Source organism: Lolium perenne, chromosome 1, assembly GCF_019359855.2.
Source record: "Lolium perenne isolate Kyuss_39 chromosome 1, Kyuss_2.0, whole genome shotgun sequence".
NCBI lineage: Eukaryota > Viridiplantae > Streptophyta > Magnoliopsida > Poales > Poaceae > Lolium > Lolium perenne.
This window is the reverse complement of record NC_067244.2, coordinates 22866867-22938955: the sequence shown is the minus strand read 5'-3', so window position 1 is coordinate 22938955 and position 72089 is coordinate 22866867. Positions and strand designations below refer to the sequence as shown.

The following is a 72089-nucleotide window of genomic DNA, read 5'->3' as shown; positions in this document are numbered from 1 at the left end:
GGGGGCTACTGACATAGGCATCCCCAATGGGCCTGCCAAAGATAGTACCCGGGGTTTGATGAAGGCCCACTACCCGAAGAATAAGAAGACTCGGAAGCCCAAAGATATTATTAAGGAAAGTTAGAGTTGTAATAGGAAGTGTTATTTGTAATCTTACGAGATGGGTTAGAAACCTTCCCGGAATCTGTAACGTGTACAATATGAATCCCTCGGCTCCGCCTCATATATAAGGGGGAGTCGAGGGACGAGAGAGGCATCGAATCATTGTTGAGCAAACCCTAGTTTTATTTCGTCGAGTACTTTTCGGCTGAAACCTTCGAGATCTACTTGCCCTCTACATCAAACAAAACCCTAGTCTACTACTTGTAGGCATTGACAAGTTAATACCTTGTCACTAGTACTTATCGAACCTAATCCAAGTGGAAACCAAAGAAAATAAAAAAAGAAACTAAAAATGCCATATAGGCATATGAGAGTAAAATAGCAAATTTGGGAATTTAAGAATCTTGACCCTAAGACATGTTGTGAATGGTTGGATCACTCCTATATACCATTTGAACACTCAACAAGCTCATTTGGGTCAAGCCAAGGCAAATTAAAAATCAAATGCAACATATGCATAGAGGCATATGTGACACATAGCCATAATACCCAATACTTGCCCTATGCCTTTAAACCTTGACCAAATGGTGTGAATTCTTTTCTAAACCTAATCTAACCCTAAATTGACCCTAGCCCATGCCTAAGTAAAGCAAGGGAAACAATTTACAAGTATAATGAAATTTAACACATCACCTCTTATGTATTAAGGCCAATTTTGCAAATCTTTGAACAAGACCATTTGAAATGGTTTCAATGGTTGAGAAAGGTTTCTAAACTAATAATAATCACTTTAGAGTCAAGAAAAATCAAATCAAAAAGAGAGAAATCAAATAGGGAGAAAATCCCCAAAATTCCCTCACATACACTTAGCCAAATTTGCAAATCTTCAACCAAGGCCACCATTGCTTGATCTATTGCTTGTAGAATGCTTATATATGTTAAACAAACACAATTGCATCAAAGAAACAAGAAACAAATCAAAGAAAATCTCAAATTCAATTTACATATGATAATGGTCATATGTGCCATTTTTATTTTCTTCACCACTTTGCACCCAATTATCTTCTGATTCCTAAACAACACTTGGTAAAATATGACCACCTCATCCAAGACCAAGTGATGGTGAACAACTTTCATGTTGACCATTAGTGCTGAAGTTGACCAGGTTGACCAGTATGGATTTGACAAGTGGAGACTTTAACACTATGGGAAGATCAACCCAAATTTGAAAACTTGCAAAACTTTGTCAAATTGACCACCACCACCACCAATCCTTTTCTCTATTTATATGAATGAAGTCCACCAAAAAGAATTATAAAATTCCACAAAAATCTTCATGCGGCCATATCATCGAACACATGGCAGGCATAATTCTGAAACACACACACACCCTTTTATCCTCTGGATTTTTGCCTAAACCCCTTTCTCTCTTTGATCATTGATGCTCTGGTACCATCCCTGCATCATCCTATGCCCTGCATCCCTAAGGAAAGCGAAGCCATGATCATATTTTTTCCATGCCATGTACCATGCCGGCCACTCTTCCTCACTTCTCCCTGGTCCTCTCCAACCCACCTCACTATGTCAACTAGTTTCCCTACCCTCCCCTAAGCATGCTTGTACCAGCCCTAGTCGAAGGAGAGCATGGCATTGGCCACCAGACGCACGCCCAGACACGCCCAGAACGTGCCAGGCACGCGGTGAGCGTGCCCAGACAGCGTCCTGGACGCGCCAGAGCGCCATGCGACCCGTCGCCCTCATCCTCCCCTGCACCAGCTACCACCGCATTGAGCATCCACTCGCCACCCTCTACGAGCTAGACAACGTCGCTAGCCTGCGCCTGCCCTATCGCCGTCGCCATGATCGACGATCTGCCGCCAGTACCGTCCTCGTCGCAGAAGCAAGCCGAGCGCTCCGCTCATCCCCTGGACACGCCAGCTACACCCAGAGCACCGCCTAGACGTCGCCTACACGACGCGCATCCTAGCTTGCCCCTTCGAGCCTCGGAGACGCCACGCCGTCGTCGACCCTTCACAGCACCGCGGCACCACTCCTCCCCCTATAAAAGGAGAGCTCCCGCGCTCGAATCCTTCACACCAACAAGTTGCTCTCATCCCTCTGATCCTCCTCAACACCTTCCCCTCCTTAATTAGCCTGCATCTCGCCGGAATTTGACCGGAACCCGCCGCCATAGTAGCTCCTCGCCGTCGTCCAATTAGACCACCTCAAGCCCTGCCACCGGTACCAGTCGGTCCCTCGTCGTCGACAACATCGCCTCGCACCCAGCAGAGCCCCGCGGGAACCTCCGTCACGCCGCCGACCCCCTACCTCGCCGGCGCAGCAAGTTCCTCTCCCCCGACGGTGACGACGAACCACAGCCGTGCGATCATCTTCTAATCTAACGGACGACGTTGCCAGGTACCGTTTCGGTGATTTAAAGCCACTGACGTGTGAGACCCCATGTCAGCAGGCCCGAACCGTTACTGGGCTGCTTCTCTGTTTAAACCTGTTTCGGCCCATCTATTTTCCCGCGCAGCCCAACACTTTAAAGTTTGTATTAATCCATTTCAGCAGTTATTCAAATCTGATCTGTGCTATAAATTGAATAGTTCAAAATCTACAAATCCAAATTTAGTGAATCAAATTGTTCCAGAAAGCCTATGAAATTATCTACATTTTTCCACTGGATTCAACCTCAGATATTGTGTAGAATTTGAATAGCGAAAAGAACAAAACAGAGGCTTTTCAGTATTCAAATAAATCTTAAAAATCAACCAATTTGAGTTTCGAAGTGAATCCAATTTCAATAATTCACATTTAACCAACTCTAATTTAGTATGTGAAAATATAGCATATGTTATGTACATGATCATGGGCTAGAAGCAAAACATTGGCTATGTAGTCAATACTAGCCCATTTAAACTATTTCAAATCTTAGGAATTTAAATCTATGAGGTGTAACACCTCATTTAAATCATTTTCACAAGTGATATGAAGTAATGTGATGACCTATACTGCATAGGTTCATACTTTCTTGCTTGTGAAATTTAAATCAAAATAGTATCTAAATTTACAATGGTTATTTAAATCACATGAGATGATGAATCTCATTTAAACCATTTTTCTCAAATGATAAGTGTGAAGTGTTGACCTTGGTCAACATGTGATCATACATGGTTATTTGAGAAGATTAAATCTTAAGAAGATTCAATGAGAGGAAATTATTTCTCACAAATTAAAGAGAAACCCTAATCCATATTTCAATGAGAGGAAATTATTTTCCTAATACCAAATAAGGAAACCCTAGCATAATTTGTGAATTAATGTTAAGTAGTGATGCTATATCATTTGTGTGAGCCACTAAGGCTAATTAAGAGTACTTAAGTATTGTTTGGTGATTGTATCCTCGTATTCGTTTATAGACGCTAGTACCGGAGACTATCAAGCGGAGGAGGTATTCTACCAAGAGGAAGAAGAAGAACACTTTGATCACCTCACCAATCAAGGCAAGCTATTACCAATGCAAGCTAAACTAATGCAAGCTATTTTGTTTGCAAGCTATTTTGTTGCAAAGCTCTACAAGAGCAAGGCACCATTACATTTTACTTTATGATCCTATCCCCAGTTTCTACTTTACAAGTTTTCTTGTATTTTATTTATCAAAGTTACTTTGGATTTATAATTCTTTTGGTTTAGTTATGGAGTAGTCAAGAGTATCACACTTAGCCTAGAAGCAAGCACCCCTCATATTTAGTGGCTAGTGCTAAAGATTAAAAGTGACTACTCCAGTTGGAAACTCGTGAATTGAACTGAATTTGAAAACCTTGGAATGAAGATTCATTCTATTGAAAGCTTTTGAAGGTGAATGTGACTTGTGAATGATTTGGTGAAACTTACCAAAATATGATGGTTGGGTTCGGATGCGATACCATTCCAATTTTATAAGTACCCCCACAATACCTGAATCTGGTTAAGGCTTAGCTGGAAACTTATGTATTTTAGTATGGGTTCCCTCTGAACAAGCGTCATAGGGGTTATGCCGAGGCTGCCTCCATTGAAAGTGAAATGACGTGAAATGAGGTGAATGTCCTACCCAAGCCCTGTTCTTTTCACTGTTTTACGGTTTGTTTTCACCGGGAGGCCAAGATCATGGGGAGAGGTGCCTATACTAGAGTATGTAAATGAAAGGTTAGGATTGGTAGTTCGCGTACTGTGTACGATAAATCAGGGCCAGTTACCCCTGACGAACTATTGCAATTGTTGTGGCACAAGTGTACAACCTCTGTAGAGTTAAACCTATTCGAATAGCCGCGTCCGCGGTTATGGACAGTTGGAAAGGCCATACTGTTCCGTCATCAGAACTTTTCCAAAAATATGAATGGTGACTTGTGATTTGAATTGAAAGGTGACTTTGACTTTGAATCACAACGGAGTTGTGGGAATGACACTAATGTTCCCACTTGAGTTAAGTTAGCAAAATGAAGAGGTTTTGGTTATTAAAGTGTTTACGAAATAAAACTGGCTTTATGCAAATGAAACTAGAGCTTAGAACCCCCTTACTATAGTTGATAGTATTTACCTTAGTATTAGTTTGCGAGTACTTTAAAGTACTCATGGCTGTGTCCCTGGCTATTCAAATGGCCAGACTATGAAGACGAGTACCAGAAACCGGAGGAAGGACAGCAGGACGTCTACGACAACTAGGATCACTCCTAACGTCAACAGTTGCCTGTGAAATAAATGGACCAAGACCGCTACTATTTCGCTTCCGCTATGTGATTTGTATTTGGATCTCTAGATCCCCTATGTTGTAATGAGACTGAATCATGTGATCCTTTATTTGTAAGACAATATTAGTATGTAATGAATGATGTGTTGTGATATTAATCTATTGTGTCTCGCAAAAACAATATTCCTGGGATTGCGAGGAATGGCATAATAGGCATCTGGACTTAAATATCCGGGTGTTGACAGTGTAGTTCTTTAAGCGCTTTGGTATGTGTGTGGGTCTAGTTATTTAAGTGTTTTGTATCGTGTCTATGTCTTAAGTTCTTAAATGTATCGTGTCTATGTCTTAAGTTCTTAAATACATCCAGAATTTGCCCCTAGGGCGGGGACCCCGCAGATCTACCCCTATAGCTTTCTCCGTGCGAGGGTTTACCAATGGACTTTTTCACTTAGTTTGGTTTGTTTAGGACATATGTACATGTCAACCATAGGTTGGGCATACTTTACCATAAAATAGGCTCCGTTATAGCCGTGGCGGGGGTTTCCACATACAGATCCTGGATTTTACCAAGTGGTAGCCCATTATGCGGAAATCGTCAACGCCGGGTACATGTTGTGATGACCCAGCATACCACTGCATGGTGTAGTACACAAGTCGTTGACATAACACAAGTGAAACACCGTTCCACTCATATTACATCTCTCAGAGTGGTACAACAGAAACATATGCGAGTCCAAGGTATGTCTATAGAAGTACACACGAGCTGTTTACATACGATCAACACAGCCTCCTACTTTACAGTGAGGTAAAACTTCAAATAAAGCTCCAGAAGAACGACTCGTAGTCTATCTTATTGCTAACTCAAGTTTAAGATCTAATTGGCTTGCTATGGAAATCTAGCTACTTAGGTGCTATGATTAGGAAAAGGTTCCCTTCTATTACTAGTCTAGGTTTTCATTTTAGCTGATGCAGAAGTTGACTCCATTGACTTCTTTGATTGAATTCTTCATCTTGTTGCAGTTGACTCCTTTGTCTTCGAGTTCCACGGTAGTTTCTCCTTCGGTGCATTGATCTAAGAAGGGGGTTCAAACGAGATAGAATGAGTACGAGCGTACTCAGCAAGTTCATATTAGGAAATATGTGTATCATGCACTAGCTACAGCCATAGACCAGAAAGTCATAGGCCAATGCAAGTTTTCATAAACATTTCTTCAAAAGGTTTATTTTATTCTGAAAACTATGTCCGTCAGTCTTCACAGGTTGACTAGAACTTCGTGGAGTTCCTTTCCTGCCGCGTTCGCTGTTCCCTTCCCGGAACAGGGAGTGACAGCCACAATTTGATACACTCTGCAGAGGTGCGTTACTTTTCCCACAAGAGATCTCACCCTTTTTGCCATCCGCAGGGACTTGCCCCCGTTCACACTTCCTTTGGTGTGAGGCCAGGTATAAAGATCCAAGCCCACACCGCCTTCTCCGCGACTGCAAACCCACCCTTTTGTCCAACCGTACACCTCCAGTAGACTTCCCCCGATAATACGGCTTTACTCATGGTGTACTCCGGACAATCCTTCATAGATCGTAGAGCCATCATCACTAATGGATGGGGATTTAAAAGGCTATCCCAACCTACGGCAGTGCCTCCAACACCCCGCCGGCTCTACCAATCCGTTGGCGTGCAGAAGGGAAAAGATACGGCTGGCTTCCCCAGAGCCATTATAGATCTCATGGTCAACGCGGTTTGTACGGCGCTAGAATCACTGGACGGCATTGGTAATTAATCCTAGGGTGATATAACCCATGCAATGGAACCTCCACCATATCAACACATACCATGGTTCCATTGCCCACCACATAGTCATATTCATAATTGCAAAAATAATACTTTGCTTTTCAATGCATGAGAGATAAGTATAGTACTTTGCATATAGTTTGATAAACATAATCAAATGACATGAGCAAGTGATGAACTTGCCTTTCTTGACTGCAAGATTATGCAGGCAAAAGCTTCGATGCGTGATAACTCCAAATTCTGAAATACCATCATCGTCCGGTAAGGACAATGTTTAAAGAACTGGCAAAGATGCTATAATGCATAGTATGAGATGCAATCGTCCCGAGCGTAACCTAATCTTGATGATTTAAGATGTATAAGTTGTAAAGATTTCTTTAGGGTTGGTTGCACTTTTAGAATGGTTCTCAAACAAGGTTCTTATTAGGGTTTGGTTCTATTAGCATCATATCCAAGTGATATAAGACATCATAACAATCATACACCTAAATAATAGTGGTGAGATAATATGTAAAGAACAGTTGTCAATTTTAGGTTCTACAGAACATGGTTGATGATTACTTATACTATACTTCAAAAGAATAACTTTTGAAGAACATGTTGTTTAAGAATTAATGAGTATATCAAAGAAGGATTAGGGCTTCTAAGGTTTGTTTGACATTTGTACTTCATAAGAATAACTTTTGAAGAACAGGTTAAATAAGAGTATGAACTGCTATACATAGGAGCTATGGTTTTCTAGGGTTTCCTATTGGATTCATTTAGTTCTCTAATAGGGACTAGTTGGGTTCTTAAGTTGAATTGGTTCTATATACAACAAGTATTGGCAGGGTTATTAATGTGGTTGATTATGGTATCATATCAAAGAATGATGGTCAAAGTGTTGCTATGAGTCAGGGTTTACTATGACTTCACAACTACTTAACTAAGTAATCTCTAATGGTTGCCAAGCTAAGTGGTTTGTCATTTCCTAAGTAGGGTTTAGTTGAATAGGAGCATGTGTTGTGAATTGCTACACATGGTTGGTACTAGGGTTCATCATTATTGTTTTACTAGGGTTTGATGGTTGAGGTTGATTCTAATGGTGTGGTATATAAGAATGGTGATCAATGGCACTACTTTAATTAACAAGCTAGGGTTTGCATCTAGGTGGCACTAGTGAATCATATAGGTTTAAACTAAGTATATGGACATGAAATGATAGTCTCATGTGACTTGGTTTATGCTAGTGGATCATAAGCATGCATTCATTGGTTTCTTATTAGGGTTCTATAGATGAATCTCACATGATCACATGTGACACATAACTAGGGTTTTAGAGTTACAACTAAAGTGGAATGATCACATGGAATAATGAGATCAAGGTCCCCATTAATATTAGAACTAGGGTTTCTACATTGATACAATTCTTGAACTAGTAATTGACAATTGAGATGTGGTCACTAATTACTTTGAAACAACATTAGTAATGGTTTGATATTTTATTAATTTACACAAGATTTAATAAATAGGATAACTCTTATTCAAGTTTAATTTAGAAATCAGGGTTTAATAATTGTTATTAGGTTTAAAGTATTTAACTTGTGGACTTAAGATGTTTAAGTAAACAATTGTTAGACTACCAAAATAGTATTAGCTTTTACTATTTTCTTGAGTTATTACTATTTAAAGAAAATAGTAATATGTAATTTAGGGTTTATGAATTATCACTAATATTTAAGTGGATGCAATTATGATAAAGAAAATTAATCTTAACATTTTACTTAGTTACTGAATAGTTAAAATTTAATTTTGGAAACTTCACTAATTATTGAATTCAAATTGTATTTTACATAATTGAAATGGCATAATTAAAGAAGTTAAAAATAGATGAATTTTTATTTTGTCACACATTTTTGTTTTATATTTTATTTGGATAGAGTTTATTTTTGTGAACATTTTGATATATTATTCATATTTTTCTGAGTTGATATGAATTTTGTATGATTTTACAAAGTTTCAGCATTTTTCTAGAATTTAAAATTAACCTAAATACTAAACATACCGATTCGATTACACACACAGAGACAGACAGGTGGGTCCTATGCCAGGTCACCTGCCTCGTTGGCAGTTGACTGGGTCAAGTGGTCAACTGGTCCCACTGCCACGTCGACATCACCGGCGGCTTGACGCCGGCGAGTCAGTACGCGACGGCGACGCCGATTTCGGGCTCCCGGGGATGATCTACTACATGTTTCTGGACCCCCCGACCTACTGAGCACGATGGTGGTGGCGGTTTACCGAAATACTCACCGGAGCATCGCTGGAGAAGACATCTGCGGCGGCGCTGCTCCGGCCAAACGGCTAACTCAAGCTAGAGATGATACTAGGAAGCGAGAGTAGGTTCTACAGGCGCGCAAACTCACCCTGAGTAAGATGGTGTGGTCGGCGACGTCGATTGTTGATGGAGACGGTGAGAAATTCGCCATTACCGGCGAAGTACTGAGGAAGGGGACGATGAAATTCGCCTAGCTCCGGGCTCCCCTTGATGCTTGCTTTCTCCCAGATGACCTACGCGCCGAGGCGCTTCTCCTTGACCACGCGGTGGACTCCGGGGTGGCTTCTATCGACGGCTAACCGGAGAACTGGCCGGCCACGGCGGTGGTTCCAGTGAGAGTTAGAGAGGGCTAGAGAGAGAATGGAAGGGCGGCGAAGAACAAGGAGATCACGGCGGTTCTTTAGCTCCTATTTATAGCTCTGGGCGAGGGCCGTATCGGCATTTCACCGGCGGCAATGGCCGGGATGCATCGCCGACAATGAAGGTCTCTGGGGCGCGAATCTTAGCGCTAATGGATAGGCTCGGACGCGAGAATGCTTGTACGAGGTTCAGAGGTCGTCTGCGACGTCCGATCAAGCTTATCGCCGACGAGGTCGTGGCCTACTGTCGCCAACGCGCTGTCGACGCCGGGGAAGAAGAAGAAAGGGGTTTTCTTTCTTCGCACGATTTTTAAAGACACCGAATCGGTATCTGGCTTGGGCTGGGCTGGTGCTGGGCTTCGACGTGGGCTGCTGCGGTCCAGGTAAGCCTCTTTTCTTTTCTCTCTTTTTCTTCTTTTCTATTTATGTTTTTATTTCCTGGTTTCTATTTGTTATTTGGATTCAAATTTTAATTCTGGTTTTGCTTTGCAGGTCCTAAAACATTTGAATATCATTATAACTTGATAACAATGCTCACTGTATAATTTGTTGTTTAAACAAATATTTAGTTTAGGGTTTAATTGATATCTTGTGAGGCTTGAGTAAAATAGAAATGGTTTAGTTATTTATTTTAATTCCCTTTTTAATTTAGGAACCATATCTATTGAAATGATTTGAAATTTAGATCATGTGCATAATGAAAATATTATTAGGTTTAACTAGTGTGCTTAACAATATTGATTGTTCATATCTATTTTAATTATGGCTAGAGTTTAAAGTAAATGGTAATAAGGATGGATTGGATCATGATTTTATGTGGAGAATTATTCCTAAGGTTTTAAGAAGATGGCTAAGAAAATTCTATAATCACTAATCTGGTTGTAGTAAACTTTAGCTTGAACTAATTCAGATGGATCCTATGTTTATAATTAGCAATGCATTTTCCTATGATGGTTTAATTTATAGAACAATACTTCATTTGGTCTACTAGGATGGAAATGTAGGGTTTTGGTGATGCTTCACTAATTGAAGTATAAAATAGGCATGAGGCATGGCATGGTTCTACTTATAATCCAAAGTGATACTTGGATTGAAATGCAAAGGTGATCTAGGGTTTTAGTGGTGATCACCCAAGTGATATACAACTAGTATTAGGATATGGGCATAGGCTTTGATTATGTTTTATTGGGTAGCTAGGGTTACTCCTCCATACAAGGCATGAGGATTGGTTTGGGGTTAACTACTAGTGATATACTTATTATTTTATGTGGTAGATGAGATCTATCAATCATATGGGTTTAACTTATCATCTATATCTACAAGGTATAATCATGCATTAGACAAGATCCACTCATTCCTCACTAATTCCTCTTTAATATTCCTCTCATCACTCTAATCCTAGATTCTTAGGGTTTATAATTAATACCAAGTTGTGATGATTATGGAATTGGTTTCCTAAGGTATTGCTATTGGAATAGGGTTCTCACTTCCAAGATCAAATGTTGTCTTGAACAACTAGAATTAATACTACTCTAGAATTCCTGTATGGGCCTAGTTATGATTAGTATTATAACTTCTCTCACTTCTCAATGTATTGGAATATCCTAAGGTCCTACTTAAGAGATGATGATATGATCTTCTAAAGATATGGTTTGCCTAGGAATTCTACCTTGGTATCTTTTGTAGCTTGTTCTTCAGGAAATCTGATAAACCTGCATCTTGTGGCATGCCTCCACCTCCTAGCTTCTTCATCTTGATCCTAGCTAATTCATATGGAGTGGCTCTATGTGTTTGTTCACATGTATCATGCTACAAGATGAGCAAAGGGATGAAGGAGTGTGGCTCTATTTATAGGCTTGGGAAAGCTCTAGTATCATGACACATAGGTGGTGACTCTTGTGTTGGTTAGATGAGTAAGGTGCTTGGTTGTCATGCCCTCATCCATAGCAATCCTTTGAGCATGAGGTGGCAAAGCTTGGGATGCAAGTCATGTAGATATTTTCATCCCATGTGGCAAGATCATTATCCTCTCATATGATTTGTTTTTGGATAGCCAAGTGGCATTTGCTACTAAATATCTTGTGGATGGTTTTATTATTATGGATGAGTCATCATACCATCTTTGATTTATATTATAATATTGGTCAAAAGGTCAAGGTTGAAGTTATTCCTCAATTTTGAATAGTTGGGTTTGATTTCACCAAGGCATGATCATATGAGTTTCAAAATACTCATAGTTAGTTTTATTCAAATAGTTTGGACTATAATTCGTAATGTAAATGGATTTAGTTTTATGATATTCCATATACTTAATAAGTTATGATTTAAATAAGAATGTGTATCTTTTATGCACTTTAGACCCTGTGGTTTAACTTATTTATAGGTGAATTTAAATTACACACAAAGGTAGTTGCTACTTTCAAGTGTTAATAAGTTAGAGTTTGATTCTGAAAGAATGTGTTGTTGTAAATCTAATTCCATTTGATCTAATCCATAGATCAAATCATCTCTACCCAAAATAAGGTCTTAGAAAAGATCACAATGAATTTTATAGCGCTTGACTTGATGATCTACTTCAATTTCAGCAAGTCAAGTGAAACTTCAGTTACTGTGGTAAGTTTTATTTGAAAGCGCGAAAAATTCCCCGGATTTTCTATGCATGAATGCAATACACACTTTGGTGTTCTCTCATTTTATTGCCTCTAAACCTGGGATATTACAGCCTCTCCCCCTTAAACTGAACTTCGTCCCGAAGTTCGAACGCTCTCATGTTTCGGAACGTGGAACTGACTTGAACAGATCACAATCCTTTCAAACTCCCTAGTGATCTTATTGGATATAATTGAATATATCCCTTTTCCAGATCCTTCATGTAGTCTTCTGATGTCTGGCACTGATACTTTCTTTAATTTCTATGATTTCTTCCAACACTCTAAGCTTATAGGCTTACTCTCCAAAGATTCTTGGATTAGGACATCTTATTGTGTTAATGGACTTTACTAATGGTTGTGGTGACATCTTCCTATTTGGATACTCAAAGCTTGGTTCTACCAACTGCGATAATCCAGCTGCGATGTAATATGGCACTACGGTGTACCAGCTGCGGTACCCAAACCTTAATTCTAAAAGATTCATTTAAAGCAGGGTATTGTTTTCCCCTTACTACCATAACGAAAGTAATGGTACTTCGTAAGGTATTTACAATAGGCATGGTCCTGGTAGTTTAGTCCTACGAATGGATTAGAATCATTTAGTCCATCCAATCATGGCTTCTAGTTTATGCTAGTTATCCTCCTTTTGGTGTCTTTAGGTTCCATGAAAGGAATCTTTCTAATAGGCTTATGTTTTGGTATGGTCAAACTCCTTTGTATAGTATCTTCTTAGGCTTTGATTGCCCTCCAATAACTTCTTCATCCAACTTCATTATCTTAGACTTACTTGAGGTCTTTTACTTCTGAGTAATTATAAATTACCCACTCAAGTTATAATCTAACTCTTACTTCCTCGAGATATGAACCTCGGCTTCTGGTCTGACAACCTCCTGAGAGTACTTTTATATGGGTTCTTCCCATCAACCTCATAAAAATAAGATTGGACTTCCTTTCAGTTCAGACCTTCTTCTTGGTACATCATTCTCCAGATATTATATCTTAATACTTCTCATTCAGCCTTCCTCTCCCCCTTGGAGTTTACTAATGATCTTCCAACTTCCTTTCTTCTAATCATTAAACTCCAAGGTTAGGTAGTTGGTTTAAGTCTGGTTTATATTTTGTACCTTTCTAAAGTCTCACGAAGAATTCTTTGCGGTGTATCCACACTGTTGTGGGTATCCATTATGAATCCTCCGACTAAATATTTACCAACTACGAGATACCAGCTGTGAAATACTAGCTGCGGAATCCCCCTTTCTTTTAGGGTAAAGAAATGTTCAGGTTGTGGGCTATCTGGTACCAGCTGCAGACTACCTAGTACCAGATGTGGCTTATTGGATACCAGCTATGGCTATGTTATGGTTCTAGTCAATATCTACCTACCAGCTGTGGCTACTTTTATAGTTTTAGTTAAGATATACCTCACTTCACATACTTTCTCTTCATGATTATCCTATATCAGCTGCGGTCTTATTATACCAGCTACGACTTCACTTGTCTATTTTCCTTCTTCTAGGGTTTGTTTTGCGAGCTAACCACTTGTTGATACTATGAAAATAGTATTGTAAGTGACTTCACTTGCAATCCCTTCTTCCATAATGAATACAGCTCTACTTCTTCTGCTCCATATTCACTATTTTGCTCACTTTCATGATACTTCCATGTTGAAATACTCCTTTATTAAGGATAAAAGTGAGTTTTGATTAGTCCTTCCTTTAGAGTATTGTGGTTGCTTCCCACCATTTTACTTCCTTCTTCCAGTGAACCTTCATTTTGTCTTCAAAATCTTCAGAATTCGTCACTTCCTTACACGAATACCTTTCCCTCTAGACATATAACATCAAGTAAGATCTTGATATTGCAACATGCATTTGCATATCAAAGTCAAACTTCATGTATGGATCTAGTCAATCAATAAAGATTCAAGAAAATCCAATAAGATCCAGCTTTGTGCTTATAATACACATCCTTATATGCCTGAATATAATAATTGGGTAAGACATCCCTAAACATCAGGATCAGATGTGTAGTATATAACACCACATAAGATAGGTTTAGGTTGTGATACTTAGCACAATACGTGAATTTATACTATTTGTCTCAACATTTATCTTAATTGCACATTTGCAATGAGACAAACTTGAAACAATATGGCTTGGGATAATTGAAGTTATCCTAGTTTTCTTTGGAAGTACTAACAAAATAGTATACCATATATATGTGCTATTGAGGACTACTTCCTATAATACAATTAGTTCTAACATGTCTACTCTAAACACATGATTGTTTAGAATATACCACCTATAACTCTAGGATTTCTCTATGTGATATGCTATAAATAAGCCTTCTTTAAATTAAGGACTATGGTTCTAACATTCTTGACACAGTTTCCAGGATTTTAAGGCCTAATCTTTCGAACTATTCCCTAAATCCTACTCCTTATCATCCTTTTGTTATCGTACTTATGATGTTCTACTCCATCATACCATGATTCTCAAGTGAATCATATATGAGTACCTAGTTTATTATTGAAAGTAGACTCATGTAACTCCTATCACTCTTCCTTACCTCCTACAATTGACTTATCATAGGTATATACTACCATATATAACTTATCTCCCTTACTTAACATCATTCATTTGACATTTTTAATGACTCTTACTTAACTATGACTTGCATTGGTATACTTCTTCCAATAGGATATCTTCCTTATGATTGTATCCTCTCTTTGGACTACCATGTGTTGTATACCAACTGTGGTCTACTACCACCAATTATCTTAAGTTCCAATGGTGTTCTAATTATTTGGGATGAAGCCAGATAACTAACTAACTTTACTTAAGGAAGATATATAAGAAAGATTGACTCAAGTGTGTCAGGATTATTCTCAATTGAATACCCATCTCAAGTCAAAAGAATAGTTGGTTTGGCTAAGACAACTTCCTATAGACACTACCAAACCTATAGGTCTCCTTTAAAGGGTTTTAATCCTAGGGTCAAAGCATTTGCTCTGATACCAGCTGTGATGACCCAGCGTACCACTGCATGGTGTAGTACACAAGTCGTTGACATAACACAAGTGAAACACCGTTCCACTCATATTACATCTCTCAGAGTTGTACAACAGAAACATATGCGAGTCCAAGGTATGTCTATAGAAGTACACACGAGCTGTTTACATACGATCAACACAGCCTCCTACTTTACAGTGAGGTAAAACTTCAAATAAAGCTCCAGAAGAACGACTCGTAGTCTATCTTATTGCTAACTCAAGTTTAAGATCTAATTGGCTTGCTATGGAAATCTAGCTACTTAGGTGCTATGATTAGGGAAAGGTTCCCTTCTATTACTAGTCTAGGTTTTCATTTTAGCTGATGCAGAAGTTGACTCCATTGACTTCTTTGATTGAATTCTTCATCTTGTTGCAGTTGACTCCTTTGTCTTCGAGTTCCACGGTAGTTTCTCCTTCGGTGCATTGATCTAAGAAGGGGGTTCAAACGAGATAGAATGAGTACGAGCGTACTCAGCAAGTTCATATTAGGAAATATGTGTATCATGCACTAGCTACAGCCATAGACCAGAAAGTCATAGGCCAATGCAAGTTTTCATAAACATTTCTTCAAAAGGTTTATTTTATTCTGAAAACTATGCCCGTCAGTCTTCACAGGTTGACTAGAACTTCGTGGAGTTCCTTTCCTGCCGCGTTCGCAGTTCCCTTCCCGGAACAGGGAGTGACAGCCACAATTTGATACACTCTGCAGAGGTGCGTTACTTTTCCCACAAGAGATCTCACCCTTTTTGCCATCTGCAGAGACTTGCCCCCGTTCACACTTCCTTTGGTGTGAGGCTAGGTATAAAGATCCAAGCCCACACCGCCTTCTCCGCGACTGCAAACCCACCCTTTTGTCCAACCGTACACCTCCAGTAGACTTCCCCCGATAATACGGCTTTACTCATGGTGTACTCCGGACAATCCTTCATAGATCGTAGAGCCATCATCACTAATGGATGGGGATTTAAAAGGCTATCCCAACCTACGGCAGTGCCTCCAACACCCCGCCGGCTCTACCAATCCGTTGGCGTGCAGAAGGGAAAAGATACGGCTGGCTTCCCCAGAGCCATTATAGATCACATGGTCAACGCGGTTTGTACGGCGCTAGAATCACTGGACGACATTGGTAATTAATCCTAGGGTGATATAACCCATGCAATGGAACCTCCACCATATCAACACATACCATGGTTCCATTGCCCACCACATAGTCATATTCATAATTGCAAAATAATACTTTGCTTTTCAATGCATGAGTGTTAAGTATAGTACTTTGCATATAGTTTGATAAACATAATCAAATGACATGAGCAAGCGATGAACTTGCCTTTCTTGACTGCAAGATTATGCAGGCAAAAGCTTCGATGCGTGATAACTCCAAATTCTGAAATACCATCATCGTCAGGTAAGGACAATGTTTAAAGAACTGGCAAATATGCTATAATGCATAGTATGAGATGCAATCGTCCGGAGCGTAACCTAATCTTGATGATTTAAGATGTATAAGTTGTAAAGATTTCTTTAGGGTTGGTTGCACTTTTAGAATGGTTCTCAAACAAGGTTCTTATTAGGGTTTGGTTATATTAGCATCATATCCAAGTGATATAAGACATCATAACAATCATACACCTAAATAATAGTGGTGAGATAATATGTAAAGAACAGTTGTCAATTTTAGGTTCTACAGAACATGGTTGATGATTACTTATACTATACTTCAAAAGAATAACTTTTGAAGAACATGTTGTTTAAGAATTAATGAGTATATCAAAGAAGGATTAGGGTTTCTAAGGTTTGTTTGACATTGTACTTCATAAGAATAACTTTTGAAGAACAGGTTAAATAAGAATATGAACTGCTATACATAGGAGCTATGGTTTTCTAGGGTTTCCTATTGGATTCATTTAGTTCTCTAATAGGGACTAGTTGGGTTCTTAAGTTGAATTGGTTCTATATACAACAAGTATTGGCAAGGTTATTAATGTGGTTGATTATGGTATCATATCAAAGAATGATGGTCAAAGTGTTGCTATGAGTCAGGGTTTACTATGACTTCACAGCTACTTAACTAAGTAATCTCTAATGGTTGCCAAGCTAAGTGGTTTGTCATTTCCTAAGTAGGGTTTAGTTGAATAGGAGCATGTGTTGTGAATTGCTACACATGGTTGGTACTAGGGTTCATCATTATTGTTTTACTAGGGTTTGATGGTTGAGGTTGATTCTAATGGTGTGGTATATAAGAATGGTGATCAATGGCACTACTTTAATTAACAAGCTATGGTTTGCATCTAGGTGGCACTAGTGAATCATATAGGTTTAAACTAAGTATATGGACATGAAATGATAGTCTCATGTGACTTGGTTTATGCTAGTGGATCATAAGCATGCATTCATTGGTTTCTTATTAGGGTTCTATAGATGAATCTCACATGATCACATGTGACACATAACTAGGGTTTTAGAGTTACAACTAAAGTGGAATGATCACATGGAATAATGAGATCAAGGTCCCCATTAATATTAGAACTAGGGTTTCTACATTGATACAATTCTTGAACTAGTAATTGACAATTGAGATGTGGTCACTAATTACTTTGAAACAACATTAGTAATGGTTTGATATTTTATTAATTTACACAAGATTTAATAAATAGGATAACTCTTATTCAAGTTTAATTTAGAAATCAGGGTTTAATAATTGTTATTAGGTTTAAAGTATTTAACTTGTGGACTTAAGATGTTTAAGTAAACAATTGTTAGACTACCAAAATAGTATTAGCTTTTACTATTTTCTTGAGTTATTACTATTTAAAGAAAATAGTAATATGTAATTTAGGGTTTATGAATTATCACTAATATTTAAGTGGATGCAATTATGATAAAGAAAATTAATCTTAACATTTTACTTAGTTACTGAATAGTTAAAATTTAATTTTGGAAACTTCACTAATTATTGAATTCAAATTGTATTTTACATAATTGAAATGGCATAATTAAAGAAGTTAAAAATAGATGAATTTTTATTTTGTCACACATTTTTGTTTTATATTTTATTTGGATAGAGTTTATTTTTGTGAACATTTTGATATATTATTCCTATTTTTCTGAGTTGATATGAATTTTGTATGATTTTACAAAGTTTCAGCATTTTTCTGGAATTTGAAATTAACCTAAATACTAAACATACCGATTCGATTACACACACAGAGACAGACAGGTGGGTCCTATGCCAGGTCACCTGCCTCGTTGGCAGTTGACGGGGTCAAGTGGTCAACTGGTCCCACTGCCACGTCGACATCACCGGCGGCTTGACGCCGGCGAATCAGTACGCGACGGCGACGCCGATTTCGGGCTCCCGGGGATGATCTACTACATGTTTCTGGACCCCCCCGACCTACTGAGCACGATGGTGGTGGCGGTTTACCGAAATACTCACCGGAGCATCGCCGGAGAAGACATCTGCGGTGGCGCTGCTCCGGCCAAACGGCTAACTCAAGCTAGAGATGATACTAGGAAGCGAGAGTAGGTTCTACAGGCGCGCAAACTCACCCTGAGTAAGATGGTGTGGTCGGCGACGTCGATTGTTGACGGAGACGGCGAGAAATTCACCATTACCGGCGAAGTACTGAGGAAGGGGACGATGAAATTCGCCTAGCTCCGGGCTCCCCTTGATGCTTGCTTTCTCCCAGATGACCTACGCGCCGAGGCGCTTCTCCTTGACCACGCGGTGGACTCCGGGGTGGCTTCTATCGACGGCTAACCGGAGAACTGGCCGGCCACGGCGGTGGTTCCAGTGAGAGTTAGAGAGGGCTAGAGAGAGAATGGAAGGGCGGCGAAGAACAAGGAGATCACGGCGGTTCTTTAGCTCCTATTTATAGCTCTGGGTGAGGGCCGTATCGGCATTTCACCGGCGGCAATGGCCGGGATGCATCGCCGACAATGAAGGTCTCTGGGGCGCGAATCTTAGCGCTAATGGATAGGCTCGGACGCGAGAATGCTTGTACGAGGTTCAGAGGTCGTCTGCGACGTCCGGTCAAGCTTATCGCCGACGAGGTCGTGGCCTACTGTCGCCAACGCGCTGTCGACGCCGGGGAAGAAGAAGAAAGGGGTTTTCTTTCTTCGCACGATTTTTAAAGACACTGAATCAGTATCTGGCTTGGGCTGGGCTGGTCCTAGGCTTCGACGTGGGCTGCTGCGGTCCAGGTAAGCCTCTTTTCTTTTCTCTCTTTTTCTTCTTTTCTATTTATGTTTTTATTTCCTGGTATCTATTTGTTATTTGGATTCAAATTTTAATTCTGGTTTTGCTTTGCAGGTCCTAAAACATTTGAATATCATTATAACTTGATAACAATGCTCACTGTATAATTTGTTGTTTAAACAAATATTTAGTTTAGGGTTTAATTGATATCTTGTGAGGCTTGAGTAAAATAGAAATGGTTTAATTATTTATTTTAATTCCCTTTTTAATTTAGGAACCATATCTATTGAAATGATTTGAAATTTAGATCATGTGCATAATGAAAATATTATTAGGTTTAACTAGTGTGCTTAACACTATTGATTGTTCATATCTATTTTAATTATGGCTAGAGTTTAAAGTAAATGGTAATAAGGATGGATTGGATCATGATTTTATGTGGAGAATTATTTCTAAGGTTTTAAGAAGATGGCTAAGAAAATTCTATAATCACTAATCTGGTTGTAGTAAACTTTAGCTTGAACTAATTCAGATGGATCCTATGTTTATAATTAGCAATGCATTTTCCTATGATGGTTTAATTTATAGAACAATACTTCATTTGGTCTACTAGGATGGAAATGTAGGGTTTTGGTGATGCTTCACTAATTGAAGTATATAAAATAGGCATGAGGCATGGCATGGTTCTACTTATAATCCAAAGTGATACTTGGATTGAAATGCAAAGGTGATCTAGGGTTTTAGTGGTGATCACCCAAGTGATATACAACTAGTATTAGGATATGGGCATAGGCTTTGATTATGTTTTATTGGGTAGCTAGGGTTACTCCTCCATACAAGGCATGAGGATTGGTTTGGGGTTAACTACTAGTGATATACTTATTATTTTATGTGGTAGATGAGATCTATCAATCATATGGGTTTAACTTATCATCTATATCTACAAGGTATAATCATGCATTAGACAAGATCCACTCATTCCTCACTAATTCCTCTTTAATATTCCTCTCATCACTCTAATCCTAGATTCTTAGGGTTTATAATTAATACCAAGTTGTGATGATTATGGAATTGGTTTCCTAAGGTATTGCTATTGGAATAGGGTTCTCACTTCCAAGATCAAATGTTGTCTTGAACAACTAGAATTAATACTACTCTAGAATTCCTGTATGGGCCTAGTTATGATTAGTATTATAACTTCTCCCACTTCTCAATGTATTGGAATATCCTAAGGTCCTACTTAAGAGATGATGATATGATCTTCTAAAGATATGGTTTGCCTAGGAATTCTACCTTGGTATCTTTTGTAGCTTGTTCTTCAGAAAATCTGATAAACCTGCATCTTGTGGCATGCCTCCACCTCCTAGCTTCTTCATCTTGATCCTAGCTAATTCATATGGAGTGGCTCTATGTGTTTGTTCACATGTATCATGCTACAAGATGAGCAAAGGGATGAAGGAGTGTGGCTCTATTTATAGGCTTGGGAAAGCTCTAGTATCATGACACATAGGTGGTGACTCTTGTGTTGGTTAGATGAGTAAGGTGCTTGGTTGTCATGCCCTCATCCATAGCAATCCTTTGAGCATGAGGTGGCAAAGCTTGGGATGCAAGTCATGTAGATATTTTCATCCCATGTGGCAAGATCATTATCCTCTCATATGATTTGTTTTTGGATAGCCAAGTGGCATTTGCTACTAAATATCTTGTGGATGGTTTTATTATTATGGATGAGTCATCATACCATCTTTGATTTATATTATAATATTGGTCAAAAGGTCAAGGTTGAAGTTATTCCTCAATTTTGAATAGTTGGGTTTGATTTCACCAAGGCATGATCATATGAGTTTCAAAATACTCATAGTTAGTTTTATTCAAATAGTTTGGACTATAATTCATAATGTAAATGGATTTAGTTTTATGATATTCCATATACTTAATAAGTTATGATTTAAATAAGAATGTGTATCTTTTATGCACTTTAGACCCTGTGGTTTAACTTATTTATAAGTGAATTTAAATTACACACAAAGGTAGTTGCTACTTTCAAGTGTTAATAAGTTAGAGTTTGATTCTGAAAGAATGTGTTGTTGTAAATCTAATTCCATTTGATCTAATCCATAGATCAAATCATCTCTACCCAAAATAAGGTCTTAGAAAAGATCACAATGAACTTTATAGCGCTTGAATTGATGATCTACTTCAATTTCAGCAAGTCAAGTGAAACTTCAGTTACTGTGGTAAGTTTTATTTGAAAGCGTGAAAAATTCCCCGGATTTTCTATGCATGAATGCAATGCACACTTTGGTGTTCTCTCATTTTATTGCCTCTAAACCTGGGATATTACACATGAAAGGTTAGCCAAACCTTACGTCACACTTGTACATATATATTAGGGGCAGATGCAAGTTTTCCAACAATTCTGACGCTCCGGTGATCTATATCTTGGGAAACCCTAGGGCGGGACCCCGCAGATCTACCCCTAGGGTTAGGGTTAGGGTTAGAGTTAGGGTTAGCAATGTATGTGGAAACCCTAGGGTTAGGGTTAGGGTTAGAGTTAGGGTTAGGGTTAGAGTTAGGGTTAGAGTTAGGGTTAGGGAAACCGTAGCAAATGTTGGGCCTAGTGGCTCCGGTTGACTCGTCTGCGAAGAGCGTCACCCGTGGGACCTACATATGCCATCTACGAATTCTTAAAAAATAGAACCATTTTTTACATAATTCATACTAGTAAATAAATAATAGAAACATAACATAAAGTAATATGCGAGAGAAAAAATTAAAATAAAATAAAAAAACCATATATGCCGAGGGTGGCCGTCGGCATAGGGGGGCCATGCCCTATGCCGAGGGTAGCCCTCGGCGTATGGCTGACGCAGTGAGCGGTGGCGGTGACGGTGTGGGTGCGAGGGGGGGTGATGGAGACCCTACGCCGAGGGCCTGGTAGACGCCGAGGGCAGCTCTCGGCGTAGCCACCTCTACGCCGACGGCATTGGTACGCCGACGGTCGTCCTCCGGAGGTGCCCTGACGAGGCTGTACACCGACGGCCCCGATAAAAAGCCCTCGGCGTACGTGGTGGCCGTCGGCGTCTAGCTCCATTCCTGTAGTGGTGCGGTAGAAGCCTGGGCTGCAATCCAATTTAGGCCGGATAGAGTGCGGTAGAAAATATCTTGTTGGTTTTTTTCCTTTTTATGTCAGACTGAGCGAATAGAGGTTGGATTGTATCGAGATGCCATGAACGGGAGCCTCACAGTGGAGATCGGATGCGGCAGCGGGGACCTCGTGGCTGACAGCGGGAGGATCCTAGATACAACGTCAAGCTGCTAGCACGCACGGCGAGATTGTGGCTTCGGTTGCGAGCTGGGGTGGCGCCGTGGCCGCTTCCCGAGGCTGCGAGCTATGGCCGCCGAGGCTGGGTCCATTTGTTCATCTTAGAGCTAGTTGCGGCTGCGTGGGACATCGTGGTTGCGGCGGTAGCGAGCTACAACTTGATTTTTGCAGTGACGGCGAGCTACAGCTTGATTTGCGCGGTGACAAGAACGAATCGGACAAGTTCGACTCCGTTGGAAGGTATGTCAATTCATTCGCCAGTAGCCTCGATTCGATGGCGGCAAACATGAATCGTGTAGCGGTGAAGTCAAACCGGAGAAGAATCTAGACGTTGGGAACGTGCCCGAGAGATTAGTGAGGAGCGAGATAACATCCGTGTAACGTTTCGGTCGCTTCTCAGTGGCAGTGGGACATAAGTTACAACTGCTCTGCGTTTTTCTGTTCCATGAAACCGATAAAGACTAAGGGCCCATTCGGAAACCCTCTGGCTCCATGTAATTCATCCGCTCTGCTATGCTACGAGCCATTTCGATCGAGAGGAGGGAGCAACCATCGTTCGGGTCGCTCCACTCCAAGAGAAGATAGTCCGCCAGCCCAATCAAGCTGGATGGAGCTCGTTTGGGAGGTAACATGCCAATCCAGCGTGGCAGATATCCATCGAGAGGTTCTTTTTTGTTCGATTTTTCTTTTACAAAAGTGGTCTAGGTGGGGGTCGATGTGGAATCGAGCTAATGCTCCCATCGAAGGTCGGGATGTGGCTGCTGGAGCTTGTGGCATCGGCGGTGACGTCCTTACAACGACGAGATATCGTGATTGATGTGGGCCGAGCGACGAGTATTTGCACGACCCCGATCATGGAACGTGCATCGGAGAGCAAGTTTCGGGGGCGGGAGGGCTTTGATTCGGTGGCGGCAAGGGTGAGTCACCTGGTTATTAGGCTTGAATCAGAGGTTTGAGTGGCAGTGGGATATTAAGGACGATGGAGAGGAGACGAGGAAATAAAAGAGCACTTGTTCGGTGCCACTTAGTGTTGGAGATATGCCCAAGAGGCAGTAATAAAAGTGTTTATTGTTATATCTTAGTGTTCATGATAAATGTTTATATCCCATGCTATAATTGTATTAACCGGAAACATTAATACTTGTGTGTTTTGTAAACATAAAGGATTCCCTAGTAAGCCTCTTGTTAAACTAGCTTGTTGATTAATAGATGATTATGGTTTCCTGATCATGAACATTGGATGTTATTAATAACAAGATCATATCATTAGGTGAACTAGCAAGGTGGCCCTCGCAAATGCGAGGGCAACATCTCAAAGGCTATTTACTTCTCATTATTTATTTTTTTCTAAAATGTTTTTATACGTGGTAATTTTATAGAAATAATTCTATATAAATATTAAAAATACAAAACCTAGTGTTCAATGAATTTTATCTAAATTAATTATTTTTAGCTGCTACTTATTCTTGGCTCAACTATCAATGTCCATGCCATATGTCCGCTAATATTTGTGTGTGTTTCGCTTTGTGTTTGCTTATTTGCACAAAGGGGTGACTTACATAAATCTGGGGAAAAATGATGATATAATATTACAAACTATTTCAGAATAATAAAAAATTGAAAGTATTATGCAACAATAAGGGTAGAATTATTGGTTTTCACGCCTTTATACTATAATTCTTCATGCTTCCCGGAGTTTCTAGCCAACGGGTTTTCCTTTCAAGCATCTAGTGTTGCAATCACAATAGTAGTCATGATAGTAAATTAGGTCAAAAGCGTGGCAATGTTCCTAGCTAGTGATCTTCATTTTACTGTTACATGTCTTGCTCAATCGTATGGTTAATATTCTTCCTACACCTGGGATCATGTAAATGAGTTCCGGCTGGAAGTTGTTTTTTTTTCACTTATTGCACTTTGAAAATAATTAAGAGTAATATTTTCTTGGGAACTTCCTTTCCCTCGCGGCCGGTCCAACCGAAGTGTACGAACCTTACCATAATAATCTAGAATTTAGTTTGTTTTTTGAAGCTGAATTTAGTACGTCCGTGACATGTACAAACTCCTTAATATGTTTCTAGTGTTCCTTTTTTTGCGCAACTCTTTTTTCTCATGTACATGTCCCATTAAGTTGCGATATTTTCTTTTTACGCAAATCTATTTCTCACGTTCGTTTAGAGTTACATGCACACATGAAGAAATTTTGGCACACTTGATATGTCTCAATATTTTTGTATTTTAATAAGTAATATAGTTAAACAATATATAATTTTGGTTACTATCTCATATGTAGTCTACCATGTGCTTATACTGACACACACACATCTAGTTCCTTTGGAGCAATTCAAATTCAACACTCCTATTCAGAAAAGAAAATAAATCTGATTTTCTTATGTGTATCTAACGTACAACCGTAGGCTGCTTCTTTTACGTGGTTTGATATGTATCCTGTAGAACCAAGACATGGAAAGAAAGCACTTCCTATTTTCACGTGAATTTATAATAGGATGTAACATGGCACAAAACTACATGACTCGCGGTTTGTGTTCAATTAAATATCAATCACAATGTTAGTATTTTAAGAAAAACATCTTTCAAATATTCGTATCTCTATACTTTCCATTTGCGGAGACGAAGCAGTATTGTAGTTGTTCGCGTGTATTCATTATTATGTACTTCCTCTGATTTAAAATTTTAATATATGAGATGTTTTGGTAGGCTATTTTGGCCTTGTAATAGCTTACTATAATTGTCTTATATTTTGAAACTATTTTTGGACATGTTCAGTAATATAGTTTATACTTATAAAGTAGCCTAAATATCTTTCCGTGTAATTTTTGTTCAGCTGGCCGGATGTTCCTATGCTTTTTTTTTCGTGCGATATGATTTTTTCAGCTATGGACTCTATTTATTTACGCCGGGCCGGAAGCAAACTCTATCCATATTGGCCCCCCGATGACCTTTTTTGTGATGGCCCTTGGTGGCCTTTTAGATGACGTGGTTAACATAATGTGTGTGTAGCCATATGGGCACCTACGTGCCAAAATTTTATTTTTGCAACACACATTCTTTTACGTAACACTTTAATTTTTAATCTCAGACGTTAAAATTAATATAAATGGTTTATATTTTCTTGCATATGGGGATTAACCTGGTGCCTCGAAAAACACCCTTATTTTGCTTTTAGTATATAATAGATGATGTGATGGACATATAGCCATAGTAAGCGTAGCATATGATCAAGTCATTTAGTTCTTTGTGCTTCAAGTTTTAGTATGCATAGTAACTTAATCCTTTGACCATGAGATCATGAGATCATGTTAATCACCTACACCGGATAGATGCTTTGATGACACCAAACACTACTACGTAAATGTGTTGTTATAAAGGTGGCATTAAGTGTTCGGAAAGTATAGGGTTGAGGCACTTGTATCAATAGTGAGATTTGTCCATCCTAATGACGGATAGATATACTCTGGGCCTCTCGGTGGAATGACATTCAATTAGCTTGCAAACATGTGACTGGTTCACAAGGGATATCATATCACGCTACGAGTAAAGAGTACTTATCAGTAACGAGGTTGAACTAGGTATGGAGATACCGACGATCAAACTTCGGATAAGTACAATATCGCGAGACAAAGGGAATTGTTATTTTATGCGAATGGTTCTTTCGATCACAAAGTCATCGTTGAATATGTGGGAGCTATTATGGATCTCCAGGTCCCACTATTAGTTATTGATCGGAGAGGAGTCTCGATCATATCCGCATAGTTCTCGAACCGTAGGGTGACACACTTAACGTTTGATGTCATTTTAAGTAGATATGGAATATGGAAGGGAGTTTGAATGTTGTTCGGAGTCTCGGATGGGATCCAAGACATCACGAGGAGTGCAGAATGGTCCGGAGAATAAGATTCATATATAGGAAGTCCATTTCCAAGTTTGGAAATGATCCGGTGCATTTATGGAAGGCGCTACAATATTCTAGAACCTTTCGGAAGAAATCACCATGGAAGGTGGAGTCCCGGATGGACTCCACCAACCATAATCGGCCAACCAAGAGGGAAGGTGGATTCCAGGGTGGACTCCACCACCTTGGCCAGCCAAGGGAGAAGGAAAGGGAGGAGTCCCACTTCCCCTAGGTTTCACCCATATGGTAAGTTTTGAGTTGGAATCTTATTCGAATCTTGGGCAAACCCTAGGGGGTTCCACCTATATAATGAGGGGGAGAGGGAGGGGGCTGACCACTACTGGGCCACACCACCAAGGGGCTCCATGGCCGGTGCCCCAAGCCCCCCTCTCTCACAAACCCTAGCTACTCCCTCCTTCTTCTCCCGCGGTGCTTACGGCGAAGCGCTGCCGGTGATCTCCACCACCACCATCACCACGCCGTCGTGCTGGCGGGATTCCGAGGAGGATCTACTACATCCGCTGCCCGCTGGAACAGGGAGAAGGACGTCGTCATCAACATCGTACGTCTGACCAAGTGCGGAGGTGCTGCCCGATTGTGGCACCGTCAAGATCTTCTACGCGCTTTTGAAAGGGGCAAGTGATCGACTACATCCACCACAGGATTTATCTCGTTAACGCTTAGCGATTTTCGAGGGTATGTTGATCTTCACCTCGTTGCTACCATCTACTAGATTAGATCTTGGCTTGTTATTCGTTCTTGCGGTACAATTTTTTTGTTTTCTATGCTATGAATCCGTACAATGGTATCAGAGCCGTGTCTATGCATAGATTGGTTGCACGAGTAGAACACAATGGTTCTGTGGGCGTTGATGCTTTTGTTGTCTCTTGTTACGTGTACTTTGCATCTTGCGGTATGGTGTGATGAAGCGGCCCGGCCTAACTTTACATGACCGCGTTCATGAGACTTGCTCCATGCTCGACATGCAACTTGTATTGCATAAGTGGCTTTGCGGGTGTCTATCTCTCTAACCATAGTTAAGATTCAATTTACTATTTCAATTGACAACACTAGTATCAGCGTTGTGGTTCATGTTCGTAGGTAGATTGGATCTTACTCGAAAACCCTAAACCACGTAAAATATGCAAACTAAATTAGAGGCTTCTAACTTGTTTTTGCAGGGTTTGGTGATGTGATATGGCCATGATGTGATGATGAGTATGTATGAGATGATCATTATTGTATTGTGACAACTGGCAGGAGCCTTATGGTTGTCTTTATATTTCATAGTAGTTGTTATAGTTGGTACATGTGGTGAATAACCATGAAGACGACGCCATGGACCTTGACACACCGCCGACGATGATGGAGATCATGCCCGTGCTTTGGAGATAAAGATCAAAGGCGCGAGATAAGAGGGCCATATCATATCACATTATGAATTGCATGTGATGTTAATACTTTTTATGCATCTTATATTGCTTAGGTCGCGACGGTAGCATTATAAGATGATCCCTCTTACAAAAAATCAAGATAATAAAGTGTTCGTCCTTAGTTAGCACCGTTGTTAAGACTCGTTGTTTCGAAGCATCACATGATGATCGGGTGTGATAGACTCAACGTGTGCATACAACGGGTGCAAGCCATATTTGCACATGCGGAAACTAGGATTTGACTTGACGATCCTAGCATGTACAGACATGGCCTCGGAACACGGAAGACCGGAAGGTTAAGCATGAATCATATAGATGATATGATGAACATGTTGACGTTCGCCATTGAAACTACATCATCTCGCGTGATGATCGGACTTGATGTAGTGGATTTGGTTCGTGTAATCACTAAGACAATGCGAGGGATATTGTCTTGAATGGGAGTTCATTTAGTTAATTTAAGAATTAATAGTAAACTCAATTTATCCTGAACATAGTCCAAATTATATTTTGAATTAAATTTTGTAGAATTGGCATCCATTTTCTACTTTGCGCTAGGCTTATAATTGAGATAGAAATATTGTTAAATCTGACAATTAACTTTCGGACTGGTACCGTATTGTTAAAGAATCAAGAAATGATTATGTTCTATAGCAAACTTTTGATAATCCTCAAATTGCTGATTCAAAAGTAATGGTTTCAATTAGTATCTAAAATTATCTTGTCTCCGTGAAACTTAATGTTCAAATCCGTTTAAAAAGTAAGGAGCTGAAAAGTTTGTTTTCAGAAATAAGCAAGGTGTGAGATATATGTGATATCTACGACCTTATTACAATATAATAGAATATAATTTAGTGAGACTACATAAACTCATAAGTTTTATGGGAATGTACACAGATTGAAAATGCTAGGCGTCCTAATCCTCCAACTAGTTGAGCACTAACATTATTCGCATATCCATGTAAGCCATAGTAGCTTCATCATGAAATTGTCATGATTTGATGGGTAAAATAATGAGTGAAATTGTTCATCACATTAAAAAGTTACTAATAGTGAAATCTGAAACACTTGTCATGTGATGATCAACTTCAAAGTGAGAACCTCAAGGTTATTGGTATTTGCCAACAAGCCTAGAAGTTATTGATGTTAAAGTGTATTCTGAAATATGAGGAAAGTCGAAAGAGAAACTACAAAAAGGATTTTGGCAGAAAGAAAGAAAAGACTAGAAAATCTAGCTCAGGTGTATATAGATGATATACATGTTATGAATGTATTCTTTGATTGGTCACACAATGAAGTTCTTGGGTATTTGTACCATATTGGTTGGTATGAGATGTTATACAACACAACGCAATACAAGAATACAATGGCCTAAGTGACTAATAAGGAATGTGGTAATAATGCACGTCTGAAAAAAAATAAAGTGTTATTATGTTCGTCGTTGGCATTCTACCTAGCCCTTCAGATTTATAATAAAGAACTTAATAAGAGACTGGCTTTTCAGAACCTGGGTGTATGTGAACCTACTTTTTCAAAAGTGTGTTTGTGATGTAAAAACATGTTTTAAAAATCGAAACACAAAATGAATGCAAAGGTGATCTCAAACATGTGCCCTGGACATGAGTTTCGTGACGAAAAAACCTTTTATTTTGCCTCGGCAAAAAAGTGCAATTTTGCAGGGCTATATAGCAGTATATATGTGATGTATTTTGTCTTTTTTAGATTCTGAAATAAAAAAGTGGTTTCTCCGCGAAAACTTTCTACGCACACATGGAACATGCATACGTACCCCGTTATTTTTATTTCAGAATTTTTTAACATTTGGAAAATGCATTTCCCACCTGGGTTCACGTGCACCCAGGTTCAACTGGGACTTTTCCACTTAATAATTGTTATTTTGCTCTGGTCAAATAAAAACAATGAGTTGTTCAAATTATTACCTTACTCCATGTACGATGGATAAGTTATTATAAATCTTAATGGTGAAGCACACACGCATAACACTGACGCTAAAATGCCATAAGGCAAATGATTTGAATTCCACTTATATGTGGAACCACCATTTAGGTCATGTTAGAAAGGAACACATGAAGAAACTCCATGCAAATGGATTTTTGGAGTCATTTGATTTTTGAATCGTTTAGCACTTGCAAATCTTTTCTAAAGAAAATGACTAAAATACCGTTCATAGGCCAAGAGTTGAACGGGCAACTATCGTAGTGGAAACATACATGATGATGTATGTGGTTCATTGCATAGTTGTGTGCGGAAGATTCTTCTACTTCATGCAAACTTCCAACAATGAATTGAGTGTATATATATATGGATGTATTTATTCAATGAGGAAGAAGTCTAAAATATTTGAATAGGTTCAAATAAATTTCAGCATAAAGTAGAAATCATCGTAATAGAAAATTCAAATATCTATGATTGGATCATGGTGAAAATATTTGAATTATGAGTTTATAGTGAACATCTAAGAGAGTTACGAAATTGTTCCATAACTCACGTTTCTCGGAACACCATTGTTATGATGGAGTATTCGAGAGACGTATCCAAACCTTGTTGGATTAATGATGAGATGTAAAAAATACCATTATATTTTATGGATTATGCTTTAGAGACTACCGCTTTTACACTAAATAGAGCGTCATCATAATCCGTTGAAATGACACCATATGAGTTATGCCATGGGTATAAACCCTAGTAGTCCTTTCTTAAAATTTTGGTATGCATAGCATAAGTAAATGAGTTTACAACCAAAACAGGATGAATGTCTTTGCTGGTTATCCCAGAGAACAAAATGGGAATTCTTTCCAATATGAAGACAAAGACAAAAGTGTTTGTCGATGTTTCTTGCTTATTTCCAAGAAATTGTTTCTAGCGAAGTATTTGAGTGGGAGGACAATGGAACTTGATAAGGTTGATGAACCTGAGCATAATGATCAGAGTAGCGCAACATCGGAAATGGTTCCGGAAGCAGCCACGACGATCATGGCTCCCATATCTACAAAGTGTTATAGTCATGGAGATCGAAGTGCCTATTGAACCTTGTAGGCATGGTTTACTTTGCGATCAAATAAATGATTTGTGGACAAAGGATTGATTTTGAACAATGATAAACAAACTACGTACAAAGAAGTTATGATGGGTCCTGACTCCGTTAAAATGACTAAGAGACATGAAATCCAAGATAGTATCTAAAATCAAGCTTGGAGCTTGATAAACCTTTTGAAGGAATAAATACTTTTTGAAAGTAAATAGATCTATAAAATTAATAGACTTGGATATAATATTCTTGAAGAAGCTCGACTTGTCAAAAGATTGTTTATGACAAAGTTCAAAGAGTTGACTACGATAAGATTAGATCTTCAGCAGCGATGCTTATAGTCTATACGCATTGTTCTAGTAATCGCTACATATTTCTTTTGTGAGATATGTTAGTAGGATGGCAAAATACATTTCTTAACAGAATGTGTATTAAAGGTGTATACAAGATACAACTGAGAGTTTTTCTAGTCCGTAAAATACTAGAAAGGTATACAAACTTCACTGGATGAAGTGAGTATCACGGAGTTGGAATCTTCACCAGATGAAATAATCAAAGAGTTATGATTTCATCAGAAACGATAAAGAAGCTTGCATTTGCAAGAAATTAAGTGGGAGCGCTGAGACATATTTATAATACTTTATGTAGATGACATATTATGGATTATAAATAATGTAATCATGTACTTGATGTGATTAGAAGGTTTCATTGAAAATTAACTTCAATAAAAGAATATGGACTAAAAACATATTTAGCATCAAGATCTATGAAGATAGATTGAAGCGCATAATAAGTTTAAGTCAAAGTACATATAATGAATATTGAAGTAGTTCAATATGAAAACGTTAAGAAGGTATTCTTTTCCATCTAGTGGTTTAAACAAGACTTGAGTGTATATATATATATATATATCCTATATATATATATAGTTTTATATGGGGTAATGGCAAACAAATCGTTGTAAGGTGTTACACCGATATTAGTTTGATCACATATAAAATAAATTTCAATCTCAATTAGGCTAAATGTGTTCATTAAAATGTAGCACAATGGGCTAGAAAACAGTCTATGCTAGATTTAGATGAGTTCTAAATATTGTGACGGATTCTACAAACGAAGGCAGGGTATCTCATTGTTTTGACAATGACCGAGGGTGTTTGAGTCAAAGAGTTCTTTGAGAACTTGGTGTAGTTCTGATAGTGTCAGAACTATGAAACTATATTGTATGTGACAATATTGGTAACATATTTCAGACCGCGAAATTAAGGTTCCACCAGAAGACCAAACATATACGATTAATGTCGACTCATTTGAAAAACTGAGTAATGCGTAGAGACGCAAATGAATTGAAAAGTACATACGTTTCTGAGTATATTAGATTCGTTGACTGAAATCTCTCCCATGAGAAAACATGATAAGCACCAGAAGGCCAAGGTGTTATATCTTTACAAATGTAAACTAGATTATTGACTCTAGTGCAAGTGGGAGACCTTTGGAGATATCTCCAAGAGGCAATAATAAAAGTGTTTATTGTTATATATTAGTGTTCATGATAAATGTTTACATCCCATGATATAGTTGTATTAACCAGAAACATTAATACTTGTGTGTTTTATAAACATAAAGGAGTCCCTAGTAAGTCTCTTGTTAAACTAGCTTGTTGATTAATAGATGATCATGATTTCCTGATCACGAACATTGGATGTTATTAATAACAAGATCATATCATTAGGTGAATGATGTGATGGACATACACCCATAGTAAGCGTAGCATATGATCAAGTAATTTAGTTCTTTGTGCTTCAAGCTTTAATATGCATAGTAACTTAATCCTTTGACCATGAGATCATGTTAATCACCTACACCGTATGGATGCTTTGATGACACCAAACACTACTGCGTAAATGGGTTGTTATAAAGGTGGCATTAAGTGTTCGGAAAGTACAGGGTTGAGGCACTTGTATCAATAGTGGGATTTGTCCATCCTAATGACGGATAGATATACTCTGGGCCCTCTCGGTGGAATTTCATCCAATTAGCTTCAAGCATGTGACTGGTTCACAAGGGATACCATATCACGGTACGAGTAAAGAGTACTTATCGGTAATGAGGTTGAACTAGGTATGGAGATACCGACGATCAAACTTCGGATAAGTAAAATATCGCGAGACAAAGAGAATTGTTATTTTATGTGAATGGTTCTTTTGATCACAAAGTCATCGTTGAATATTTGGGAGCTATTATGGATCTCCAGGTCCCGCTATTAGTTATTGATAGGAGAGGAGTCTCGATCATGTCCGTATAGTTCTCGAACCGTAGGGTGACACACTTAAGGTTTGATGTCATTTTAAGTAGATATGGAATATGGAATGGAGTTTGAATGTTGTTCGGAGTCTCGGATGGGATCCAGGACATCACGAGGAGTTCCAGAATGGTCCGGAGAATAAGATTCATATATAGGAAGTTACTTTCCAAGTTTGGAAATGATCCGGTGCATTTATGGAAGGCACTAGAATATTCTAGAACCTTCCAGAAGAAATCACCATGGAAGGTGGAGTCCCGGATGGACTCCACCAACCCTAACCAGCCAACCAAGAGAGAAGGTGGAGTCCATGGTGGACTCCACCACCTTGGCCGGCTAAGGGAGAAGGAAAGGGAGGAGTCCCACTTCCCCTAGATTTCACCCATATGGTAAGTTTTGAGTTGGAATCTTATTCGAATCTTGGGCAAACCCTAGGGGGTTCCACCTATATAATGAGGGGGAGAGGGAGGGTCTGTCCACTACTTGGCCGCACCACCAAGGGGCTCCATGGCCGGCGCCCCAAGCCCCCCCTCTCTCACAAACCCTAGCTACTCCCTCCTCCTTCTTCTCACGCGGTGCTTACGGTGAAGCGCTGCCGGAGATCTCCACCACCACCGTCACCACGCCGTCGTGCTGGCGGGATTCCGAGGAGGATCTACTACATCTGTTGCCCGCTGGAACGGGGAGAAGGACGTCATCATCAACACCGTACGTGTGACCGAGTGCGGAGGTGCTGCCCGATTGTGGCACCATCAAGATCTTCTACGCGCTTCTGAAAGCGGCAAGTGATCGACTACATCCACCACGAGATTTATCTCGTTAACACTTAGTGATCTTCGAGGGTATGTTGATCTTCACCTCGTTGCTACCATCTACTAGATTAGATCTTGGCTTGTTATTCGTTCTTGCGGTAGGAATTTTTTTGTTTTCTATGCTACGAATCCCTACACTTAGCAGTGGTAGTTTTTGTAATTTCTATGAAATGCCGCTTTTCCATAAACGAGGAGCCAGGAACGAGTCGATCCGCATTTTTTTGTACACACCTCTCCGATCCACGGTTACAGATCCTCGGAGCTGAGGTGTTCCCCACCGCTCTGCATGCTCCGGTAGTGGAGTTGGGAGCCAGAGTGTTGCCGAACATGCCCTAACCCCACATATTCGTACCCAAGGCTAGAACCGCTCCAACTTTTCAGAACCATGGAGCCGAGGGGGGGGGGGGAGGGGGGAGGCACCGGAGCACATATCTTCATTTGCATTTCAATATCTTCTTACGTGAGTGTTTAGAATATCTTTCAAAACACCTTTGAGACTCGTATACTAGGATCATGGGCTTGTCATGTGTGATTTCACTCGCAATGAACCAGATCTGCCAAAGCAGGGCCAGTGTCATCATCCTCTGAACTTTACAATATGAGATTAGACCTAATATATAAGGATCAAACAATATAGAGCGTTTTCCAAATCAAAGGTTAATTCATAAATTTCACGAAGATTTCATTGTGTTGAATATACCTTGAGGACATATGCATCTTAAGTTGTGGTGTTTTCAAACTTCATTAGTTGAATGCATGTATATTGTGATGAGATAATTTGATTGGTTGCATGTCTAGTCCAATCCAATATTAGTGAACAGTTCTTGTCATAAAGTTGTGTAGGATTCACCCAGAAGTCAATAGAAAGACATACCAATTTGAAGTTAGCAGAATGACCATAAAATTGTCGGGTAGATAACGCAAATTAACAATTTTTGGACAGAGGATTGTGTTGAGTGCAATTGAGTTCAATCACCTTGTACGCTCATATGTATCTTGATTCTCTAGGTTGTAAATGTGTTTATTTTGAACTATTGTTTTGGGTATTTCTTTCCCTCGGAGAGTCATCTCTCTTCTGATGCGAAGGAAACCTGGCCGAAGTTTACAATTTCGGATGTGATAATTATAAGTCACGACCAAAAGGATTTCAATTTTCAATTTTCCCAACCGTAAATATTTGTCTGCATTGTGCGACACACGTTCTAAGCCGATGAGCGGATGAGCCCACTAATCAGGATTGATTAGTTAGATTTAGAATTATCCCAATCACAAAGGGGAACATGGGACTAGTGCTAATGCACAACAAATTTCTCAAGTCAAAACATCACATGGAACTTAACTTCGGCCAGTCTTGATCTCATTAAAACAAGTTCTTCTTGACGGTCAGATTGATTATGATCTGTTCTAATACACCATTCACTGCACAAGTCAATGGACGGTAATTGTTTATAGTATAATGTACCACATCCACTGCACATCCAGTTAGAAAAGTGAAATCATGTTGTCGATGTTTACAATCAACTCTTTATTTTCAGTACTCCCTCCGTCCATAAAAGGGTGTCTTAGTTTTGGATAAATTTAGATGTATCTAGATACTAAAATAGGTATAGATACATCCAAATTTTGAGAAAGTTGACACATCCTTTTGTAGATAGAGAGAGTACTTTTTTTTCGTTCAGAAACTGGGGGACCGTCGGCCTCTACATCCGTTGATGCACTCATCCCACACTATTTAGACTGATTAATTAATTAATGGTAAATTGATGGTATGAGACTGCTGCATTTTTATGAATTACAGCTCTATAACTCAATCGCGATGACAGCACTGAGAGTGCATTATGTCAAGCAAAGACAAGTGATGAGAAAAATAAATCAAGAGCAAGGGCGGAAGAGTTGGCCATTGGAATTTCGTTGAACACCGAACTGAAGAATGTACAGCGGAAGCAGCTCCTAGCTACTCCATGCTTGAATGGGTACAAAGACTTGTATGGATCGCAAATCTCTTATTTGTTTGGGCACAAATCATGCTGCTGCCACACTGTCCATGACATGAAAGGTGGGAGCCATGTCTACTACTGCATATATGCATACACACTAGCCACTCTAGCTACCACCAGAGTGTCAAAGAAAATTCCATACAAAAAAATGGTGAGAATCTAACTTGTCATTTCAAGATAGAGCGAGATTTTTGGGGAGTGTGGAGCAGTTGCTTACACCGTCTCCACTACTAGGCTACTGCAACCATTACCGGTACACCACACCAACAGCAGATGCAAGCACACATAAAGTATATATCTGCGACTTACATGCAAGGCAACAACCATAGCTGTCTGTTTATAATAATACACAAGAAAGCCAACCGTCCAACCAACCTCTGACCAAGAACATCTTTTATAATTTTCTTTAAGTTCAGTTTAACATGTTAATCAAGCATCAATCATTTCTCGTTAAAGTGTGGAGTGTTGAGTGTGGATTATTGTGTTAATTAAAGGGATCAGGAAGAGTACTTGTGGGAGAGTTGTGGAGGTAGTTGTACTTAACACTAACACTTCACCTAGAGTGAAAGGATGTGGATGGTTAGCCCTAGCAAGAGTTCAGCCTCGCCTATGCCATATAAACTGCAAAATCTATGTCTAAGAGCATGACATTGTCTCTAGTTTTATCTTAATATATGTGGAGTAATCTGTAATTTTACTATCACGTCCACACTCACTATTTTGGTTAAATCCATAGGCATTTAAATGATGAAAATGTAATTTCTTAGTAGAAGAATTGCAAAACGATTGCTCACTCTACATGGATAGCATTCCTTCGGCACTTGGTAAAGCTAAGTTGTTGCACACGGTATTTGACAGTTCAAAAATAAGTAAAGGAAAACACAAAGTGAAGCAACAGAGAAAGTAAAAAGCAAGTAAAGGCAATACAATTATTTTTCCATATGTTCCATATTCAGCCGTTTAACTTTAATTTTGAAATTAAGTAAAGAGATGGCAATGGAAGGAGTAGAGTTTCTTGTGGGTCCTGTTTCCAAAAGGATGCTGCTCTCTTTTGAATCCTAAAATCGCATCGTTTTCACTTAAAGTCTCCAGAAAGACTTCTAAACCTTTTTCTCATAATCTCCATTGATCATACTTGAATAAAAGAATCTGCATTGATCAGCATCGGTCTAGTAGCTTGCTGCCACATGCAGCCACAATCAAGCTTAGCCTGGCCTTGTTGACATCTCCTCATGTTGCCACTTAATTTATCATCACCACTCCACACACACACACCTCACCATCACACCACTTCTCATTCCTTCCTTCCTCTCAACCCACTCTCTATATGCAAGCAACCCAAGCATCCACTCGTCACCAACCTTGGCTGCCTTGTATTCTCCACCCTCCTTGTTTCTCACGCGCTCAGCTGACGCGCTGGGATCGATGGGGGAGGTGGCCGGCGCCGACGACCGTGCGCCCGTCGTCGTTTGCAAGGGCAAGCGTAGCAAGCGGCTGCGCGTGAACGCGGCCCCGCCATCTCCCGCGGTGGTCACGCCGGTGGCCAGTGCCGAGGTCGATGACGAGTCGTCGAGTTCTGCCGCGGGCGACGGGTGGTTGTCCCCGGGCGGCGACCAGGAGGAGGAGGCGGCGTCGGTGTGCGTCAACGAGGAGGATGAGGACATGGCGCGCTGCCTCATGCTGCTCGCCCGCGGCGGCACAGGACCGTCGTCGTCGTCGCCAGTGGTAGTTGCCGCTGACTCAACTGCGAAAGAAGCCAAGTTCCGGAGCCGGCGTGCCGCCGGGGCCGACGGGGAGTTCGTCTACGAGTGCAAGACGTGCGGCAAGTGCTTCCCGTCCTTCCAGGCGCTCGGCGGCCACCGCACCAGCCACAAGAAGCCACGCCTCCTCCTCCCGCCCACTACACCGCTTTCGTCTCCTCCAACCGACGAGAAGAAGCGGCCTTCGACGGCGTCACCGGCCGCGCACGCAACCGCTGATCCGACCGTGCTGGTGATCCCTGTCCCGGCGACGCCGCCCAAGCACGAAGTTGCCACAGCGACCGCTGTCACGAGCGGCGGGTCGAGGCAGCAGCAGCGGAGCAGGCTGCACGAGTGCACCATTTGCGGCGCCGAGTTCGGGTCCGGGCAGGCGCTCGGCGGGCACATGCGCCGGCACCGCCCGCTCGTGCCGGCCTCGTCGACGACAGACGACGTGGGGACGGTGGAGGTGATCGGCGGGAAGGAGAGAAGCCTCCTGGAGCTGGACCTCAACATGCCCGCGCCCTGCGACGACGCGCCCGCAGAGACGACGTCGGCGTTCCCGTTCCCCGTGAATGACAGGTCGGCGGCGGCGATTCTGTTCCCGGCGCCAGCGTCGACCTTGGTGGACTGCCATTACTAGCCATCAAGCAACAGAGTCAGTAAACAAACACACACCCAAATTAAGGGTCATTAGATTCTCTGTTTCTCATTCTACATATACATACACGATACATTCCTTGCCGTGATGAAACAGCATATTCTTTTTTCTCTTCCACCTTTTTCTTTGTATTACATTCTTTTTGTTCAAATGATTGGGAATCGGTGATGTAAAAATGTCGGTGCAAAAGTCTCACAGTTGACATTCTGTGATTAAATTTGTTCACTGAATTTGAACAGGTGCTTGTTTGTGTTTCCCCCTGTTCTCATTCATGTCAGTTACAATTTGACTTCTTCTGCAAGATTTGAATTTGAATTTTGAGTTGCTACATACTCAAAAGGAAGTGAAGTGTGTGATGATCAACTAGCCTAGCGTAGCCTAGTGTGGTGAGCCGACGACGAGTAGTGCAAACGAGTGTAAAGTGTCAGCCAAGCAAGCAATGCAATGCAATAAAGTGCTGGGAAAAGATGTGGCATTGTGCTCACGTAAAGGAAGTGACTGATCTTCTATCGCTCACTACATCATGAGCATCAAGGAAATAATCTAGCACTAGTACCTTTCTTCAAGGAAGTAGTATAAGTACATGTAATTAGCTTGGGTATTGGTCGCCATTGCTCTACCACCAAGAAAGGAAGGGCTGACTCTCAACTGCTTCCACTTGAGAGCCCAATCTCTATCTATCTAGCTAGCATGTTGCCCAACTCCAACCAAACCCAGCTCATCTATCTCTGATGCCACATTACCAGCTAGTTAAGACAAGGTACACGTTTTTTTTAAAGATAACAGAAGAGATCTATTCTCGCTGGCTGGCCTCCTCTCCGTTGAATTGTCATAACATTGTACTGTAAATTTTCAAATTTTCAATCATGCATGGAGTTAACGGCAGCCTAAGTTTGCGTGTGGTACTACCACGGAAGAAGGATGAATGTGTATGCATGAGTGAAGAGAGATAGATAGCTCATTCGCAAAAACAAAAACATAGAGAGCTTCTTAAGGGCATCTACAACGTACACGCTTAGGCCGGTCGCTAGGATTTTCTACCCGACAGTTTTGCCCCAATCCTAAATGATCCAGGGAATTTTTTAGGGTCGCAGCTTGAGTATGTGCCGGGCTCCTCGCTCCCCGCCGCCCAACCCCCCCCCCCCCCCCCCCCCCTTCAAAAATCGATTTTACCCAACGTCCTTCATTGGAGTATCATCCGATTATCTTCATATTTTGTTAAAAAAAATGGCTCCTTAAGCATCCGTGTTAGCGCTTGGAGTTGTATTTTCCAAAGAGGGTGATTAGTTTGGGGGTTAGGACTATTGTTAGGGAGGGGGAGCATGGTGGAGGTGCCGAGAACCAGGGTGAGCCCGTGTGTGTGGTGGGGTATAGTGCACTACCAGAAAAATTGCCAATGCCGCGTGGCACACTCTTTGTTGTGTTCCAAATAGCGCGGAACTCAGCAAAGGCTAATATTCTGTTGTGATCGGCCCAAAACAACACGAAAAAGACCACTTTCATGGCAACATCCTCGAAAAACACATGACGAAAAACAACGACAATGAAAAACCATAGGAAAGCACGCGGTAAAGAACAACATCAAGACAAACCCTACGTAAACACACGGCAAAACGGCCGTGATGCATGTAAAATGCTAGGAGAGGAAAACCCCGTTTCGTGTATTTTTAGCTTTTAGGGACCTAAATGAAGTTAAACGGAGATAAGATTCTGGGGATGTTAATATTTTATCAAGAGAAGCATCTGAAATACTTGGACCTCACGAGAAGGGCCAGGAAGGCCAAAAGAGGCCAGATGGCACGCCCAGTTGGGGTGGGCGCGCCACCCAGGTGCTTTCCCTCCTCAGCCGTCTGATTTTCTTGGTTCTTTCGCCCATGGACTTCGTCTGACCTACAAACATGTATATAAAGGAACCGCCCCGAGGCTTCCTCAAGGAGAGCGCCACATAAACACCGAAACACCAAAACAGAGCAAGAACTAGCGAAGATTGGAGGGGGGAACTCTGTCGGAGCCACTGCCGGAGGGATCTCTACCTTCTCCAACGCCTCCACCATCATCACCATGATGAAGAGGGAGTAGTCCACCTCTGGACTATGGGTTTGTGTCAGTAGCTTGATCTATTTCTCTCCTTTTCTTCATAGATCTAATACCATATGAGCTGCCCAACATGATTATGGTCATATATGTAATTCCTATGTGGTGGATCTTTATTCTATAATTTGATATAAGAGATTGGAACCTATTATGTGTAAGATGTATTGATAGATGCATATCATGTACCCTTTCTTAAGTACGTGTTCTATCCAACTTGTATGCAATTCTATCCAACTTGTATGCAAGAGCATGTGGGGGAAGAAGTGTGTATTAGATGGAGTAGCATGGTGGCAGTTATTGAATAGTGAAAAAAAATTCAAGATCTATTATGGTATTTACCTTTCTTTTGCTGCCTCACTAGGGATAAAGTGAATTCATGTGCTATAATTATCATGTGACAGCTTGATAATCTTGTTTGATCAAGGTAGCATATTTGTGATTCAAACATTATGGCAAATTACTTCAGGCTATACTCTGTTGATTCTTAATTCAAGATTGCTTGGAGTTCTCCCTTTCTTGAGGAGTATAAGAGAGATTTGTGATACATCGCAAACGTAGCTATAATTTTTTATGTTCCATGCTTGTTTTAAACCAATTTGTACATGTTTTGCTCACACTTCGTTGCACTTTTATACATTTTCCGGCACTAACCTATTAATAAGATGCCACTCTGCCAGTTTCATGTTTTTTGCTGTTTTCTATTTCAGAAAAGTTGTACATGAAATATTCTCGGAATTGGACGAAACAAAAGCCGAAGTCATTATTTTTCCGTAACGAAGACAGAGTCCAGAGGGGGGGAGGAAGAGGAGGCGCAGGGCGGCCAGACCATGCCTTGGCGCAACCTGGTCTGGGCCCGCGCCAAGGGGTTGTGTGGGCCTCCCTGGCCTCCACTGGCCTCGCCCTTCCGCCTATTTATTCACGATCTCGGGAAAAACCTAAACACCCGAGCCTACATCCACGAAAATTTCCGTCGCAGCCGCCATCGCAGACCCTAGCTCGGGAGGGTTCTGAAGCTCTTCCCGGCACCCGTCCAGAGGGGGAGATCATCGCCGGAGGCATCTACATCGTCATGCCCGCCTCCGAAGTGATGCATGAGTAGTTCATCAATGGACTATGGGTCCATAGCAGTAGCTAGATGGTTGTCTTCTCCAAATTGTGCCTCATGTTTAATCTTGTGAGCTGCCTAACATGATAAAGATCATCTTTATGTGATGCTACATGATGTGTTTGCTGGGATCCGATGAATATTGAATACTATGTTGAGATCGATTATATATAGTTGGCATATGTTATTTGTGATCTTGCATGCTCTCCGTTGCTAGTTGATATTCTGGCCAAGTAAATGCTTGTGACTCCAAGACGGAGTATTTATGCTCGATAGTATGTTCATGCCTCTAGTTTTTTGGATGAGTGACAATAACTTCTAAGATTGTAGATGTGCTGTTGCTACTAGGGAGAAAACAACAATATTTTATCCAAGGGTAATTCTATTGTTTACATTACACACGCTGCTTAGTGCGATAATCTGCTGCTTGCAACTTAATACTGGAAGGGGTTCGGACAATAACCAGAAGGTGGATTATTAGTCATTAACGCAGTTGGATTACGGTCTATGTATTATGTTGTAATGCCCAAACGAATCTCATAGTAATCATCTTGTCATGTATGGTCGGCATTCTGTCAATTGCCCAGCTGTAATTTGTTCACCCAGCATGTTATTTATCTTTATGGAGAGACACCTCTAGTGAACTGTAGACCCCGATCCTTTCCTTTACACTGATAAATTCATCTACTGCAATCCTATTCTGTTTACTTTCTGCAAGCATCGTTCTTTTTAATTACTGCAAACACTTCTTTCCACTCGATACGTTTAATCCTTTGTGTTCAGCAAAACCGGTGAGATTGACAACCTCACTGTAAGTTGGGGCAAAGTATTTTGGTTGTGTTGTGTGCAGGTTCCATGTTGTTGCTGACGCCGTTAGTGCGTCATGCCAATAGTCATCTAGCAACACCTTCAGAAGTCACGCATTTCTCCTACTGGTCGATTAAACCTTGGTTTCTTACTGAGAGAAAACTTGATGTTGTGCTCATCACACCTTCCTCTTAGGGTTCCCCAACGAGATTGCCAACTTCCACGCAGCACCATCAATGTGTTGCATCATCTTTATGTTAGGACGTGATGCCCATATGAATGCTTACCAAGCACATGTTGATGTTCCACCAATATTATGTATTTGATGAATTGCTTGTGTCCACTACAACCTAAAAAGCGAATAGACAAGTGAACCCATCAACCTCGGACCATTTTAAACCATTAGAAACACCTTTCAAACACAATTATAACACTTTATATTTTCTATCGTTTATTATTTCGGAAATACAAAAATATTTCTTCGCTTGAAAACACACAAAACCCAAAAAAAAGCATCTTTACATTGCCTTTATCATTCATGCTTAGTTTACTTGCTTTAATTTACTTATTTATATTTATATTTCATATTAGTAATACAAAACCTTGTGCTTGACAAGCACATGGTGGAGTTGGGGACACAAGATAAAAACTTTGCTTTGCTGTTTCTAGAAGAGGAGAAGAAGAAAACAAACCCTTAACAATTCTCCGAGAGTTCGATATAAACTCTCGAGTCACCCTTGTGGGAAAAAGACGCTTGCTACAACATTCCGCACTTGGAGTCCCAACGAGTTGTTGATACATCTCAAACGTATCTATAATTTCTTATGGTCCATGCTACTTTATTGATGATACTCACATGTTTTATACACATTATATGTCATTATTATGCATTTTCCGGCACTAACCTATTGACGAGATGCCGAAGAGTCAGTTGCTGTTTTCTGCTGTTTTTGGTTTCAGAAATCCTAGTAAGGAAATATTCTCGGAATTGGACGAAATCAACGCCCAGGGGCCTATTTTTCCACGAAGCATCCAGAAGTACGAAGAGGAAACGAAGTGGGGCCACGAGGTGGCGCCACACTAGGGCGGCGCGGCCCAAGCCCTGGCCGCGCCGGCTGTTGTGTGGGCCCCTCGTGACGCCTCCTGACCTGCCCTTCCGCCTACTTAAAGTCTTCGTCGCGAAACCCCCAGTACCGAGAGCCACGATACGGAAAATCTTCCAGTGATGCCGCCGCCGCCAATCCCATCTCGGGGGATTCAGGAGATCGCCTCCGGCACCCTGCCGGAGAGGGGAATCATCTCCCGGAGGACTCTTCATCGCCATGATCGCCTCCGGATTGATGTGTGAGTAGTTCACCCCTGGACTATGGGTCCATAGCAGTAGCTAGATGGTCGTCTTCTCCTAATTGTGCTATCATGTTAGATCTTGTGAGCTGCCTATCATGATCAAGATCGTCTATTTGTAATCCTACATGTTGTGTTTGTTGGGATCCGATGGATATTGAATACTATGTCAAGTTGATTATCGATCTATCATATATGCGTTGTTTATGTTCTTGCATACTCTCCGTTGCTAGTAGAGGCTCTGGCCAAGTTGATACTTGTAACTCCAAGAGGGAGTATTTATGCTCGATAGTGGGTTCATGCCTCCATTAAATCTGGGACAGTGACAGAAAGTTCTAAGGTTGTGGATGTGCTGTTGCCACTAGGGATAAAACATCGATGCTTTGTCTAAGGATATTTGTGTTGATTACATTACGCACCATACTTAATGCAATTGTCTGTTGCTTGCAACTTAATACCGGAAGGGGTTCGGATGATAACCTGAAAGTGGACTTTTTAGGCATAGATGCATGCTGGATGGCGGTCTATGTACTTTGTCGTAATGCCCTGATTAAATCTCATAGTACTCATCATGATATATGTATGTGCATTGTTATGCCTTCTTTATTTGTCAATTGCCCAACTGTAATTTGTTCACCCAACATGCTATTTATCTTATGGGAGAGACACCTCTAGTGAACTGTGGACCCCGGTCCTATTCTTTACATCTGAAATAAAATCTACTGCAATACTTGTTCTCTACTGTTCTTTGCAAACAAACATCATCTTCCACTCGATACGCTTAATCCTTTGTTTTCAGCAAGCCGGTGAGATTGACAACCTCACTGTTACGTTGGGGCAAAGTATTTTGATTGTGTTGTGCAGGTTCCACGTTGGCGCCGAAATCCCTGGTGTTGCGCCGCACTACACTTCGCCGCCATCAACCTTGAACGTGCTTCTTGGCTCCTCCTGGTTCGATAAACCTTGGTTTCTTTCTGAGGAAAAACTTGCTACTGTACGCATCACACCTTCCTCTTGGGGTTCCCAACGGACGTGTGTTAATTGCACGCATCAAGCATATTTCTGGCGCCGTTGCCGGGGAGATCAAGACACGCTGCAAGGGGAGTCTCTCACTTCCAATCTCTTTACTTTGTTTTTGTCTTGCTTTATTTTATTTACTGCTTTGTTTGCTGCACTAAAACAAAACACAAAAAATTAGTTGCTAGCTTTACTTTATTTACTATCTTGTTCTCTATATCAAAACACAAAAAAATTAGTTACTTGCATTTACTTTATTTACCTTTAGCTTATTTCATCATGTTTCCTCCTAAGTACACTCTAAAAGACATACCGGTAGGACGAGGGTCTATAATTGGAAGAGATAATATAGAAGATTTTTTCACTCATGTTAGTACAGCTGAAGATTTTGAAGATAGACATTTGGTAGAACTTGCTCCTACTTATGAAATAGCTGTTGCTTCTTTAGTACACATGTTGGAAACTAAATTTGTTAATCTCAACCCTATAATTCTGCATATGTTTCTTACACTCTCTGATATGGAGGAAGGAGAAAAGAAAGATTTTGTCTTAGAAATCCTTCTTAAAGAATTTGGTGGTGTAGCAAGAGAGGCTAGAAAAGTCTTTATTAAATATAAGATGCTTGGTTCTTACACCAACTTTGCTAGTACCCTTGAAAAGATGGACATTGATAGAATAAAGTACACTAATAATGTTAATGATGGAGGGGATATTAAGACATCAATACCCTGCAAGCTCGTAGGAATGTTCGAGGCACTAGAAAAGAATTATGATTGGATTGTTCCTGAAAATTTGTTTGATGAGAATAGCAAGCCTAAGAGTAATGAAAAGGGAGCCTCTGAAACTTACATAGATAAGATAACATGCATTGTTGAGGAAACTCCCGACACCCCTGGTAATAATGTCAATGCTTCATCTCTTGATAATACTTGATTCACACTTTCTGCGCCTAGCTGAAAGGCGTTAAAGAAAAGCGCTTATGGGAGACAACCCATTATTTTTACTACAGCACTTTTGTTTTATATTTGAGTCTTGGAAGTTGTTTACTCTTGTAGCAACCTCTCCTTATCATGTTTTTGTGCCAAGTAAAGTCTCTATGGTAAAGTTGATGCTAGATTTGGATTGCTGCGCAGGAACAGAATTGCTGTCTGTCACGAATTTGCGCAGAACTCTCTGTAAAAAAATCAAAAAAATCTGCCAATTTACGTTCGTGATCCTCAGATATGTACGCAACTTTCATTAGTTTTGAGATTTTTCATCTGAGCAAGTTAAGTGCCCCTGGAAAATTCTTCTTTACGGACTGTTCTGTTTTGACAGATTCTGCCTTTTATTTCGCATTGCCTGTTTCGCTATGTTTGATGGATTTCTTTGATCCATTAACTTTCAGTACCTTTGTGCAATGTCCAGAAGTGTTAAGAATGATTATGTCACCTCTGAATGTATGAATTTTCAATTATGCACTAACCCTCTAATGAGTTTGTTTCGAGTTTGGTGTGGAGGAAGTTTTCAAGGGTCAAGAGAGGAGTATGATACAATATGATCAAGAAGAGTGAAAGGTCTAAGCTTGGGGATGCCCCGGTGGTTCATCCCTGCATATTTTAAGAAGACTCAAGCATCTAAGCTTGGGGCATCTAAGCTTGGGGATGCCCAAGGCATCCCCTTCTTCATCGACAACATTATCAGGTTCTTCTAGTGAAACTATATTTTTATTCCGTCACATCTTATGTGCTTTACTTGGAGCGTCTATTTGCTTTTATTTTTGTTTTTGTTTGAATAAAATCGGATCCTAGCATTCTTTATATGGGAGAGAGACACGCTCCGCTGTTTCGTATGAACACATATGTTCTTAGCTTTATTCTTAAGGGATTTCTATTTTCGTGCCCCTGCTTCGTTAGTTGTACTCAGTTTTCCCCAGCTCGTTAGTTTTTCCTCAGTTTTCCCCTCCCTCTAGTTTGAAAACCCTCGAAGACGCGGGTTGCCGTCAGGTCAGAGGCCTTACCGTTACCGTGAGGTCAGTTCCTCGCTGACCGTCTCGTGCTGACGGGTGGATCCATCTACCGCTGACGCGTGGGCCGTTTTATTTCCTGATTGTATACGCGGTGCTGCCAATGACAAATGGGGCCGCTCTATGGGGCTGCCGCAGCCAATGACCAGTGGGTCATCTATTTATTTATAGAAAATTATATATTGCCGCTCTGTGGGGCCTCCGCAGCCAATGACCGTTGTGGTCGTCTATTTTATTTAGAGAATATAATATAGAGCCGCTCTGTAGGGGTCGCCTCAGCCCATTTTCGCAGCTTAATCTAAAGTGACTCTTATGCTAAACATTGTGTATCCCGACGTTGACCTAGCAGTGGCGGCGAGCATAGCCGTTCTGACCATGCCGATATCGGCATCGGCATCGGCATCGTTTGGAGGATGTGGTGCTCGAATAATAGTGGAAATGCGATATTATTTTTTACATGCATAATATATAGAAAATAGCTAGATCTCTAAATCGATGCATATGAAGCTACATATATATTCTTGGTCATAATCCCCTTAATTATCTAAAGGGGATGGATGCATGGCTTCACGTCGTCGTCGCTTTCATCGTCAGTATCTTCGTCGTCTGAGTAGTAGTACCTCCTGCACATTGTTCCGTCGAACACCTTCACTGTGAGCACATCATCGTCGTCATATTTGAAGTGTACGAACCAGCCGAAATCCACACCGTGCGCGATGGCGAATTTCTCCCAGCCCTTGTCGAGGTACATCCGGCCTTGTCCGTCAAATAGGACCTCCACGGTCCAGAGACGAGGACCGCAGTCAGCTGCTCGCAGATACACCTTAGCTGGCTCCTTGCCGTCAAGATAGTCCGCAAATTTTTTTGGGAGTTCCTGCAAAGAGATCGAGCGCCGATCGTTTGAAATTAGGGAACCCTTGAAATTAAAGGTTTTTTAGAACATGCCCATAATTAATCACATGCATCATATATGTGGGAACGCGTACGTACCTTCTTGACCAAAGGGTCTTCATAGACGACGATGAAGAACTCCTCTATGATCAATGGCAGTGTTGACGGTGGTGGTGGCAATGATGATGATCCACTTCCCCTTCCCCTTCCCCTTCCCCTTCCGGTCCGCGTCCGAGACGTGGAAGCCATGGCAATGGATAAAGTGTATGTGAACGAAAAGAAGAGAGAGGCAGAACCTATTGACACAAGGGATGGCCGTGTGGGTGTTTATAAGGGAGAGATGACCGTTGTAGGGTTTACACAATAAATTAAGGAGGAGATGACCGTTGTGGGGGTTTATACACAATAAATTAAGGAGGAGTCGACCGTTGTGGGGGTATAGTTTATCATTTTACCGTGAAAAGTAATGCCTAAAAGGAAAGTAATGGCTACAAGAAATCGGTGATGGTTTATCGTTTTTTGCGTGAAAAGTAATGGGTACAAGAAATGGGTGATGGTGTATCATTTTTTGCGTGAAAAGTAATGGCTACACGAAATGGGTGATGGTGTATCATTTTTGTGCGTGAAAAGTAATGGCTACAACAAATCGGTGATGGTTTATCATTTTTGTGCGTGAAAAGTAATGGCTACAACAAAATCGGTGATGGTTTATCATTTTTTTGCGTGAAAAGTAATGGGTACACGAAATGGGTGATGGTGTATCATTTTTGTGCGTGAAAAGTAATGGCTACAAGAAATCGGTGATGGTTTATCGTTTTTGTGCGTGAAAAGTAATGGGTACACGAAATGGGTGATGGTGTATCATTTTTGTGCGTGAAAAGTAATGGCTACACGAAATGGGTGATGGTGTATCATTTTTGTGCGTGAAAAGTAATGGCTACAACAAATCGGTGATGGTTTATCATTTTTGTGCGTGAAAAGTAATGGCTACAACAAAATCGGTGATGGTTTATCATTTTTTGCGTGAAAAGTAATGGGTACACGAAATGGGTGATGGTGTATCATTTTTGTGCGTGAAAAGTAATGGCTACAACAAATCGGTGATGGTTTATCATTTTTTGCGTGAAAAGTAATGGGTACACGAAATGGGTGATGGTGTATCATTTTTGTGCGTGAAAAGTAATGGCTACAACAAATCGGTGATGGTTTATCATTTTTTGCGTGAAAAGTAATGCCTAAAAAGAGTTTATAATTTAGCTCGTGAAAAATAATGCAGAAAACCAAACTTTGCGTGAAGCTAACCGACGACAGAGAGAGAGAGAGAGAGAGAGAGGGTGGTGGCCCCGACCAGAGAGAGAGATATGGGTTATCCTGCCCGTTAGATCATACGATCAACGGTCGTCGGGCACGATCCGCGTGACATGGGCTAGACCAATCAGGGCAATGTTGGGCGTCTGTGAGAGTTTGTGAAGGGAGAGGGCAAAACTGAGTAGTATCAAGAAACCAAGGGCAAGTGAGTAGTAAACAGACTAAGGGATTCAAATATGAGATTTAAAAAATGGAAAATGCGTGTTTTGTACAATGAAACCCATCTTGGCCTACCTCAAACTATTTGCAATACAAATCTACATGAGTGTGAAAATTATGGTCTCATTCAGACAAAGTATGTTTTGGGGAAAGCTGTTTTGGGTAGGGCTTATTATGGAAAACCATGCACCTTCATAGCTACTAGGTGATTTGAGAAGTGGCAATTTGTGGTGAAACTTGATTTATCTACGATTTATCTATGATTTGAGAAGTGGAAATTTGTGGTAAAGACTCCATGAGTAAGTGCCACTCCTTTTCGGAATTTTTTGCACATTAAATAACTCATTTAACTAGTTAATCCCATTTGTTGACTCTCTGTTGACCAGCCACTTGAGGGTAAAACTGAGTATATTGCACTAGCCAGTATTAGCACTCAAGGTGAAAACTGAGCATACAAAAAATGCTAGTATATGACTCGAGGGTATACATGAGTATATCTAAATTTCCAGGGTTAGACTCGAGGACGCGTGTTGCGGTGCAGAAGTGGAAGACGTGCCATTGTTGACGCGTGTCGCGGTGCAGACGTGGAAGACGTGCCATTGTTGATGCGGGTCGCATTTAGGACGCGTAAGCCCCTCTCTCCCTCCCTCTGCACACAGTACGTCTCATTATCGCTCACGCACGAAACCACCCCTTCACGTCCCATCAACTTCTCCAAAAAACCCCAACCGCCGTACGAGCCCTCCCCTGCCGGCGATGGAGAAGAAGAATGCGCCGCGGCCATCGCCCCGAGCCCGTCGCCTCCGAGCCCGTCGCCTCCGAGCCCGTCGCCGCCGAGCCCGTCGCCGCCGAGCCCTTCGCCGCCGAGGGCGGCGCATCCGAGGGCGGCGCATCCAAGCGCGGCGCCTCCGTGAACTGGGCCGGTCTCACGGCTGACGGACCACTTCACAAGATCGGCGAATGCTTATTGGCGAAAGAGGAGTACGTGGACAGCTACTCTGCTATGAGGCAAGTCTGTAGAAATTGGCGCTCTGGTTTACCTGATCCCGACGTGCACCTGCACGAATGGATCATGCTACACCACGCCCTTCCACGCGCCGCTGAGTTCACCTTCCTCCATCTCGGCACATCCCGCTACGTCACCATAGATCTATCTGCAGTTCGTGCAAGGTTCAAATTCCTCGGCTTTTCCCGTGGCGTCACCATAGATCTTATTTTCAATCTTAGTGCTGAATGTTATCTTTTCAATATATTTTAGATTCTACTTCGTCGGCTTTTCCCGTGGCGTCATCGTGCTTGCCCAGAAGAACCCGCCGCACAAGATACGGCTGCTGAACCCACTCACAAAGAAATCGAACACGATGTTTGAGGCGCAGATGCCATCTGTTTTTCTGAAATCAGTCGCTGTTATCAAATCCCCGACTATGGTCTTCGTTGCCGCACATTACCCGCCGGAAATTGGTTGGGTCGATGAGAGCACTCCAACTAAGGATATAAATGAAGATTGGGGAGAAGGAAGATTTTCGATCAAGAACCATTGTCTGCGTTGCATTACCCCGTTCAATGGTGAACTGTATGCAGTAGCTGCGGACAATTTTGAGATCGGAAGAATAGTGTGCACCAATGTACAGTTGCAGCAGCGCGCGAGCACTGTCAAGATGGAGACACTAATTTCATTTCCAGAACTTGGACGTCAGAAGTTCTACCTTGTGAAGTCGGATGGTGATCTGCTGCTTGTGTTGTTGGTCAGCGAGGCTTTGGCGGGCAGACCATTGGTGTACCGTGTGGACACTCAGAGCCGCTCTCTCCATCCGGTCAGTAACATTGGCAGTAATGCCTTCTTCGTGAATTATACCCGGTGTATCTCCGTCGACACCAGAGTGTACCCGACACTTCAACCTGGCAGCATCTACTACACGGATTTCGGTTATATCAGAGAGTACTCTCATGATACAAAGGCCTGGGATGAGTGGCCACTACGTGTGGATAGAATAGGACTCTACGGTTTGAGAAATGAACACAGGCCATACCGTTTGGAGGATGTATTGGCCTCACACTGCAGACGGAAGGAGTTCAATGAATATTTCCTTGTGGTAATGCACGAATGGAGGGAGGAAGAAATATATGGGGAGGATTGAAGAACAAATTCATTCATCCTGGGGTCCCTATCCTAATCTTCTTGTTGTCCATACATTGCGTGCGTCTTGTATATTTTTCAGCTTAGTTTGTCGTGAACATTAACAACGTTATTGGCTGCTTTTGGCTGCTGTATGCAGTTTATGTATTATACTTAGTTTTCTGATTATGCTGTTGTGAATTTATCATATACTAGCTTCTAGATTTGCTGCCATATTGGGCAAAAAACGAGGGCCAAAAGGCATAAATAACCCCAGAGATTTGCTACTAGATTTGCTACTAGATTTGCTGCCATATTGAAGAAAGACAGAAATAGAAGCTTCTCTAGATTTGATACTAATTTGGTGAAAAAGACAGAGAGAGAAAGAGGGGAAAAGGTGCTCTTAAAAATGCCAATTTGGGCCGAGAGAGACAAAACCCAGCTCCTGCTCACGTGCAACCAAACGCTTCTCGTCCTATCCCACGCGGTCCCTTTCTACCAGCCCCACACGACGCGGCCCCACAGACGACGCGGCGCAACACGTCAGCACAGAACGTCCAAAACCCAGCTCCTGCTCACGTGCAACCAAACGCTTCTCGTCCTGTCCCACGCGGTCCCTTTCTACCAGCCCCACGCGACGCGGGCCCACACGACGCGGCCCCACACATCAGAACGGAGCGGTCAACTTAACGGGAATCCTGCCGTCTGAGCTGCCTTCTGCGGGTTTCAAACAAGGACTTGGGGAAAAGTGAGGAAAAACTAAGGGGCTGGGGAAAACTGAGCACAACTAAGGAACCGAGGGCACAAAAATAGAAATCCCTATTCTTAATGTTCATTGCGAATGTTGAACTACCTCATTCATTGATATATGGTTGGAAACGGAAAATGCCGCATGTGGTAAATGGTATAATGTCTTGAATAATTTGATACTTGGCAATTGTTATGCTCATATAGATCATGTTTAAGCTCTTGCATCATGTACTTTGCACCTATTAATGAAGAACTACATAGAGCTTGTTGAAATTTGGTTTGCATGATTGGTCTCTCTAAGGTCTAGATATTTTCTGGTTAAGGTGTTTGAACAACAAGGAAGACAGTGTAGAGTCTTATAATGCTTGCAATATGTTCTTATGTAAGTTTTGTTATACCGGTTCATACTTGTGTTTGCTTCAAACAACCTTGCTTGCCAAAGCCCTGTACTGAGAGGAAATACTTCTCGTGCATCCAAACCCTTGAGCCAACACCTATGCCATTTGTGTCCACCATACCTACCTACTACATGGTATTTTCTGCCATTCCAAGTAAATACTTCATGTGCTACCTTTAAACAATTCAAAATTTATTACCTCTTATTTGTGTCAATGTTTTATAGCTCATGAGGAAGTTTGTGGTGTTTTATCTTTCGATCTTGTCATTTACTTCGGACAGACTTTCACCAATGGACTAGTGGCTCATCCGCTTATCCAATAATTTTGCAAAAAGAGCTGGCAATGGGGTTCCCAGCCCCGATTAATTAACTGGCATCAATAATTCTCTTCACATGCTTTGCCCTGATCAATCAGTGAGCAATTTAATTTTGCAAAAAGAAAAAAGAAAAAAAATAGACACTCCTCCATGGTATGAGATTGTTGGAAGGCACCCGAGGATTCGTTTAGCCATGGCTTGAGAAAGGAAAGGTGGGGACGAGTGTCATCCATAAATAATAAATGCATGTGTAAACAAAAGAGAAGAGGGATGATCTACCAAGGTGGTAGAAATAACGTCCTTCATGGGAGCCGCTCTTGAAAGTCTGGTTGATAAGGTAGTTAGAGTACCCATTACCATTCGTTGACAACAACAAACACCTCTCAAAACTTTACTTTTATTCTCTCTATATGATTTCAAAACTTGAAGAGCTCTAGCACATGATTTAATCCCTGCTTTCCTCTGCAAAGGGCCATTCTTTTACTTTATTGTTGAGTCAGTTTACCTATTTCCTTCCACCTTAGAAGCAAACACTTGTGTTAACTATGTGCATTGATTCCTACATATTTGCTTATTTGCATTCATCATATTACTTTATGTTGACAATTATCCATGAGATATACATGTTGAAGTTGAAAGCAACTGCTGAAACTTATATCTTCCTTTGTATTGTTTCAAAGCTTTTTACTAAGAATTTATTGCCTTATGAGTTAACTCTTATGAAAGTCTTATTGATGCTTGTCTCGAAAGTACTATTCATGAAAAGTCTTTGCTATATGATTCAGTTGTTTAATCATTGTCTTACCATTGCTTCGAATCACTTCATTCACCTCATATGCTTTACAATAGTATTGATCAAGATTATGATAGCATGTCACTTCAGAAATTATCATTGTTATCGTTTACCTACTCGAGGGCGAGTAGGAACTAAGCTTGGGGATGCTTGATACGTCTCAAACGTATCTATAATTTCTTATGTTCCATGCTACTTTATTGATGATACTCACATGTTTTATACACATTATATGTCATTATTATGCATTTTCCGGCACTAACCTATTGACGAGATGCCGAAGAGCCAGTTGCTGTTTTTGGTTTCAGAAATCCTAGTAAGGAAATATTCTCGGAATTGGACGAAATCAACGCCCAGGGGCCTATTTTTCCACGAAGCTTCCACAAGTCCGAAGAGGAAACGAAGTGGGGCCACGAGGTGGCGCCACACTAGGGCGGCGCGGCCCAAGCCCTGGCCGCGCCGGCCTGTTGTGTGGGCCCCTCGTGACGCCTCCTGACCTGCCCTTCCGCCTACTTAAATTCTTCGTCGCGAAACCCCCAGTACCGAGAGCCACGATACGGAAAACCTTCCAGAGACGCCGCTGCCGCCAATCCCATCTCGGGGGATTCAGGAGATCGCCTCCGGCACCCTGCCGGAGAGGGGAATCATCTCCCGGAGGACTCTTCATCGCCATGATCGCCTCCGGATTGATGTGTGAGTAGTTCACCCCTGGACTATGGGTCCATAGCAGTAGCTAGATGGTCGTCTTCTCCTAATTGTGCTATCATGTTAGATCTTGTGAGCTGCCTATCATGATCAAGATCGTCTATTTGTAATCCTACATGTTGTGTTTGTTGGGATCCGATGGATATTGAATACTATGTCAAGTTGATTATCGATCTATCATATATGTGTTGTTTATGTTCTTGCATGCTCTCCGTTGCTAGTAGAGGCTCTGGCCAAGTTGATACTTGTAACTCCAAGAGGGAGTATTTATGCTCGATAGTGGGTTCATGCCTCCATTAAATGCAGGACGATGTGACAGAAAGTTCTAAGGTTGTGGATGTCTTTGTTGCCACTAGGGATAAAACATCGATGCTTAGTCTAAGCATATTTGTGTTGATTACATTACGCACCATACTTAATGCAATAGTCTGTTGCTTGCACCTTAATACGGGGTTGGGTTAGGATGATAACATGAGTCTGGAGTGTTTAGGCATAGATGCATGCTGGATGGCGGTCTATGTACTTTGTCGTAATGCCCTGATTAAATCTCATAGTACTCATCATGATATATGTATGTGCATTGTTATGCCTTCTTTATTTGTCAATTGCCCAACTGTAATTTGTTCACCCAACATGCTATTTATCTTATGGGAGAGACACCTCTAGTGAACTGTGGACCCCGGTCCTATTCTTTACATCTGAAATACAATCTACTGCAATACTTGTTCTCTACTGTTCTTTGCAAACAAACATCATCTTCCACTCGATACGCTTAATCCTTTGTTTTCAGCAAGCCGGTGAGATTGACAACCTCACTGTTACGTTGGGGCAAAGTACTTTGATTGTGTTGTGCAGGTTCCACGTTGGCGCCGGAATCCCTGGTGTTGCGCCGCACTACACTTCGCCGCCATCAACCTTGAACGTGCTTCTTGGCTCCTCCTGGTTCGATAAACCTTGGTTTCTTTCTGAGGGAAAACTTGCTACTGTACGCATCACACCTTCCTCTTGGGGTTCCCAACGGACGTGTGTTAATTGCACGCATCAGTTGTACACACGGAGTTGTTTCTATCAAAAGAATTTTCTGACGTTGTTGTCGATGAATTGAAGGGCTACATCATGGTGGTTATAGCAACTGCATCTTCATCAAGTTGGAGTGAGAACATCTTCTTGCGTCATCAACACCAACTTTGTGCAAACACCTAAGCTTTTCCTTCTCCTTTAGATTTTCAAAGTAACTTATTTGTCTTGTTTTTAGTATTTTTAGTTTCATTTAAAACACAAAAAACACATAAAAGTTAGTCTCTACCTTTTTTTTGCAAACGTGGGAGAAAGAGGTACAAAACTTTGTGACTACACAAACACTCCTAATTACTAATTCATTGATAGGCCTATCACAACACCTGAAATAATTGTTCAAAGCTTTGAAGTAAGTTCTGGTCTATTTCCCTCATAGCTATAGAACAATTTGGGGAAGTGCTAGTGTGGATGTCTCCATGGAATTGCATGACATGTGTGAAATTTGTGATATGCAAAATTTTAAAAATGTGGAAAATGACATTTTCAAACTTAAACTAATTCCATTTTAACTTAGAGGCAAGCCTAAAGAATGGCTATTATTACTACATACTGCTCACATAAATTCTTGGGATGACCTCAAAGAAGCTTTTATAAATTAATATTTTCCACCTGTTAAAATCCTACAAAACAGAAATAGTATCCTATCATTTAGGAAAAATTACAATGAACATGTAGCAACAACTTGAAAAACAATTAAAAACATGCTTATAACTTGCCCATCACATGGTGTTAATGAATGGCCAATCCTACACTCTTTTACAGTGGGTTAAAATATATGTCAAGACACATGATAGACTATGCTGCAGGGAGTCCTTTTATGAGTAAATTTGTACCTTAAGCTAAAACCATCCTAGAAAACATGCTACACAACCATAGTCAATGGTGTATTGAAAGAGCACCAAATCAATCTAGGAGAACTGTATTGAAGAAGTAAATCATTTATCCAATAAAATAGATATCATATTTGCCTACATATCAAAACAAAAGACTGATAATGTTCCCCTACAATAACGTACTAGTTGGAAACACCAATGAAAATGTAGATGTCAACTACATAAGAAATTTTGGTAACTACGGATATGGGAAAAACTACAACAACTCATATGGTAGTCCACCATATGTTCCTAACAAACAAACTAGTGGTAATAATAACTCGAATGATTTAGAAAATACCATTAGATCTTTTATATCAACACAAAAGGAACTAAATAAAGAATTCATAGCTAAGTTTGAAACACAAGATGCTTTAAATGAAAAAGTGGAATTTCTAACACAAGAAGTTATGTCTTTTAAAAACCTCATCCAAGCCCAAAAGAACCATGAGGAAACTATTAAATATGTGCAAGAAGTAATAAACAAGTCTTGAGAGACCCTTAATATGATGGAAGAAAGAGAAACCGCCATGCTTGAGCCACCAATGATCACAAATGATAAACAAATAGAAGAAGTTAAAATTCTAAATTAAACAAAAGATAACCTCTACTTGACCTTGGCAAATACAGCTTGTACGAACTTATCAATTTCCTACAAAAGTTTTCCAATGACCCACCCATTATTGTTGGGATTTCTATTTTCGTGCCCTCGGGTCCTTAGTTGTACTCAGTTTTCCCCAGCTCCTTAGTTTTTCCTCAGTTTTCCCCAAGCCCTTCTTTGAAACCCGCAGAAGCAGCTCAGACGGCAGGATTCCCGTTTAGTTGACCGTTCTGTCACGTGTGGGGCCGCGTCGCGTGGGGCTGGTAGAAAGGGACCGAGTGGGATAGGACAAGACCGCGTTTGGTTGCACGTGAGCAGGAGCTGGGTTCTGTCTCTCTCGGTCCCAAATTGGCATTATTGAGAGCACCTTTTTCCCCTCTTTCTCTCTGTCCTTTTCACCAAATTAGTATCAAATCTAGAGAAGCTTGCATTTCTGTCTTTCTTCAATTATTTGTGCCTTTTGGCCCTCGTTGTTTGCCCAATATGGCAGCAAATCTAGTACTCCCTCTGGTCCATATGTATGTAGTTAAATCTAGAAGATAATCTCCAGGGTAATGTACGATAAATTCACAGTCATAGTAAATCGAGAAAACAAAGTAGGGCCAACAAAATATAGTAGAATAGGGATATATAATAGGGATATATAATAGGGATAGATAATAGGGATCCCTCCCTAGATAATAAGCTGCATACACAGCAGCCAACATAGTAACAGGTTCGAGGTTCTTCACAGCACCATCATACTAACAACATAACAACAAGGGACCCTAGCTAACAACAAAGGGATCCCAACAATAAAATGGGAGGCAGCAGCAGCACACGTCCAGGACTCCGCCTACCCCATCTGGCTCTCCCTCCACTTGTTGTTGCTGCTCCCCTTGGGAGCCTTGGGCTTGAGCGGAGGCAAGCGCCCGGCGGAGATCTCCACCCGCTGCATGCTGCGGAGGTGCATGCCGAGCGTCCTATGCTTGGCGCGGAAGGAGTAGACGTTCACCGTCGTGCCCACCTTGGGGAAGGTGTTGCTGATGTTCTCAGCATGCGTGACGAGACAGTTGAAGTCCGTGCCGCCGAGTCTCCTAGTGCAGAAGGGGCACCTGTAGACACCCTTGGCGAAGTAGGAGATGTACTGGCCGACCTACAGCCTCCGCAGCACCTGGCGAGTGATGTCTACGTGTGCTTCTATTCTTGTAGACAGTGTTGGGCCTCCAAGAGCAGAGGTTTGTAGAATAGCAGCAAGTTTCCCTTAAGTGAATCACCCAAGGTTTATCGAACTCAGGGAGGTAGAGGTCAAAGATATTCCTCTCAAGCAACCCTGCAATTAAGATACAAGAAGTCTCTTGTGTCCCCAACACACCTAATACACTTGTCAGATGTATAGGTGCACTAGTTCGGCGAAGAGATATTAAAACGCAGATGATATAGATGGTGGTAGATGGAAATTGCGATATGAAGTAAATATTGCAGCAAGTAAACATGTAGTAGAACAGTAAGTAAGCGGTGTTTGCAGTATTGGAAACAAGTCCTAGGGATCCTACTTTCACTAGTGGACACTCTCAACATTGATCACATAATAAATAAATAACTTCTCCTCACTTGTGCTACATATACTCTTGTTTGATAACAAACACCATTCATTGTGTAGGGCTACAAGAGCTCCCTCAAGCCGGAGTTAACAAGCTCCACAACATTCGGCATTCATATTTAAGTAACCTTTAGAGCATAATAGATCTTTGCAATTTAGACCGAGTACTAACATAGCATACACATTATCACCATTACACTATGAAAAGAGGAATAGATCACATTAATACTATCGTAGTAATAGTTAACTCCATAATCTACAAGAGATTACAATCATAACCTACGCCAAGAACTACATGATGCACACACTGTCAACATTACATCATGAAGGAGGAATAGACTACTTTAATAACATCACTAGAGTAGCACATAGATTAGTAGTGATACAAAGCTCATCATATGGATCTCAATTATGCAAGGCAATTCATGAGATCATTGTATTGGGGTACATGAGAGAGAGATTAACCACATAGCTACCAGTAGAGCCCTTAGCCTCGATGGAGAACTACTCCCTCCTCATCATAGGAGACAGCAGCGGCGATGAAGATGGCGGTGATGTCGATGGAGATGCCTTCCGGGGCACTTCCCCGTCCCGGCGGCGTGCCGGAACAGAGACTTCTGTCCCCCGAATCTTGGATTCGCGATGGCGGCGGCTCTGGAACTTTTCTCGTATCGTGGCTTATTCTCTTAGGGTTTTCGCGACGGAGGCTTTATATAGGCGGAAGGGCAGCCTCGGGGGAGTCCTGGTGGAGCCACACCATAGGGGGGCGCCCCCCCCTTGGCCGCGCCGCCTTGTGGGGTGGGGCCCCCTGGCTCCCCTCTGGCCCCTCTTCGGTGCTCTGGAAGCTTCCGGGAAAAATAAGATATTGGGCGTTGATTTCGTCCAATTCCGAGAATATTTCCTTTGTAGGATTTCTGAAACAAAAAAACAGCAGAAAACAGGAACTGGCACTTCGGCATATTGTTAATAGGTTAGTTCCGGAAAATGCATCAAAACGATATAAAGTATGAATAAAACATGTAGGTATTGTCATAAAACTAGCATGGAACATAAGAAATTTTAGATACGTTTGAGACGTATCAAGCATCCCCAAGCTTAGTTCCTACTCGCCCTCGAGTAGGTAAACGATAACAAGGATAATTTCTGAAGTGACATGCTACCAACACAATCTTGATCCAATAATGATGTAAGGCATATGAGCTGAGATCAAATCATTCAAAGCAAATGTCTATATTGATATAAGAGATGATAATGCAGGAGTTAAACAAGCTAGAAGTTTTCATGAAGTATTGCTTTAAAGACATGAAACCGTACAAAGTTCATTAAAGATGTTTTAAGTATCCAGCGTAGAAGTTCTATCCTTCATTCCAAGCATCAAGTAAATTTTCACAACAAAGAAGGATTCAGTCAAGTAAAAATAAACATGAACGTCATGAATCAACTGTTTCGAAGTCTACTCAACCGGTGAGCGCAAGCATTTGGTATTGGCACCAGGATGTTATGGCAAAAAGAACGTTAATGGGGGTTTGGAAGGCCAATGAAAGAAAGTCTCACAAAGCTATAAGTGATTATTAGACAAGAGGAAGTCTTATAATCGAAGCTATGCAAGGAGTAGTGATTGCCATGCAACGGATGCACATAGAGCTATATGTGTATGAAAGCTCTCTAGTGGAACTAGTGGGGGTGCATCCAACTTGGTTGCTCACGAAGACCTAGAGCACTTTTGAGGAAGCTCATCATTGGAATATACAACCCAAGTTCTATAGTGTAAATTCCCCACATAGTTATACTAGTAAAACATGAAAACTCTCTCATATGGAGTGTAAGTGCTAAACATGAGCACAAATGATGACTATGAATACTGCAGGTGCTAAAACATGAGCACAAGTGTGGATAAAAGATAGTAATGTTGCCCCCTTTTTCTTTATTCTTTTTTTTCTTTTTCTTTTCTATTTTTTTCTTTATTTCTTTTTCTGTTTCTCTTTTTGATGGCCTCCATGGCTCTTTTCACTTTTAGGGGCAACATCCTAATATGACAACACACTTTTTGGTACAAATAACTCATAATGAATAAAACATGATGTATAAAACTGTATGCCTCTGCCAGTGTAGCAGGATGTGCAATGATCTAGCGTAACATCGGTAAACCACACATCAGCTGTATAGAATCATGCAAAGCAATATATAAATAATAAATGACACAAGTGATGTAATGTAAAATGGAAGTTGCATGGCAATATATCTCGGAACAGCTATGGAAATGCTGTGGTAGGTAGGTATGGTGGCTGTTTTGAGGAAGATGTATGGGCTTATGTGTAGGAGAACAAGAGAAAGTCCTCCCACGGGTTTGGATGTACTAGCGAAGTATGCACAACTCTCAATGTGAGCAGAAGGCAATGCACAGCACCGAAGAGGCTAGCAAATTTGGATGGTGGAAGTGCCAAAAACCGTAGCTTAACATTAGTCAAAAAGAACTCACAAGCTTATTGCAAACGACTAGCAGGTTCAACATTAAGAGCATGATTAAATTTCACTCCAAGGAGGGCCGTTCACGGAGGCACAAGTACCCCGCTAGCTCCCTCGACCTTCAGCACAACTTAGTTATTACGATGAACTCTTAGACATGGAAAGCTATCAAGTCCAACTACACCTTCAACTATTTAAGTAGAGTTTGTAGTACGGCACAAGCTTAAAGACAACAATCCACTACTAATTTTAACTTAATTAACCAGCAAGCTTTACCATCTAACTACCTCAAAACGTTTGCAAAGAATCAAGTTATCAAAGCTCAATGATCTATAAGATTATGCAAATATTTCATTATACCACTACCACATGCAACATTTTCTGTTTCCAACCATATAACAATGAACGGAGCAGTTTCAACCTTCGCCATGAAGACTAAAAGTAAAGCTAAGAACACATGTGTTCATATGAACGAGCGGAGCGTGTCTCTCTCCCACATAAGCATGAATTTATTCAGAGAATGAAAAATAACAAAACAAAAATAAAAGCACACAGACGCTCCAAGTAAAGCACATAAGATGTGACGGAATAAAACTATAGTTTCACTAGAGGTGACCTGATAAGTTGTCGATGAAGAAGGGGATGCCTTGGGCATCCCCAAGCTTAGATGCTTGAGTCTTCTTGAAATATGCAGGGATGAACCACGGGAGCATCCCCAAGCTTAGACTTTTCACTCTTCTTGATCATATTGTATCATCCTCCTCTCTTGATCCTTGAAAACTTCCTCCACACCAAACTCAAAACAAACTCATTAGAGGATTAGTGCATAATCAAAAATTCACATGTTCAGAGGTAACACAATCATTCTTAACACTTCTGGACATTGCCCAAAGCTACTGGAAGTTAATGGAACAAAGAAATCCATTCAACATAGCGAAAGAGGCAATGCGAAATAAAAGGCAGAATCTGTCAAAACAGAACAGTCCGTAAAGACGATTTTTTCTGGGGCACTTAACTTGCTCAGATGAAAACGCTCATATTTAATGAAAGTTGCGTACATATCTGAGGATCACGCACGTAAATTGGCAGAATTTTCTGAGTTAGCTACAGACGGGGCTGCTCAATTTCGTGACAGTAAGAAATCTGTTTCTGCGCAGTAATCCAAATCTAGTATCAACCCTACTATCAAAGACTTTACTTGGCACAACAATGCAATAAAATAAAGATAAGGAGAGATTGCTACAGTAGTAACAACTTCCAAGACACAACAAAACAGTAGCAAAATAAACACATGGGTTATCTCCCAAGAAGTGCTTTCTTTATAGCCATTAAGATGGGCTCAGTAATTTTAATGATGCTCTTGCAAGAAATAAGAGTTGAAGCAAAAGAGAGCATCAAGAAGTAAATTCAAAACACATTTAAGTCTAACCCACTTCCTATGAAAAGGAATCTTGTACACAAATAAATTCATGAAGAACAAAGTGACAAGCATAGGAAGATAAAACACGAGTAACTTCAAGATTCTCAACATAAAGAGGGGAAACTTAATATTAGTAAGATGCATATAACCATGTTTCCCTCTCTCATAATAACTTTCAGTAGCATCATGAACAAACTCAACAATATAACTATCACATGAAACATTCTTATCATGAGCCACATGCATAAAATTATTACTCTCCACATAAGCATAGCCATTACTATTAATTGTAGTGGGAGCAAATTCAATAAAATAGCTATCATTATTATTATCATCACCATAATCATCATATATAGGAGGCATATTGTAATCATAATTAATTTTCTCCTCAATAGTAGGTGGACTGAAAATATCATATTCATCATTGTAATCATCATAAATGGGAGGCAAAGTTTCATCAAAGTAAATTTTCTCCTCCATGCTTGGGGGGACTAAAAATATCATGCTCCTCAAAACCAGCTTCCCCAAGCTTAAATTGTTCCATAGCATTAGCAACAATGGTGTTCAAAGCATTCATACTAATAACATTCCCATTAGCATGCATATAAAGTTCCATGGGTTTTTTAATTCTCTCTTCAAACACATCATGTCCTAATTGAAGATAAAGTTCATAAAGATCTCTCATTTTGTTGTTGTTTTCCATTAAGCCTAACTAGTGAAAACAAGAAACAAAAAGATATAATTGCAGGATCTAAAGGAGATACCTTCGAGCACTCACACACCGGCAACAGTGCTAGGAAATAGCTTAGTAGTCGGAGGATGTGAATACCTTTTACCTTACCTCCCCGGCAACGGCGCCAGAAAATAGCTTGATGTCTACGTGTGCTTCTATTCTTGTAGACAGTGTTGGGCCTCCAAGAGCAGAGGTTTGTAGAACAGCAGCAAGTTTCCCTTAAGTGAATCACCCAAGGTTTATCGAACTCAGGCAGGTAGAGGTTAAAGATATTCCTCTCAAGCCACCCTGCAATTAAGATACAAGAAGTCTCTTGTGTCCCCAACACACCTAATACACTTGTCAGATGTATAGGTGCACTAGTTCGGCGAAGAGATATTAAAACGCAGATGATATAGATGGTGGTAGATGGTAATTGCGATATGAAGTAAATATTGCAGCAAGTAAACATGCAGTAGAACAGTAAGTAAGCGGTGTTTGCAGTATTGGAAACAAGGCCTAGGGATCCTACTTTCACTAGTGGACACTCTCAACATTGATCACATAATAAATAAATAACTTCTCCTCACTTGTGCTACATATACTCTTGTTTGATAACAAACACCATTCATTGTGTAGGGCTACAAGAGCTCCCTCAAGCCGGAGTTAACAAGCTCCACAACATTCGGAATTCATATTTAAGTAACCTTTAGAGCATAATAGATCTTTGCAATTTAGACCGAGTACTAACATAGCATACACATTGTCACCATTACACTATGAAAGGAGGAATAGATCACATCAATACTATCGTAGTAATAGTTAATTCCATAATCTACAAGAGATTACAATCATAACCTACGCCAAGAACTACATGATGCACACACTGTCACCATTACATCATGAAGGAGGAATAGACTACTTCAATAACATCACTAGAGTAGCACATAGATTAGTAGTGATACAAAGCTCATCATATGGATCTCAATTATGCAAGGCAATTCATGAGATTATTTTATTGGGGTACATGAGAGAGAGATTAACCACATAGCTACCGGTAGAGCCCTTAGCCTCGATGAGGAACTACTCCCTCCTCATCATAGGAGACAGCAGCGGCGATGAAGATGGTGGTGATGTCGATGGAGATGCCTTCCGGGGGCACTTCCCCGTCCCGGCGGCATGCCGGAACAGAGACTTCTGTCCCCTGAATCTTGGCTTCGCGATGGCGGCGGCTCTGGAACTTTTCTCGTATCGTGGCTTATTCTCTTAGGGTTTTCGCGACGGAGGCTTTATATAGGCGGAAGGGCAGCCTCGGGGGAGTCCTGGTGGAGCCACACCATAGGGGGGCGCCCCCCCCCCCCCCTTGGCCGCGCCGCCTTGTGGGGTGGGGCCCCCCTGGCTCCCCTCTGGCCCCTCTTCGGTGCTCTGGAAGCTTCCGGGAAAAATAAGATACTGGGCGTTGATTTCGTCCAATTCCGAGAATATTTCCTTTGTAGGATTTCTGAAACCAAAAACAGCAGAAAACAGGAACTGGCACTTCGGCATATTGTTAATAGGTTAGTTCCGGAAAATGCATCAAAACGATATAAAGTATGAATAAAACATGTAGGTATTGTCATAAAACTAGCATGGAACATAAGAAATTATAGATACGTTTGAGACGTATCAGCGAGTCTTGACGTCCTCCTCCTCTTCGTCGCTGCCGACGTCGCTGCTAGACAGCTGATCCATATCAAACAGAAACTATGAGTGAATGAGTTGCAACGATGACTAACGTGCATGATAACGAAGTTAGGAAAAACAGAGTCAGCCTCAGTTAGAGTGGGCATGATTATATATCTACAGGGAAGGTGTTAGCGAACCAAAGCTCATGCACAACAGATTTGTACACAGCATTGGTTCGCTGAACCCTCCCTGTAAAAATTTGTGCTCAACGATTCATCATATGCAAAGAAACAGATTCCAGATCTGAACTTGAACACATTCCAGATTATTTGCAAAATTAAACGGTTGATATCTTTTGATTAGTGCATAAAATGACTGATTGAGATCCTGTAACACCCCAAATTTCAAAACAAAGAGAAAATGAATTTCCTTTTTACAAAAATGAGAACCAACAAAAACTTTTCAACAAATAGAGTGCTATGCTTAGTACTCCTACCTAGTGTTGGTGTTTTACATTGTTGAGTGCTGTTCTACTTATGTGATAAACCCTAAAAACCCTAAAGTGATCAAGTGAAGATCACCAACCCATTTGAATTTTCAAAGAGAAAGAAATCAAATAAGAAAACCTCAAACCCTAACCTTCTCACCTTTTCTTTTGGAACTATTTTGAGAAACTAAGAAAAATACATATGTGGGCCTATAGCCTTAATATGTAAATCCTGAACCCTATCTTTTCTGGTTTTGCTAAATGGTGGTGAACCATTGCAAAACTTATTAAACTCTAAACCTCATCCCTCTTGTCATCAATCTTTGAGAAATAAAATAAAAAGGAAAATTCTTATTTAAGAAAGAGGCATATATGCCTATGGCTATTGTTGTAAAACTTTACCCTGGACCTTTCTACTTTATTTAGAGGATTGGAAAATCCTCATAAACCTTATCTAGTACTTCTCCAACCCAATCCAAAATGAAACAAAGGTTTTTTTTTAAAAGAAAGTGTTATTGCCATAGAGGCATATGAGAGCAAAACACCAAGTTTGTGAAATTGAGGATCTTGACCCTAAGACTTGTAGTGAATGGTTGGATCACTCCTATATACCATTTCAACACTCTACAACCTCAATTGGGTCAAGCCTAGTTAAATCAGAAATCAATTGCCACATATGCATAGAAGCATATGTGACACATAGCCATTTTCACCAATTCTTGCCCTATGACTTTAAACCTTGACCAAATGGTGTGAAACCATCTCTGAACCTAATCTAACCCTAAATTGACCCTCAACCTTGCTCAAGTGAAGCAAGGGGAGCACCTTACAAGAATAAGAAAAGTTGACATGTTCCCTCTCATGTGTTTTTGCCAATTTTACAAACCTTTGAGCAAGACCATGTGAAATGGTTTCAAGGGTTTGGAAATGTTTCTAAACCAATAGGAATCACTTTGGAGTCAAGACAAGTCCAATCAAATGGAGAGAAATCCAATAGTGAGATAATTCCCCTTTTTACTCACATCCACACTTAGCCAAAATTTATCAAACCTTGACCTAGGCACCAACCTTGTCTCAAAATGGTTGGAACCTTTTTCCCAACTCAATCTAACACCAAACAAACCTCACTCTTGTCAAATTGAAGCAAGGAGGAATAAAAGAATAAAAGTTAGAAAATCCCAAAACCCTTACATATGGTGTATGCCATTTTTATAAATCTTTGACCTAGACCATTTTGGCTTTCACCATTAGTTGTATAATGTTACTAAACATGTATTACAACTTTTGGGATCAAAGAAACACTTTTCAATTGATTCTCAAATTCAAATTTGGCTCACATGTGATAGTGGTCAAATCTGCCATTTATATTCTGGTCACTACTTTGAGCCTCTCCATTTCAAGTTTTTCAAACCAAACTTCCCCAACTCTTTGCATGTCATCCAAGAGGACATCAAGATGAACAACTTCGGTAAAGATCACCATGCCAAATTCTTTCTTAATCAAAAACTATGCTCTTCCAAAGTTGGAACATTTTATCTTACTCAACAATCTCACACTTAGCAAATTTGGCAATACTTTGAATTTGGAATTTCCACCACCACACCTCATCTTCTCGGGTCTTTGGTAACTTAACTAAACACACACTTTTCATTTTGAGTCAACCATTTGAACCCTTTTAAATCTGGACAAATTTGCATTTTCCTCTTTATGGTACTATTTGACACTATGTCAAATAGTGTCCTACACCCAACCCTAAGGCCCTAAACCACTCTACCCTGTCCCCTGGTCCCCTCTCCTCCTCACAGCAGCACAGCAACCCTAGGGAAGCTAGCAAAACATGGCATAGCCATGCCATGCCGGCCACCATGCATGAGCACATGCTCTCCTCCTCTCCTCACCTCCTCAGCCATGTCCCTCATGTCCCTGAGCGCCACCTAACCCTACTGAGCCTGCCTATCCTAGCCCTGGTCGGAGAGAGACCCGCCACCACCGGGAACGGGTCATGCCCCGACATGCAATGGACACGACCGTGCGTCGACCAGCACCGTCGGCCCGGGGCCCCTCTCGCCCTCTCCCTTCACCAGCACGCTCCCCTGGACGGCAGCATCCCGCCAGACATGCCCCCGTGCCGGCACACGCGCCAGAACCATGTCGACCTCGCCACATGCCGCCATGGCCGCCCCGTCGCGTTCCCGCCCCTGCACGCTATATAAACCCCTCCGCTCGCATTGGACAGCACCAACACACATAGAAACATCCTCCTCTCCCTCCTAGAGCCTCTCCTCCTCCCTCCTTGCCTCTCCACGGCCCCAAAACCTCGCCGGAGTGCACCGGCGGCCATCCTCAAAACCGCCCAAATTTTCATCACCATAGCCCTCAAGCTCTACAGCAAAGTTGAAGCCCTTGGAAAGACCTTTCCAACGCCACCAACCTCGCCTTAATCCGAGCTCCGAGGTGAAAGTTATGGCCCCCGCAAGCTACCAGAGTCGGGAGGAAGACGACGGCCCAGCGCCGTCGGATCTCGATCCGACGCTCCGCATGCGTCGCCCGCGCCCGACGTGCATGCGCCATGCACGCGTGGCCCAGGCCGCAGCTGGGCCGGCCCACTTCTTTCCCGCCCCCTGTTTAGATTCAAATTTCGTTTATTTCTTTTTAGATAATTTGCTATCAGATGCTTTGCTATAAATTGAATAACTCCAAATATACTTGGCCAAATTTTACAAACTTTATATTTTTGGAAAGCTTAGGAAAAGATCTATCCAATGCCACTGGTCCCACCTCAAGATCTTGTGTAGAATTAATCTGACAAAAATAACAAGACAGGGACTTTTCTGCCTTAGAATAATTCTTAAAAATCAACCAAAATAGCTATTGAGTTGTTTCCAACTCCTTTAGCTCACATTTGACTTACACTAATTGTTTCTGCAAGAAAATGGTGTGGTCACTTTGCATGATCATGCCCTAGTTTTAGTAGTGTGCAATATGGCTAGTTTAACTAGTTGATATTGTCCAAAACTATTAAGTAATTCATATGAAGTTTTATACTTCATTTAAATCTTGTCTCAAATGAATTCATGTGATGTTTGGACCCCTGGCCAAACTCACTTATATGAATTACTTAGAGATTTAAATCATATGTAGTATTATTAAATGGTGTGAGGTATTTTACCTCATTTAAATCTAGTTCTCAAAGGATGATGATGAATGGTTGACCTGGGTCAACATGATTTCATGCATGATTGTTTGAGAAATTAAATCTTAAGAAGATTTCAATGAGAGAAAAGTATTTCTCAAGAACCATATGGAAATGATCTTTTACACATATAAGGAGAGGAAATTAGTTTTCCTCAAGCAACACAACCAATGCACCCTAATTGTAGTAATTGTGTAAATAAAATAGTTTGTGTAAATGCAAGTGTTGTTAGATTAGCCAATAAATTGTTGAGGATGTTAAAACCCCTCAATAGTAGTGGTTAACCTAGCTACAACCTTGTGATAAATCTTATGAGAGGTTTCCCTCTCATTTAAATCTTGGTCTCAAGTAATTCAACATGAGGTGGTGACCATGGTCTATATAATCTCATGTTGAGTATTTGGTGCCATTAAATCATTACCTTGTTAGTATTAAATTGCATGAGGTATGGAACCTCATTTAAATCATTTTCTCAAATGATAAGTATGAAGAGGTTGACTTTGGTCAACCTAGGTCATATATTATTCATAAGAGAAATTAAATCTTAATAAGATAATGAGAGGAAATTATTTCTCTCAATAATGGAAAGTAACACCTAACTTAGTATGAGAGGAAATTAATTTTCCTAAATAAGAGGAACACATCCACCCACCTAATAGTAGTGTGTGATGCTAGTTTAAGTTGTGTAAAGCTTGTGTGTGCTTAGTAGTATGTGAGTTTGGTATGGTAATTGTGTACCCCGTATTCGTATTTTAGACGCTAGTACCGGAGACCATCAGGAAGAGGAGGACTTCTACAAAGAGAAAGGAGAAGAGAACTTGGACCCCCACTTCAACCAAGGCAAGCCAAAATACTATGCAAGATGATACCAATGCAAGTTATAATGTTGCAAGATAATACTCTTGCAAAGTGCAAAGCTCACCATGAGCAAGGCATTACCCCTTTACTTTATGTTATGATCCTATTTCCTAGTTTTACTTTACCCGCCTTAATTACTTTTGTTTTATCAAAGTACTTTTTGATTCATGGTTCACTTGGTCTAGATATGGAGTAGAACAAGAGCACCAAACTTAGCCTAGAAAGGCAAGCTTTTATTCTTGCAAAGTGCAAAGCCCCTTGGGGCAAGGCACCATGATTCTTACCTTTTCTTACCTAAGCCTATCCCAAGTTTTCCATTACAAGTCTTTACTTGTTTTCTAAATGAGTTACTTTTATAGTTAACTTTGGTCAAAGTACAAGTTGGTTACTAGAGTAGAGAGTTAGTCTTTCCCAAGCAAGCAAGATAGCACCCCTCATGATGTAGAGCTAGTGCTAATGAGATAAAACTTGACTACTCTAGATGGGAACAAGGTGACTTTTGGAAATGAATTTTGAAACCTTGGAATGATGATTCATTCCATTGAATGATTTTTGAAGGTGAATATGACCAAGAGAAGATGGTGATTTTTGATAAAACATGATGTTGGTTGGGATGCGATACCTTTCCAATTTTTGAGTACCCCCACAATACCTGATTATGGGTAGGGCTTAACTGGAAATTTATGCATCTTAGTATGGGTTCCCTCTAAACAAGCGTCATCGGGGTTATGCCGAAAGCTGCCTCTCCAACAACAAAAACGATACGATATGATGCGAATGAGGTGAATGTCCGGCCCAAGCCCTGTGCAGTTCCCGGAGTTGACAGTTGGTCCTCACCGGGAGGCCAAGCTCATGGGGAGAGGTGCCTATACTAGGATGGTAAATGAAAGGTTAGGATTGGTAGTTCGCGTCGCGTACGATAAATCAGGGCCGATTACCCCTGACGAGCTATGGCAATAGTTGTGGCACAAGTGTACAACCTCTGCAGAGTGTAAACCTATTCGAATAGCCGCGTCCACGGTTACGGACGGTTGGAAAGGCCATACTGTGGTCCAATGTCATACTTTTGAAAAAAAAGAGGTTGAAAAAGGACGGTGAACGGTGACTGGTGAATTTTGAACTTGAAAAAGGTGACATTTGACTTGAAATCACAACAGAGTTGTGGGAATGACACTAATGTTCCCCCTTGAGTTAGTTAGCACATGAAGAGTTGTTTACCAAAATGTTTGTGAACTAAAACTAGCTTTATGCAAAATAAACTAGAGCTTAGCACCCCTTTACTAGAATTGTTAGCACTTACATTAGTATTAGTTTGCGAGTACTTTAAAGTACTCACGGCTGTGTCCCTGGCTATTCAAATGGCCAGATTATGAAGAGGAGCAGAACTATCAAGTTGACGAACCGCAGGACGCCCACGACAACTAGGGAGCCTTCTGACGTCAGACGTTGGCCTGTGGACTAGAGAGTCCCTTCTATTTACGCTTCCGCTATGAAACTATGAGCTTTGTGTATGATGATCAATAGATCAACTATTTGTGTAATAGGGATCAGGTGATCTCCATTTGTAAGACGACTATGGTATGTAATGAATGATGACTTATGATATTCAACTGTTATGTCTCGCAACAACAATATTCCTGGGATTGCGATGTATGGCATAACAGGCACCTGGACTTAAAAATCCGGGTGTTGACAAGTTGGTATCAGAGCCATTGTTTGACCTTAGGAGACCCTAGTTAGAAGGGACGTCTTAAAAACTTAGTTTCAAAACAAATGAAGTGAATATTTATGAAAAACTTATTCTCACCCTTATCCTTGAGATCTTTTCAAAAACAACATTCATACTCTACCTTTCTTACTACATAAAAACTTGGCACACTTGGACACTTCTTTAACTTACTTATCCTAATTGCTCACAGATGGAGTACCAATGGAAGGTCTATCAGCTTGGTCCCGAAGACAACCTAAAGATTGAAAAGGAGTTGAAGCAACTAGTGGAATATCTAGGACATCCGTATCCCGAATTCTTCGGAATACCCCTCAAGGCTCAGTTAGGAGAACCACCTCGGTGGGATGTTTCTACTGATCTACGAAGGAAGCTTGATGCCCCGGTATGGGAAACCATCTGGATTTCTGTAACGGGAAACACCTGGAAGGAAGGACTAGTCAAAGCTATGCAAGAAGCAATTTTTCGTCTGTGTGGACAGAATGAGGACAAGATCAAGAACACTCGCTTCATCTACTACCCCAGACATGACCCCTGGGGAATACCAATGACCATGCCCCCACCACAACCAAAGATGAACCCCTATAAAGCACCTCAGGACTTCAGGCAGTACAAAACCCTCAGGGATTTGGACAACGCCCTCGCCTCTCGCCAAGCACCTCACCCGTGAAGAAGAAGAATCCACCCGGAAGAGTAGTATCACCCCAGCACTTAAGTAGGTGTGAGTTGTATCAGGATCCCCTTGTATCGTAGAGCGAATGAATGGTTCTTCAAACCAACGGTGTGTTAGATTTGTAATGTGTGATGTTTGGTATGAATGAAAAAGTGTTGCTGGTTTTTACCCCCTCAACACTACTCAAGTTTTCAAGTTTTGAACTTTTTGAACTTTAACTCAAACAAACCATAGAAGTTTCCCTCTTATCTTATCATCTACCTCAATCTTCAGATGGCCCCTCCTACCCGCAACAACTCCCGTGCCCAGGCTAACCAGATGTACTTTGAGCACGCCAAGATGACTGACACCATCAACATCCTTGCAATGGAGCGCAAGGCACTTCGCCATCAGCACGCCAGGAAGGACTACCTCATCGCTCGCCTCCGCGTAAAGATAGCAGCACTGGAGCAGCTCATCCCGAT

At 41.0% G+C, this 72089-nt stretch overlaps 1 protein-coding gene across 1 annotated transcript; it reads left to right on the top strand.

The window, feature by feature from the left end:
* Nucleotides 1-37321: 37321 nt before the first annotated feature.
* LOC127329153 (uncharacterized) lies at nt 37322-38643 on the top strand. Its single transcript, XM_051355715.2, has one exon. The coding sequence runs from the start codon at nt 37451-37453 to the stop codon at nt 38405-38407; it is 957 nt and encodes a 318-aa protein (XP_051211675.1). The 5' UTR covers nt 37322-37450; the 3' UTR covers nt 38408-38643.
* The last annotated feature ends 33446 nt before the right edge of the window (nt 38644-72089 follow it).

Bases quoted from the DNA above. Each gene is read 5' to 3' on its own strand.
- LOC127329153 (XM_051355715.2), top strand. From the start codon at position 37,451: ATGGGGGAGGTGGCCGGCGCCGACGACCGTGCGCCCGTCGTCGTTTGC.